Source organism: Rhamphochromis sp. 'chilingali' (genome assembly GCF_963969265.1).
Source record: "Rhamphochromis sp. 'chilingali' genome assembly, chromosome: 11".
Taxonomy (NCBI): Eukaryota; Metazoa; Chordata; class Actinopteri; order Cichliformes; family Cichlidae; genus Rhamphochromis; species Rhamphochromis sp. 'chilingali'.
The window spans coordinates 2,473,208-2,543,673 of NC_137938.1; the positions used below are offsets into that span (position 1 = coordinate 2,473,208).

General features: G+C 44.0%; 1 protein-coding gene and 1 long non-coding RNA gene across 7 annotated transcripts; both read left to right on the forward strand.

Annotated features, from left to right (window-relative positions):
- The first annotated feature begins 22,845 nt into the window (after positions 1–22,845).
- On the forward strand, positions 22,846–29,029 carry LOC308405983. Of its 5 annotated transcripts, XR_013973432.1 has the most exons (5): positions 22,846–23,031; positions 23,844–23,973; positions 24,685–24,773; positions 26,723–28,382; positions 28,573–29,029. It is a non-coding gene; the product is annotated as an uncharacterized lncRNA (long non-coding RNA). The 5 variants fall into 5 exon arrangements; XR_013973431.1 differs by having other exon boundaries at positions 26,723–29,029; XR_013973433.1 differs by having other exon boundaries at positions 28,053–29,025.
- Positions 29,030–35,232: 6,203 nt separating this feature from the next.
- On the forward strand, positions 35,233–58,153 carry LOC308405752 (uncharacterized protein). 2 transcript variants are annotated; one of them, XM_080896484.1, is made up of 4 exons: positions 35,233–35,500; positions 36,143–36,421; positions 56,882–57,860; positions 57,940–58,153. In XM_080896484.1, exons 1-3 carry the CDS (start codon positions 35,329–35,331, stop codon positions 56,920–56,922), a joined length of 492 nt encoding a protein of 163 aa, XP_080752610.1. In that variant the 5' UTR covers positions 35,233–35,328; the 3' UTR covers positions 56,923–57,860; positions 57,940–58,153. The 2 variants fall into 2 exon arrangements, with proteins under 2 accessions (XP_080752610.1, XP_080752609.1); XM_080896483.1 differs by lacking the exons at positions 56,882–57,860; positions 57,940–58,153 and adding an exon at positions 48,285–50,420.
- Positions 58,154–70,466: the final 12,313 nt, after the last annotated feature.

A 70,466-nucleotide genomic window follows, 5' to 3' on the forward strand; every position in this document is an offset into this window, starting at 1 on the left:
TAAACTCCCCAAGAGAAACCAAATTCCAAGAAATCGAGCCGTGGCAATGTTTCCACACACATGTGATTATGCGCAGAGGTCCACCCTACCAGCCGACCTCAGGTCTCAACGCAGGAACACATGAATGCACATACATTTGCACACATCCAGAGATAAACTCCCCAAGAGAAACCAAATTCCAAGAAATCGAGCCGTGGCAATGTTTGCACACACATGTGATTATGCGCAGAGGTCCACCCTACCAGCCGACCTCAGGTCTCAACGCAGGAACACATGAATGCACATATATTTGCACACATCCAGAGATAAACTCACCCCAAAGAAACCAAATTCCAAGAAATCGAGCCGTGGCAATGTTTGCACACACATGTGATTATGCGCAGAGGTACACCCTGCCAGCCAACCTCAGATCTACACGCAGGCACACATGAATGCACATACATTTGCACACATCCAGAGATAAACTCACCCCAAAGAAACCAAATTCCAAGAAATCGAGCCGTGGCAATGCTTGCACACACATGTGATTATGCGCAGAGGTCCACCGTACCAGCCAACCTCAGATCTCAACGCAGGAACACATGAATGCACATACATTTGCACACATCCAGAGATAAACTCACCCCTCAGAAACCAAATTCCAAGAAATCGAGCCGTGGCAATGCTTGCACACACATGTTATTATGCGCAGAGGTACACCCTACCAGCCAACCTCAGATCTCAACGCAGGCACACATGAATGCACATACATTTGCACACATCCAGAGATAAACTCCCCTTCAGAAACCACATTCCAAGAAATCGAGCCGTGGCAATGTTTGCACACACATGTGATTATGCGCAGAGGTCCACCCTACCAGCCGACCTCAGGTCTCAACGCAGGAACACATGAATGCACATACATTTGCAGACATCCAGAGATAAACTCCCCCTCAGAAACCAAATTCCAAGAAATCGAGCCGTGGCAATGCTTGCACACACATGTGATTATGCGCAGAGGTCCACCCTACCAGCCAACCTCAGATCTCCACGCAAGCACAGATGAATGCACATACATTTGCACACATCCAGAGATAAACTCCCCAACAGAAACCAAATTCCAAGAAATCGAGCCGTGGCAATGTTTGCACACACATGTGATTATGCGCAGAGGTACACCCTGCCAGCCAACCTCAGATCTACACGCAGGCACATATGAATGCACATACATTTGCACACATCCAGAGATAAACTCACCCCAAAGAATCCAAATTCCAAAAAATCGAGCCGTGGCAATGCTTGCACACACATGTGATTATGCGCAGAGGTCCACCGTACCAGCCAACCTCAGATCTCAACGCAGGAACACATGAATGCACATACATTTGCACACATCCAGAGATAAACTCCCCCTCAGAAACCAAATTCCAAGAAATCGAGCCGTGGCAATGCTTGCACACACATGTTATTATGCGCAGAGGTCCACCCTACCAGCCAACCTCAGATCTCCACGCAAGCACACATGAATGCACATACATTTGCACACATCCAGAGATAAACTCCCCCTCAGAAACCAAATTCCAAGAAATCGAGCCGTGGCAATGCTTGCACACACATGTGATTATGCGCAGAGGTCCACCCTACCAGCCAACCTCAGATCTCAACGCAGGAACACATGAATGCACATACATTTGCACACATCCAGAGATAAACTCCCCCCAAAGGACCCAAATTCCAAGAAATCGAGCCGTGGCAATGTTTGCACACACATGTGATTATGCGCAGAGGTCCACCCTACCAGCCAACCTCAGATCTACACGCAAGCACACATGAATGCACATATATTTGCACACATCCAGAGATAAACTCACCCCAAAGAAACCAAATTGCAAGAAATCCAGCCGTGGCAATGCTTGCACACACATGTGATTATGCGCAGAGGTACACCCTACCAGCCAACCTCAGATCTCAACGCAGGAACACATGAATGCACATACATTTGCACACATCCAGAGATAAACTCCCCCTCAGAAACCAAATTTCAAGAAATCCAGCCGTGGCAATGTTTGCACACACATGTGATTATGCGCAGAGGTCCACCCTACCGGCCGACCTCAGATCTCAGCGCAGGAACACATGAATGCACATACATTTGCACACATCCAGAGATAAACTCCCCCTCAGAAACCAAATTCCAAGAAATCGAGCCGTGGCAATGCTTGCACACACATGTGATTATGCGCAGAGGTCCACCCTACCAGCCAACCTCAGATCTCCACGCAACCACAGATGAATGCACATACATTTGCACACATCCAGAGATAAACTCCCCTTCAGAAACCAAATTCCAAGAAATCGAGCCGTGGCAATGCTTGCACATACATGTGATTATGCGCAGAGGTCCACCCTACCAGCCAACCTCAGATCTCCACGCAAGCACACATGAATGCACATACATTTGCACACATCCAGAGATAAACTCCCCCTCAGAAACCAAATTCCAAGAAATCGAGCCGTGGCAATGCTTGCACACACATGTTATTATGCGCAGAGGTACACCCTACGAGCCAACCTCAGATCTCCACGCAGGCACACATGAATGCACATATATTTGCACACATCCAGAGATAAACTCCCCTTCAGAAACCAAATTCCAAGAAATCCAGCCGTGGCAATGCTTGCACACACATGTGATTATGCGCAGAGGTCCACCCTACCAGCCAACCTCAGATCTCCACGCAAGCACAGATGAATGCACATACATTTGCACACATCCAGAGATAAACTCCCCAACAGAAACCAAATTCCAAGAAATCGAGCTGTGGCAATGCTTGCACACATATGTGATTATGCGCAGAGGTCCACCCTACCAGCCAACCTCAGATCTCCATGCAGGAACACATGAATGCACATACATTTGCACACATTCAGAGATAAACTCCCCCTCAGAAACCAAATTCCAAGATATCCAGAAATGGAAATGTTTGCACACACATGTGATTATGCGCAGAGGTCCACCCTACCAGCCAACCTCAGATCTCAACGCAGGAACACATGAATGCACATACATTTGCACACATCCAGAGATAAACTCACCAAGAGAAACCAAATTCCAAGAAATCGAGCCGTGGCAATGTTTGCACACACATGTGATTATGCGCAGAGGTCCACCCTATGAGCCAACCTCAGATCTCCACGCAAGGACACATGAATGCACATACATTTGCACACATCCAGAGATAAACTCCCCTTCAGAAACCAAATTCCAAGAAATCCAGCCGTGGCAATGCTTGCACACACATGTGATTATGCGCAGAGGTCCACCCTACCAGCCAACCTCAGATCTCAACGCAGGAACACATGAATGCACATACATTTGCACACATCCAGAGATAAACTCCCCCAGAGAAACCAAATTCTAAGATATCCAGCCGTGGCAATGCTTGCACACACATGTGATTATGCGCAGAGGTCCACCCTACCAGCCAACCTCAGATCTCAACGCAGGAACACATGAATGCACATACATTTGCAGACATCCAGAGATAAACTCCCCCTCAGAAACCAAATTCCAAGAAATCGAGCCGTGGCAATGCTTGCACACACCTGTTATTATTAGCAGAGGTCCACCCTACCAGCCAACCTCAGATCTCCACGCAGGAACACATGAATGCACATACATTTGCACACATCCAGAGATAACCTCCCCCTCAGAAACCAAATTCCAAGAAATCCAGCCGTGGCAATCCTTGCACACACATGTGATTATGCGCAGAGGTCCACCCTACCAGCCAACCTCAGATCTCCACGCAAGCACAGATGAATGCACATACATTTGCACACATCCAGAGATAAACTCCCCCTCAGAAACCAAATTTCAAGAAATCCAGCCATGGCAATGCTTGCACACACATGTGATTATGCGCAGAGGTCCACCCTACCAGCCAACCTCAGATCTCCGCGCAAGCACAGATGAATGCACATACATTTGCACACATCCAGAGATAAACTCCCCTTCAGAAACCAAATTCCAAGAAATCGAGCCGTGGCAATGCTTGCACACACATGTGATTATGCGCAGAGGTCCACCCTACCAGCCAACCTCAGGTCTCAACGCAGGAACACATGAATGCACATACATTTGCAGACATCCAGAGATAAACTCCCCCTCAGAAACCAAATTCCAAGAAATCGAGCCGTGGCAATGCTTGCACACACCTGTTATTATTAGCAGAGGTCCACCCTACCAGCCAACCTCAGATCTCCACGCAGGAACACATGAATGCACATACATTTGCACACATCCAGAGATAAACTCCCCCTCAGAAACCAAATTCCAAGATATCCAGAAATGGAAATGTTTGCACACACATGTGATTATGCGCAGAGGTCCACCCTACCAGCCAACCTCAGATCTCAACGCAGGAACACATGAATGCACATACATTTGCACACATCCAGAGATAAACTCACCCCAAAGAAACCAAATTCCAAGAAATCGAGCTGTGGCAATGTTTGCACACACATGTGATTATGCGCAGAGGTCCACCCTACCAGCCAACCTTTGATCTACACGCAGGCACACATGAATGCACATACATTTGCACACATCCAGAGATAAACTCACCCCAAAGAATCCAAATTCCAACAAAATCGAGCCGTGGCAATGCTTGCACACACATGTGATTATGCGCAGAGGTACACCCTACCAGCCAACCTCAGATCTCAACGCAGGAACACATGAATGCACATACATTTGCACACATCCAGAGATAAACTCACCCCAAAGAATCCAAATTCCAAGATATCCAGCCGTGGCAATGCTTGCACATACATGTGATTATGCGCAGAGGTCCACCCTACCAGCCAACCTCAGATCTCAGCGCAGGAACACATGAATGCACATACATTTGCACACATCCAGAAATAAACTCCCCAAGAGAAACCAAATTCCAAGATATCCAGCCGTGGCAATGCTTGCATACACATGTGATTATGCGCAGAGGTCCACCCTACCAGCCAACCTCAGATCTCAACGCAGGAACACATGAATGCACATACATTTGCACACATCCAGAGATAAACTCCCCAACAGAAACCAAATTCCAAGAAATCGATCCGTGGCAATGCTTGCACACACATGTGATTATGCGCAGAGGTACACCCTACGAGCCAACCTCAGATCTCCATGCAAGCACACATGAATGCACATACATTTGCACACATCCAGAGATAAACTCCCCCTCAGAACACAAATTCCAAGATATCCAGCCGTGGCAATGCTTGCACACACATGTGATTATGCGCAGAGGTCCACCCTACCAGTCAACCTCAGATCTCAACGCAGGAACACATGAATGCACATACATTTGCACAAATCCAGAGATAAACTCCCACTCAGAAACCAAATTCCAAGAAATCCAGCCGTGGCAATGCTTGCACATACATGTGATTATGCGCAGAGGTCCACCCTACCAGCCAACCTCAGATCTCAACGCAGGAACACATGAATGCACATACATTTGCACACATCCAGAGATAACCTCCCCCTCAGAAACCAAATTCCAAGAAATCGAGCCGTGGCAATGCTTGCACACACATGTTATTATTCGCAGAGGTCCACCCTACCAGCCAACCTCAGATCTCCACGCAAGCACACATGAATGCACATACATTTGCACACATCCAGAGATAAACTCCCCTTCAGAAACCAAATTCCAAGAAAACCAGCCGTGGCAATCCTTGCACACACATGTGATTATGCGCAGAGGTCCACCCTACCAGCCAACCTCAGATCTCAACGCAGGAACACATGAATGCACATACATTTGCACACATCCAGAAATAAACTCCCCCAGAGAAACCAAATTCCAAGATATCCAGAAATGGAAATGTTTGCACACACATGTGATTATGCGCAGAGGTCCACCCTACCAGCCAACCTCAGATCTCAATGCAGGAACACATGAATGCACATACATTTGCACACATCCAGAGATAAACTCCCCCTCAGAAACCAAATTCCAAGAAATCGATCCGTGGCAATGCTTGCACACACATGTGATTATGCGCAGAGGTCCACCCTACGAGCCAACCTCAGATCTCCACGCAAGAATACATGAATGCACATACATTTGCACACATCCAGAGATAAACTCACCCCAAAGAAACCAAATTCCAAGAAATCCAGCCGTGGCAATGTTTGCACACACATGTGATTATGCGCACAGGTCCACCCTACGAGCCAACCTCAGATCTCCACGCAAGAATACATGAATGCACATACATTTGCACACATCCAGAAATAAACTCCCCCAGAGAAACCAAATTCCAAGATATCCAGAAATGGAAATGTTTGCACACACATGTGATTATGCGCAGAGGTACACCCTACCAGCCAACCTCAGATCTCAGCGCAGGAACACATGAATGCACATACATTTGCACACATCCAGAAATAAACTCCCCAAGAGAAACCAAATTCCAAGATATCCAGCCGTGGCAATGCTTGCACACACATGTGATTATGCGCAGAGGTCCACCCGACGAGCCAACCTCAGATCTCAACGCAGGCACACATGAATGCACATACATTTGCACACATCCAGAGATGAACTCACCCCAAAGAATCCAAATTCCAACAAAATCGAGCCGTGGCAATGCTTGCACACACATGTGATTATGCGCAGAGGTACACCCTACCAGCCAACCTCAGATCTCAACGCAGGAACACATGAATGCACATACATTTGCACAAATCCAGAGATAAACTCCCACTCAGAAACCAAATTCCAAGAAATCGAGCCGTGGCAATGCTTGCACACACATGTGATTATGCGCAGAGGTCCACCCTACCAGCCAACCTCAGATCTCCACGCAAGCACAGATGAATGCACATACATTTGCACACATCCAGAGATAAACTCCCCAACAGAAACCAAATTCCAAGAAATCGAGCCGTGGCAATGCTTGCACACACATGTGATTATGCGCAGAGGTCCACCCTACCAGCCAACCTCAGATCTCAACGCAGGAACACATGAATGCACATACATTTGCACACATCCAGAAATAAACTCCCCAACAGAAACCAAATTCCAAGAAATCGAGCCGTGGCAATGCTTGCACACACATGTGATTATGCGCAGAGGTCCACCATACCAGCCAACCTCAGATCTCAACGCAGGAACACATGAATGCACATACATTTGCACACATCCAGAGATAAACTCACCCCAAAGGAACCAAATTCCAAGAAATCGAGCCGTGGCAATGTTTGCACACACATGTGATTATGCGCAGAGGTACACCCTACCAGCCAACCTTTGATCTACACGCAGGCACACATGAATGCACATACATTTGCACACATCCAGAGATAAACTCACCCCAAAGAATCCAAATTCCAAGAAATCGAGCCGTGGCAATGCTTGCACATACATGTGATTATGCGTAGAGGTCCACCGTACCAGCCAACCTCAGATCTCCACGCAAGCACACATGAATGCACATACATTTGCACACATCCAGAGATAAACTCCCCAACAGAAACCAAATTCCAAGATATCCAGAAATGGAAATGTTTGCACACACGTGATTATGCGCAGAGGTCCACCCTACCAGCCAACCTCAGATCTCAACGCAGGAACACATGAATGCACATACATTTGCACACATCCAGAGATAAACTCCCCCAGAGAAACCAAATTCTAAGATATCCAGCCGTGGCAATGCTTGCACACACATGTGATTATGCGCAGAGGTCCACCCTACCAGCCAACCTCAGATCTCAACGCAGGAACACATGAATGCACATACATTTGCAGACATCCAGAGATAAACTCCCCCTCAGAAACCAAATTCCAAGAAATCGAGCCGTGGCAATGCTTGCACACACCTGTTATTATTAGCAGAGGTCCACCCTACCAGCCAACCTCAGATCTCCACGCAAGGACACATGAATGCACATACATTTGCACACATCCAGAGATAAACTCCCCTTCAGAAACCAAATTCCAAGAAATCCAGCCGTGGCAATGCTTGCACACACATGTGATTATGCGCAGAGGTCCACCCTACCAGCCAACCTCAGATCTCAACGCAGGAACACATGAATGCACATACATTTGCACACATCCAGAAATAAACTCCCCCAGAGAAACCAAATTCCAAGATATCCAGAAATGGAAATGTTTGCACACACATGTGATTATGCGAAGAGGTCCACCCTACCAGCCAACCTCAGATCTCAACGCAGGAACACATGAATGCACATACATTTGCAGACATCCAGAGATAAACTCCCCCTCAGAAACCAAATTCCAAGAAATCGAGCCGTGGCAATGCTTGCACACACCTGTTATTATTAGCAGAGGTCCACCCTACCAGCCAACCTCAGATCTCCACGCAAGGACACATGAATGCACATACATTTGCACACATCCAGAGATAAACTCCCCTTCAGAAACCAAATTCCAAGAAATCCAGCCGTGGCAATGCTTGCACACACATGTGATTATGCGCAGAGGTCCACCCTACCAGCCAACCTCAGATCTCAACGCAGGAACACATGAATGCACATACATTTGCACACATCCAGAAATAAACTCCCCCAGAGAAACCAAATTCCAAGATATCCAGAAATGGAAATGTTTGCACACACATGTGATTATGCGAAGAGGTCCACCCTACCAGCCAACCTCAGATCTCAACGCAGGAACACATGAATGCACATACATTTGCACACATCCAGAAATAAACTCCCCAACAGAAACCAAATTCCAAGAAATCGAGCCGTGGCAATGCTTGCACACACATGTGATTATGCGCAGAGGTCCACCCTACCAGCCAACCTCAGATCTCCACGCAAGCACACATGAATGCACATACATTTGCACACATCCAGAGATAAACTCCCCAACAGAAACCAAATTCCAAGATATCCAGAAATGGAAATGTTTGCACACACGTGATTATGCGCAGAGGTCCACCCTACCAGCCAACCTCAGATCTCAACGCAGGAACACATGAATGCACATACATTTGCACACATCCAGAGATAAACTCCCCCAGAGAAACCAAATTCTAAGATATCCAGCCGTGGCAATGCTTGCACACACATGTGATTATGCGCAGAGGTCCACCCTACCAGCCAACCTCAGATCTCAACGCAGGAACACATGAATGCACATACATTTGCAGACATCCAGAGATAAACTCCCCCTCAGAAACCAAATTCCAAGAAATCGAGCCGTGGCAATGCTTGCACACACCTGTTATTATTAGCAGAGGTACACCCTACCAGCCAACCTCAGATCTCAACGCAGGAACACATGAATGCACATACATTTGCACACATCCAGAGATAACCTCCCCCTCAGAAACCAAATTCCAAGAAATCGAGCCGTGGCAATGCTTGCACACACATGTGATTATGCGCAGAGGTCCACCCTACCAGCCAACCTCAGATCTCAACGCAGGAACACATGAATGCACATACATTTGCACACATCCAGAGATAAACTCCCCCTCAGAAACCAAATTCCAAGATATCCAGAAATTGAAATGTTTGCACACACATGTGATTATGCGCAGAGGTCCACCCTACCAGCCAACCTCAGATCTCAACGCAGGAACACATGAATGCACATACATTTGCACACATCCAGAGATAAACTCACCCCAAAGAAACCAAATTCCAAGAAATCGAGCTGTGGCAATGTTTGCACACACATGTGATTATGCGCAGAGGTACACCCTACCAGCCAACCTTTGATCTACACGCAGGCACACATGAATGCACATACATTTGCACACATCCAGAGATAAACTCACCCCAAAGAATCCAAATTCCAACAAAATCGAGCCGTGGCAATGCTTGCACACACATGTGATTATGCGCAGAGGTACACCCTACGAGCCAACCTCAGATCTCCATGCAAGCACACATGAATGCACATACATTTGCACAAATCCAGAGATAAACTCCCCCTCAGAACACAAATTCCAAGATATCCAGCCGTGGCAATGCTTGCACACACATGTGATTATGCGCAGAGGTCCACCCTACCAGTCAACCTCAGATCTCAACGCAGGAACACATGAATGCACATACATTTGCACAAATCCAGAGATAAACTCCCACTCAGAAACCAAATTCCAAGAAATCGAGCCGTGGCAATGCTTGCACATACATGTGATTATGCGCAGAGGTCCACCCTACCAGCCAACCTCAGATCTCAACGCAGGAACACATGAATGCACATACATTTGCACACATCCAGAGATAAACTCACCCCAAAGAATCCAAATTCCAAGAAATCGAGCCGTGGCAATGCTTGCACATACATGTGATTATGCGCAGAGGTCCACCCTACCAGCCCACCTCAGATCTCCACGCAAGAACACATGAATGCACATACATTTGCACACATCCAGAGATAAACTCCCCCTCAGAAACCAAATTCCAAGAAAACCAGCCGTGGCAATCCTTGCACACACATGTGATTATGCGCAGAGGTCCACCCTACCAGCCAACCTCAGATCTCAACGCAGGAACACATGAATGCACATACATTTGCACACATCCAGAAATAAACTCCCCCAGAGAAACCAAATTCCAAGATATCCAGAAATGGAAATGTTTGCACACACATGTGATTATGCGCAGAGGTCCACCCTACCAGCCAACCTCAGATCTCAATGCAGGAACACATGAATGCACATACATTTGCACACATCCAGAGATAAACTCCCCCTCAGAAACCAAATTCCAAGAAATCGATCCGTGGCAATGCTTGCACACACATGTGATTATGCGCAGAGGTCCACCCTACGAGCCAACCTCAGATCTCCACGCAAGAAAACATGAATGCACATACATTTGCACACATCCAGAGATAAACTCCCCCAGAGAAACCAAATTCCAAGAAATCCAGCCGTGGCAATGTTTGCACACACATGTGATTATGCGCACAGGTCCACCCTACGAGCCAACCTCAGATCTCCACGCAAGAATACATGAATGCACATACATTTGCACACATCCAGAAATAAACTCCCCCAGAGAAACCAAATTCCAAGATATCCAGAAATGGAAATGTTTGCACACACATGTGATTATGCGCAGAGGTACACCCTGCCAGCCAACCTCAGATCTCAACGCAGGAATACATGAATGCACATACATTTGCACACATCCAGAGATAAACTCCCCAAGAGAAACCAAATTCCAAGAAATCCAGCCGTGGCAATGCTTGCACACACATGTGATTATGCGCAGAGGTCCACCCTACCAGCCAACCTCAGATCTCAGCGCAGGAACACATGAATGCACATACATTTGCACACATCCAGAAATAAACTCCCCAAGAGAAACCAAATTCCAAGATATCCAGCCGTGGCAATGCTTGCACACACATGTGATTATGCGCAGAGGTCCACCCGACGAGCCAACCTCAGATCTCAACGCAGGCACACATGAATGCACATACATTTGCACACATCCAGAGATGAACTCACCCCAAAGAATCCAAATTCCAACAAAATCGAGCCGTGGCAATGCTTGCACACACATGTGATTATGCGCAGAGGTACACCCTACCAGCCAACCTCAGATCTCAACGCAGGAACACATGAATGCACATACATTTGCACAAATCCAGAGATAAACTCCCACTCAGAAACCAAATTCCAAGAAATCGAGCCGTGGCAATGCTTGCACACACATGTGATTATGCGCAGAGGTCCACCCTACCAGCCAACCTCAGATCTCCACGCAAGCACAGATGAATGCACATACATTTGCACACATCCAGAGATAAACTCCCCAACAGAAACCAAATTCCAAGAAATCGAGCCGTGGCAATGCTTGCACACACATGTGATTATCCGCAGAGGTCCACCCTACCAGCCAACCTCAGATCTCCACGCAAGCACAGATGAATGCACATACATTTGCACACATCCAGAGATAAACTCCCCAACAGAAACCAAATTCCAAGAAATCGAGCCGTGGCAATGCTTGCACACACATGTGATTATGCGCAGAGGTCCACCCTACCAGCCAACCTCAGATCTCAACGCAGGAACACATGAATGCACATACATTTGCACACATCCAGAAATAAACTCCCCAACAGAAACCAAATTCCAAGAAATCGAGCCGTGGCAATGTTTGCACACACATGTGATTATGCGCAGAGGTACACCCTACCAGCCAACCTTTGATCTACACGCAGGCACACATGAATGCACATACATTTGCACACATCCAGAGATAAACTCACCCCAAAGAATCCAAATTCCAAGAAATCGAGCCGTGGCAATGCTTGCACATACATGTGATTATGCGTAGAGGTCCACCGTACCAGCCAACCTCAGATCTCCACGCAAGCACACATGAATGCACATACATTTGCACACATCCAGAGATAAACTCCCCAACAGAAACCAAATTCCAAGATATCCAGAAATGGAAATGTTTGCACACACGTGATTATGCGCAGAGGTCCACCCTACCAGCCAACCTCAGATCTCAACGCAGGAACACATGAATGCACATACATTTGCACACATCCAGAGATAAACTCCCCCAGAGAAACCAAATTCTAAGATATCCAGCCGTGGCAATGCTTGCACACACATGTGATTATGCGCAGAGGTCCACCCTACCAGCCAACCTCAGATCTCAACGCAGGAACACATGAATGCACATACATTTGCAGACATCCAGAGATAAACTCCCCCTCAGAAACCAAATTCCAAGAAATCGAGCCGTGGCAATGCTTGCACACACCTGTTATTATTAGCAGAGGTCCACCCTACCAGCCAACCTCAGATCTCCACGCAGGAACACATGAATGCACATACATTTGCACACATCCAGAGATAACCTCCCCCTCAGAAACCAAATTCCAAGAAATCGAGCCGTGGCAATGCTTGCACACACATGTGATTATGCGCAGAGGTCCACCCTACCAGCCAACCTCAGATCTCAACGCAGGAACACATGAATGCACATACATTTGCACACATCCAGAGATAAACTCCCCCTCAGAAACCAAATTCCAAGAAATCGAGCCGTGGCAATGCTTGCACACACATGTGATTATGCGCAGAGGTCCACCCTACCAGCCAACCTCAGATCTCAATGCAAGCACAGATGAATGCACATACATTTGCACACATCCAGAGATAAACTCCCCCTCAGAAACCAAATTCCAAGATATCCAGAAATGGAAATGTTTGCACACACATGTGATTATGCGCAGAGGTACACCCTACCAGCCAACCTCAGATCTCAACGCAGGAACACATGAATGCACATACATTTGCACACATCCAGAGATAAACTCACCCCAAAGAAACCAAATTCCAAGAAATCGAGCTGTGGCAATGTTTGCACACACATGTGATTATGCGCAGAGGTCCACCCTACCAGCCAACCTTTGATCTACACGCAGGCACACATGAATGCACATACATTTGCACACATCCAGAGATAAACTCACCCCAAAGAATCCAAATTCCAAGAAATCGAGCCGTGGCAATGCTTGCACATACATGTGATTATGCGTAGAGGTCCACCGTACCAGCCAACCTCAGATCTCCACGCAAGCACACATGAATGCACATACATTTGCACACATCCAGAGATAAACTCCCCAACAGAAACCAAATTCCAAGATATCCAGAAATGGAAATGTTTGCACACACGTGATTATGCGCAGAGGTCCACCCTACCAGCCAACCTCAGATCTCAACGCAGGAACACATGAATGCACATACATTTGCACACATCCAGAGATAAACTCCCCCAGAGAAACCAAATTCTAAGATATCCAGCCGTGGCAATGCTTGCACACACATGTGATTATGCGCAGAGGTCCACCCTACCAGCCAACCTCAGATCTCAACGCAGGAACACATGAATGCACATACATTTGCAGACATCCAGAGATAAACTCCCCCTCAGAAACCAAATTCCAAGAAATCGAGCCGTGGCAATGCTTGCACACACCTGTTATTATTAGCAGAGGTCCACCCTACCAGCCAACCTCAGATCTCCACGCAGGAACACATGAATGCACATACATTTGCACACATCCAGAGATAACCTCCCCCTCAGAAACCAAATTCCAAGAAATCGAGCCGTGGCAATGTTTGCACACACATGTGATTATGCGCAGAGGTCCACCCTACCAGCCAACCTTTGATCTACACGCAGGAACACATGAATGCACATACATTTGCACACATCCAGAGATAAACTCACCCCAAAGAAACCAAATTCCAAGAAATCGAGCCGTGGCAATGCTTGCACATACATGTGATTATGCGCAGAGGTCCACCCTACCAGCCAACCTCAGATCTCAGCGCAGGAACACATGAATGCACATACATTTGCACACATCCAGAAATAAACTCCCCAAGAGAAACCAAATTCCAAGATATCCAGCCGTGGCAATGCTTGCACACACATGTGATTATGCGCAGAGGTCCACCCTACCAGCCAACCTCAGATCTCAACGCAGGAACACATGAATGCACATACATTTGCACACATCCAGAGATAAACTCCCCAACAGAAACCAAATTCCAAGAAATCGATCCGTGGCAATGCTTGCACACACATGTGATTATGCGCAGAGGTACACCCTACGAGCCAACCTCAGATCTCCATGCAAAAACACATGAATGCACATACATTTGCACACATCCAGAGATAAACTCCCCCTCAGAACACAAATTCCAAGAAATCGAGCCGTGGCAATGCTTGCACACACATGTTATTATTCGCAGAGGTCCACCCTACGAGCCAACCTCAGATCTCCACGCAAGAATACATGAATGCACATACATTTGCACACATCCAGAGATAAACTCCCCCAGAGAAACCAAATTCTAAGATATCCAGCCGTGGCAATGCTTGCACACACATGTGATTATGCGCAGAGGTCCACCCTACCAGCCAACCTCAGATCTCAACGCAGGAACACATGAATGCACATACATTTGCAGACATCCAGAGATAAACTCCCCCTCAGAAACCAAATTCCAAGAAATCGAGCCGTGGCAATGCTTGCACACACCTGTTATTATTAGCAGAGGTCCACCCTACCAGCCAACCTCAGATCTCCACGCAGGAACACATGAATGCACATACATTTGCACACATCCAGAGATAACCTCCCCCTCAGAAACCAAATTCCAAGAAATCGAGCCGTGGCAATGCTTGCACACACATGTGATTATGCGCAGAGGTCCACCCTACCAGCCAACCTCAGATCTCAACGCAGGAACACATGAATGCACATACATTTGCACACATCCAGAGATAAACTCCCCCTCAGAAACCAAATTCCAAGAAATCGAGCCGTGGCAATGCTTGCACACACATGTGATTATGCGCAGAGGTCCACCCTACCAGCCAACCTCAGATCTCAATGCAAGCACAGATGAATGCACATACATTTGCACACATCCAGAGATAAACTCCCCCTCAGAAACCAAATTCCAAGATATCCAGAAATGGAAATGTTTGCACACACATGTGATTATGCGCAGAGGTACACCCTACCAGCCAACCTCAGATCTCAACGCAGGAACACATGAATGCACATACATTTGCACACATCCAGAGATAAACTCACCCCAAAGAAACCAAATTCCAAGAAATCGAGCTGTGGCAATGTTTGCACACACATGTGATTATGCGCAGAGGTCCACCCTACCAGCCAACCTTTGATCTACACGCAGGCACACATGAATGCACATACATTTGCACACATCCAGAGATAAACTCACCCCAAAGAATCCAAATTCCAAGAAATCGAGCCGTGGCAATGCTTGCACATACATGTGATTATGCGTAGAGGTCCACCGTACCAGCCAACCTCAGATCTCCACGCAAGCACACATGAATGCACATACATTTGCACACATCCAGAGATAAACTCCCCAACAGAAACCAAATTCCAAGATATCCAGAAATGGAAATGTTTGCACACACGTGATTATGCGCAGAGGTCCACCCTACCAGCCAACCTCAGATCTCAACGCAGGAACACATGAATGCACATACATTTGCACACATCCAGAGATAAACTCCCCAAGAGAAACCAAATTCCAAGATATCCAGCCGTGGCAATGCTTGCACACACATGTGATTATGCGCAGAGGTCCACCCTACCAGCCAACCTCAGATCTCAACGCAGGAACACATGAATGCACATACATTTGCACACATCCAGAGATAAACTCCCCAACAGAAACCAAATTCCAAGAAATCGATCCGTGGCAATGCTTGCACACACATGTGATTATGCGCAGAGGTACACCCTACGAGCCAACCTCAGATCTCCATGCAAGCACACATGAATGCACATACATTTGCACACATCCAGAGATAAACTCCCCCTCAGAACACAAATTCCAAGAAATCGAGCCGTGGCAATGCTTGCACACACATGTTATTATTCGCAGAGGTCCACCCTACGAGCCAACCTCAGATCTCCACGCAAGAATACATGAATGCACATACATTTGCACACATCCAGAGATAAACTCACCCCAAAGAAACCAAATTCCAAGAAATCCAGCCGTGGCAATGTTTGCACACACATGTGATTATGCGCACAGGTCCACCCTACGAGCCAACCTCAGATCTCCACGCAAGAATACATGAATGCACATACATTTGCACACATCCAGAAATAAACTCCCCCAGAGAAACCAAATTCCAAGATATCCAGAAATGGAAATGTTTGCACACACATGTGATTATGCGCAGAGGTCCACCCTACCAGCCAACCTCAGATCTCAATGCAGGAACACATGAATGCACATACATTTGCACACATCCAGAAATAAACTCCCCCTCAGAAACCAAATTCCAAGAAATCGATCCGTGGCAATGCTTGCACACACATGTGATTATGCGCAGAGGTCCACCCTACGAGCCAACCTCAGATCTCCACGCAAGAATACATGAATGCACATACATTTGCACACATCCAGAGATAAACTCACCCCAAAGAAACCAAATTCCAAGAAATCCAGCCGTGGCAATGTTTGCACACACATGTGATTATGCGCACAGGTCCACCCTACGAGCCAACCTCAGATCTCCACGCAAGAATACATGAATGCACATACATTTGCACACATCCAGAGATAAACTCCCCAAGAGAAACCAAATTCCAAGAAATCCAGCCGTGGCAATGCTTGCACACACATGTGATTATGCGCAGAGGTCCACCCTACCAGCCAACCTCAGATCTCAGCGCAGGAACACATGAATGCACATACATTTGCACACATCCAGAAATAAACTCCCCAAGAGAAACCAAATTCCAAGATATCCAGCCGTGGCAATGCTTGCACACACATGTGATTATGCGCAGAGGTCCACCCGACGAGCCAACCTCAGATCTCAACGCAGGCACACATGAATGCACATACATTTGCACACATCCAGAGATGAACTCACCCCAAAGAATCCAAATTCCAACAAAATCGAGCCGTGGCAATGCTTGCACACACATGTGATTATGCGCAGAGGTACACCCTACCAGCCAACCTCAGATCTCAACGCAGGAACACATGAATGCACATACATTTGCACAAATCCAGAGATAAACTCACCCCAAAGAATCCAAATTCCAAGAAATCGAGCCGTGGCAATGCTTGCACACACATGTGATTATGCGCACAGGTCCACCCTACCAGCCAACCTCAGATCTCCACGCAAGCACAGATGAATGCACATACATTTGCACACATCCAGAGATAAACTCCCCAACAGAAACCAAATTCCAAGAAATCGAGCCGTGGCAATGCTTGCACACACATGTGATTATGCGCAGAGGTCCACCCTACCAGCCAACCTCAGATCTCAACACAGGAACACATGAATGCACATACATTTGCACACATCCAGAAATAAACTCCCCAACAGAAACCAAATTCCAAGAAATCGAGCCGTGGCAATGCTTGCACACACATGTGATTATGCGCAGAGGTCCACCATACCAGCCAACCTCAGATCTCAACGCAGGAACACATGAATGCACATACATTTGCACACATCCAGAGATAAACTCACCCCAAAGGAACCAAATTCCAAGAAATCGAGCCGTGGCAATGTTTGCACACACATGTGATTATGCGCAGAGGTACACCCTACCAGCCAACCTTTGATCTACACGCAGGCACACATGAATGCACATACATTTGCACACATCCAGAGATAAACTCACCCCAAAGAATCCAAATTCCAAGAAATCGAGCCGTGGCAATGCTTGCACACACATGTGATTATGCGCAGAGGTCCACCCTAAGAGCCAACCTCAGATCTACACGGAGGCACACATGAATGCACATACATTTGCACACATCCAGAGATAAACTCCCCCTCAGAAACCAAATTCCAAGAAATCCAGAAATGGAAATGTTTACACACACATGTGATTATGCGCAGAGGTCCACCCTACCAGCCAACCTCAGATCTCCACGCAGGCACACATGAATGCACATACATTTGCACACATCCAGAGATAAACTCACCCCAAAGAATCCAAATTCCAAGAAATCGAGCCGTGGCAATGCTTGCACACACATGTGATTATGCGCAGAGGTCCACCCTAAGAGCCAACCTCAGATCTACACGGAGGCACACATGAATGCACATACATTTGCACACATCCAGAGATAAACTCCCCCTCAGAAACCAAATTCCAAGAAATCCAGAAAGGGAAATGTTTGCACACACATGTGATTATGCGCAGAGGTCCACCCTACCAGCCAACCTCAGATCTCCACGCAGGCACACATGAATGCACATACATTTGCACACATCCAGAAATAAACTCCCACTCAGAAACCAAATTCCAAGAAATCCAGCCGTGGCAATGTTTGCACACACATGTGATTATGCGCAGAGGTCCACCCTACCAGCCAACCTCAGATCTCAACGCAGGAACACATGAATGCACATACATTTGCACACATCCAGAAATAAACTCCCCCAGAGAAACCAAATTCCAAGATATCCAGAAATGGAAATGTTTGCACACACATGTGATTATGCGCAGAGGTCCACCCTACCAGCCAACCTCAGATCTCCACGCAGGCACACATGAATGCACATACATTTGCACACATCCAGAAATAAACTCCCCCTCAGAAACCAAATTCCAAGAAATCCAGAAAGGGAAATGTTTGCACACACATGTGATTATGCGCAGAGGTCCACCCTACCAGCCAACCTCAGATCTCAACGCAGGAACACATGAATGCACATACATTTGCACACATCCAGAAATAAACTCCCCCTCAGAAACCAAATTCCAAGAAATCCAGAAAGGGAAATGTTTGCACACACATGTGATTATGCGCAGAGGTCCACCCTACCAGCCAACCTCAGATCTCCACGCAGGCACACATGAATGCACATACATTTGCACACATCCAGAGATAAACTCCCCAAGAGAAACCAAATTCCAAGAAATCCAGCCGTGGCAATGCTTGCACACACATGTGATTATGCGCAGAGGTCCACGCTACCAGCCAACCTCAGATCTAAACGCAGGCACACATGAATGCACATACATTTGCACACATCCAGAGATAAACTCCCCCTCAGAAAACAAATTCCAAGATATCCAGCCGTGGCAATGCTTGCACACACATGTGATTATGCGCAGAGGTCCACCCTACCAGCAAACCTCAGATCTCAACGCGGGAACACATGAATGCACATACATTTGCACACATCCAAAAATAAACCCCCCCAGAGAAACCAAATTCCAAGATATCCAGAAATGGAAATGTTTGCACACACATGTGATTATGCGCAGAGGTCCACCCTACAAGCCAACCTCAGATCTCCACGCAAGCACACATGACTGCACATACATTTGCACACATCCAGATATTGACATACACACATACATGGCCAACGATTATAAATGTGGACCTCCTCTAGGCTCCGAATGCCTGGCCAGCCCTCTTGATGGGCTGGCACCACCCTCAGGCATGTAAAGTAAAGAAAAATGCCCGACCGGGCCGCCTGGCCACACTTTATATGGGTGGACCTCCCCCAGGTCTCACTGCCCTCCCCTTCTCAGAGAAACCTTCTACAGAAGAGTTAGGAAAGAAAAAACTTTTGAGTTCTGAATGTCATGGTGAGTCTCCACCTGTTACAGGTCAGTGCAGCCTGGACTGTCTCGAGACAGACCAGACCAGCTGCACCACAGACACTTCAAGCCTCATCTCAGTACAAAAACTAAAAGAACAACATAAAAAAGGAGAGAACTTAGCTTAGAAAAATGCTGGGTTACAGGAGGCAGCAGCACTGCAGAGGTGAGGACAGGCATCTGTTTGAAATAGACAAAACAGTAAGCATAGTCATACAGACACATACACACACACAGGCTCCGAAAGCCTAGCCAGCCCTCATGATGGGGTGGCACTGTCCCAGGCGTGTAAAAGAAAGCAGAAAAAACCCAGACCAGGCCACCTCGCCACCCTTTATATGGGTGGACCTTCCCCAGGCTCCGAAAGCCTGGCCAGCCCTTGTCATGAGGTGGCCCCGCCCACCAGAATCTGTAATCAGTTACTCTGGAAAGGATCCAGATGTTTCAAAATACTTCTCTGGCAAACATTTCCCTTCTGCAAACATAAATGCTGCAGTTAACGGACTAAAAGTCGTTGCTTTTCACCCCTATTTATGGATTTAAGAATCAAAGGACCAAGTTGGTGGTAAGATTCTAAATATATGTGACGTCATCATCCCGTAAGCCAATTAGGTTAGCTATTAATTGACTATGTGCACGTTCAAATTGGAGTAATCCTTAAGGACAAAAATAGTGAGTTTTTAGCTAACAATCTCATTATTATAACAAAGTATTACACACATAAATGCCGATATGCTAAATCCCCCCCTTCATGGTCTGCTCTTAAAAACGACCTCTCCCTGTTCCGTAAATCTCTTAAGCTAATAAATAAGCCCCAAGCAATCAAATTGCATAGATTTTTAGAAGAGTTTGATTTTTCTTAGCCCCTTATTTAAGTTATGTGTCTTGTTTATGGAACCTCAATTTTAGAGATTTTATGATCCCCCTTGTCTTCTTTATTTCTGTTCCTTGTTTTTCATTCTTTTTTTTATTGTTATTTATTTTTGTATTGGTTATTCATCTTTTTATATTATTATTATGTAGATGTGTGAATATGGATGTGTATGTATGCATGTGTATATGCATATATATGTATATATGTGTGTGTGTGTATGTATGTTTATTTTCAGTTATTGTCGATTTCATCGTGGTGTACAGGAGATGTGATTCTGTTCTGATTGATTTAATATGTGGCTTGTCTCTTTGAGATTGTCATTGTTATTGTTCTAAATAAAAGTTCATTTAAAAAATAACAAAAAAAGAATGTGTGCACGTAAGCATATGCTACTTCCGGTGCGGAAACTCCTGTGGGGAGCTGTGTTTCCGGTGTCCTATTCGCGCCTGGTTTACGGTCCAAAACAAGTTAAGCAAATGAATGAATCAAGCGGCGATTTACATTTCTATAGATGTCTCGGGCATTTACCCAATATATCTGTAAATGATGTTCGATATTGTCGATATTTTTCCCCGCGCCTCAGAGCAAAAGAGAAAAGGGATTCAAATGTTATATTTCTCAGCTGTCCCTCGTTTATCGCGGGTGTTATGTTCTAAAAATAACCAGCGAGAGGTGAAATCAAGTAGCCAATTTTATTTTTTGACGTTGCAAAATGTTTCGTGGACATCGTGGACATACAGTACTGCACTTCAGAGTCACACTGCTAGCATCGATGCAGCGATTCTGTACTGTACAGGAGAGACATCACGGAGGAGATCGTCTGCAGCGATCAGGACGCAGGACACAATGTGCCGTAAAAATAAGCATGCAAACTTGCACTAAAAAATCTGAAACAGCGAGGTGAAAGGTGAACCGCGTTATAGCGAGGGACCGCTGTAATTTTGAAGGTAAGTCACAACATACCCTTCGTACATACTAATGTATAGAAACCGTTACCAGCAATCATTCATTTTTGTGTGGTTTTCACGGTTTGTTAACATGCTGTGTAGGTGTGTACTTGACTAGCTGATCTCGACATAACGGGGAAACATCTGGTTTGACTGTTCTTCACCTGTAGTTTGAATGCTGAACATTTGCCTGTTTAGATCATGAGACCAGTCACTATACAGAGATGTGCTTCTGAGTGTGGACGATGTGTCTTCTGCTGCAGTGATGCAGTTCTGCTTGTGTTGAGTGATGTAAACAACTGATCGATCTAAACGCTTTAAACGTCAAAATTGATCATTAGATTTTTTATGACACAGCAGCGGTGAGTGTTCCCACCTTCTGCTCTTTGTAACTTAACGCCATCTTTCCGTTTTCGAGTTCTGGACATGATTTTGGAGTATATCTTCGCAGTAGCGATTGACCGCAAAGTAAAGCTACCGGAAATGCACAACCCCACATCCGGTCTCAAAACAGGAAGTTAGCATTGTCTCGTGCACATAGTCAATTAATCCTGCATTTTTTTTTGTCAAAGACATTTCTCACCATGAAATTACCCGATTCAAAACATGAACAGATTCACGGAGTAATCAGAAAAGTTTAGCATGAATCTGGACATTAGATTTAAGATTTAAGTTTTAAGCTTATCAGATATCACTTGTTAGAAGCTCCTTACCGTTTGAAGAAATCTCTTCTCAATCTGCTGTCCTCTTCTGCTTTCAAACTGATTTCAGGTTGATCCAGGTATCGTTTGAAACAGGTTCTCCTCTGTCACGTGACAGTCGGAACGAATCTGCGTAACCATGGTTACAGGGGACCCTTTGGAGCTCCGCTGCTCAGCAGCAAAATATTTCAGATCAATATGTAAATACTCCAACTCTAAAACCAAGTAAAATAAATATGCTGCATATGTGTATAGTGCACCGCGAACGCGTTCAATTTCTGGAAGAGGCTGTAAAACGGAGTTAAAAGGTGACCGATGGCAGCCATACTGAGGTGAGTTGTTGAGGATATGTCGAGCTGTCGATAAGCACGGCTGTTTCTGTGCTCTTATATACTGTTTTGCTGGCGTTAGTGAAGCTGCTTTCAACAATGTAACATTGTTGAACTCTGATGATTAATGAATAAACTCTCGATGTGACGACGTGAGCATGTAATTGTAACCCTGTGTTCATTTAGTCGTTTGATACCGTTTAATATCCAGCACATCTATTGGGTGTTTTCTTATAACATGCCCTGGAATCATTTTAAGTTTTACAATGCCGGTGATTTACGACTCTTTCGCGACAGTCAACTGTGGCGTAAACTCTGGCGGGTCTCAGAGCTAGCTTATGTGAGCCAGCAGTGACATCTATACATGCAGTAGCCTTAAAATACTGATTATTTATTCTGCTGCGAGGTAAGAATTTGTTTTATACGTTTATTGTCACATTGTGCGCCATGTTATTGTTTCGGTGAAAAGAATTTCTACAATGGCGGACTTAGACAAAATAGTGTTACTGTTAATTTGACTCTCTGCAGTGTTTAAATGCTTACATATACACAGTTTACTTGTGTCAGCTAGTGGGAGGGCAGAGAGCGCAGCCTTTACAATTGTTTTATTGTAGAGTGACAGGAACTGCCTATGAGCTTCTAATCAAGCAGAAGTATTGACAGAAAATCTATCAAAGGAAATACATTGATGAAAATGAAAGAAGAGAAATATTTATATGATGTTCCATCTTCCTGAGAGCTGATTGGCTGTGATGACTCCTTCAAGTACTACATGCTACTTTGTCCTGCTAGTTAAGCCTGCTGTCTGTTCTCAGGCCTCCTCCTGTTTCACTGCCATATATCCATCACCAGAGGGCTCCACTGACCTGCCTGCTGACATCAGAGCACACCCCTGTGTCATGTGACCTGGCAGGAGTAGCAAAGCTGGACTCAGACCTGGCCCAGGCAAGTTCAAAGGCAGCTGTGGTAGAGAGAGTATATGGGCTCAAATTGTGCTCATAAATATTTTGTACTTGTAAATCAGGATTTGTGTGTTAGGTGAGCACTCGGCTGTCGGGGAAACTTGTTTTGTAAAGGTCGTTTAGCTAACCCGTGCAGGTGAATGAATTTCCCCTGACTAAAGAAATCAAGAGAAACGCACCGGGCTGCTCAGTGACTAACCACGGTTACTGTACTTTTATTATGAGTATTATACTGTAAGAGCAACAGGCTGGACTCTGCTTCTGCTCCTGTGCAGAGCTGATTATTAAATATGTGCAAACAGAAGCATGTTTTCTGTCGCTTTCCACATGTGGAACGACATTAACGCCAACTTTTAAAAAGCTGGCACTTCAGTAACCCCTCATTAGTCAATAGCTACGGATTAAATAGCAAAGCCCGATACTTATGTACTGAAACCAACTACTTCCGCTTGGCAGCTTAAGTTAAAATGTTAATTTTTTCCTCTGATTATTTTTTAGCACTGACTCTGTGTATTTTTTGTTTGTTGCAAATATTCAGGTTAAAAAACTGTCCGAATTATTTTTAATGAGTTATGTTCACAAAGTCACATGTGCAGTACTCTGTATAGCTTGCATCCTTTAGGACAAATAATTTGAAGCATTAATATTTCTTGTTCAATACTGAGCTGATAACACCTCTGTATGTTGTGACCAGGATGCAGCAGCAGACTGAACCTCGACTGAAACCTGCTCCATCATCTCATCTTTGCAGATGTCCATTTATAAAGCATCAACAACTCACAGGTAAACATGATGTTAGAAAATGTGTTAGTAAGGCCTTTTGTCAGTGATATTCAGTTAACAAACAGTCAGGTGAATAATCAACACTGAGACACTTGTGTAGGTTAACGTGCTGCACGGGTGAAAAGCTCAGAGCTAATCACACCGAACTGCAGTATTCGTTTATTTTTATAGGTTACATCGTCAATATGCAAATATAATCACATTTCCTGTTACGCAGATTCTGATGCTGTCTGTGTGTGTGTGTGTGTGTGTGTCACAAAGTATGTGTGTTGCAAGTCAATTTCTAAGAATATAATGCAAGTCAACTTCTGCGGATATGTATTTCTGTGCTGGTCTCTTGCGGTAAAGGCCAGTGTCACAGGGTCAGCTTCCTGTTTCTACAGAAAACTGTGTCTGGTGAAATATGTATAACATAACTTTTGAAGCATAAGCAAATAAAACAATAAAAACTCCCTAACATCCCTCCCTGTTGTTACCGTATTTCACCACTTCAATCATACTTTATTATCAGCTAACAATCACTTGCACATAACATTTTCAATTGTAGCATCATTCAGTATATGCGAATGTGTGTGTTCCTATACTAAATCTTCTTCGTCCGGTTCATCTTCTTGTGGCAGTCCAACATAGGTGATCACTGTGGCCTGTACCATTTTGCCAATCATTGATCTGATACAGGGTAGAATGCAAGTTGAGAACATGCAAAGCAATAAAAGAAGAACTCCTATCAAGACAAGTCCTTTGATCACGAGGGTCTTTCAGCTGCCGCTCAGCAGCCAGGTCAGCCAGTCCTCTGTGTTCATGACATAGTCTTGTTGCTGTGCATTACTCAGTTGTCGTAACTTCTCCAGGGCGGTGGTCATGGTCAAGGAATGCACGCTATCTGGAATATAGGTGCAGCAAGTGGTGTTGAATAAGACACAGAGGCCCCCTCTCTCAGCGAGAATCATGTCCAGGGCAACTCTGTGTTGCATGACCACTATTCTGATCGCGTCGATTTCCTCATTCTGAGCCTTGTTTATCCATGTTGAGCTGTTCAGGAAAAGTCCAAATCGGTAGTCAAGAGTCTCGATTCTTAGCATGTTTTTTCCATTCCCGATCCATGGGAAAAGTGAGTGCAGGACTTTCTGTCCGGTGGTCCACAACTTGAACTCCGCTGGCACATCACTGCCCCAGATTGGATCATGAGGTTGCACGTCATCAGTGCTCCTCTTGCGTCTTGGTTGGTCCTGATGGAATATTCTGAATGTGTGGTCTGACACTAAAATTGGGGCGCAGAGTCCGGTGCTGTTGGGTGGGATGGTGAAGTATGTCTTTGAGCCACATGCCCAAGCTGTACCCTGCACCCAATATGTGCCATTCAGGAAGCTTATCCGTGCCTTTCTGTCCTGCGGCATCCGGAAAGTCTGGGAGCAGTTTTGGTTCATCCCCAGCTTTCTGTTGCCGTATGCGAAGGTGAAACACATTGGATGTTGTATTCCTGGTTCCCTCCTGACGTTGAAAGATTTTCCCTTGTCATTGGTCGCATTCAGGTGTACCCAGTATCGGTCATCACAGCTGTAGTTCCAGTCTGAGACCTCTGGTGCACAAGATACTACCTCATTAGGTTTATAGTTGATCAGTGTTCCATTACACCGTGGCAGGTCGGGTTTTGAGACTTGTGTCTTTAACTCAACCTTGAAGAAGAAGATGTCTTCGGGGGAACATGTTCCGCTGGTGGCTTTGTAGAATATACATAGGGCTTCGGAAAGGCTGGGTGATTTTCCATACAGGGTGGCTTGCATTGCTGTTGTTGGGAGGTGAGAACAGACGTAGCAGCCAGTGTGGTTGTCTTCTGTATGTACTCGGTTGTAGACGTACCGGTACCAGGCATTGTTCAGTCAGGGGTGGTTGTGCTCTTTGTCCATATCCTTTAGGTGTAAGTTGTCATATGACCATTTCTTCTGCAGGTGGTGCTGTGGGTCCTCGTCTGTCCAGGTGAGTATCAGTAGGCTCACTAGGAGCGCAATGCCAGTCATTATGAGGACAAGGTTCTTCATGATGACCAGGCACACCCGGGCTCCAGGTGAGTAGACCACTGGCGAGAAGACAAAAGGGCGGGATATACCCAAACAGCCCTTTCCTCCACCAGGGAACACCTAGGAGTCGGGGGAACCGGCGTCTATGCTTGTGTTGTCACTCACTTTTTTGCAGTGGCTTTGGTGGATCCAAGATGGTCTTTCTGCTATTTTGCAGGCAGTCGGTGTGCTGAGTAAGACCTGATATGGGCCTTCCCACCTTGGTGAACTCCAATTCTTTCTCTGGAGCACTTTGATCAGGATCCAATCACCTGGTTGCAACCTGCAAGAAACTGGAGAGAATCTCTTTATTCTCAAATAATTTAATCATCCACTCTGCTAGGGTGGTTTCTCTTATAGACTTATTAATAGGCTCACTAGTGAGAGGCAGTGGGAAAAAGGTCTCCCGTGAAGTGCTTAGGGAGGATATCTGACATTCCCCCCTTTCCGACACACGTGTTAATCCGTGTGTCGCTAATGCTGCCGTCTTGTGTAGGGATTGTGGCAATACTGGTTTGCCATTACAGGTCAGTAAGTCATTGTGTAGTTCTACTCCACACTTTAGCCATTTCTTACGCTCTGCAATAGGTGCGGCTTTCTGTTCATCTTTAAGTACATCAAGTGGTATTAGATGTGAGGTTTCAGACATCAAAGTCTGTACAGGTTGCTGTGCTGCCTTCTTTGCTGCTCGGTCTGCAAAGTTATTGCCTTCAGTAATTTCTGAATTATCTTTTTTGGTGTGCAACGCATATTGACTGTCAGTGTGAATATTTATATATTTCTATTTCTCGACCTTTGCGCAGCATGCACGTATGATAGCCGCTAGTTCTGCACTCTGTGCTGAAAAAGAGGAAGCTAAAGGTTTCGCTTCTAAAACAGTGTCTACAAAAGTAGGCTGCAGTGTACTAAAAATGTCTGGTCGGGGTTTCATTTTTTCAGTTAGCTTCTGCATACAGCTGTGTTCGGCACCATCTACTTCCGCAGGAAGGAGAGTGCTTGTCACAGTCAGGCAAAGCTAAAACTGTGCTTGTTTGCAGGGCAAGTTTTAAGTCAATAAATGCTTTGTCTGCCTCTGGTGTCCATTCTATTTCATCTTTCAGAGCTAAGTGTTTGCCATAGATCAGGTTTTGCAAAGGTTGGGCCAGCAGTGCATATTCAGGTATCCAACATCTGCAAAAGTTGCAGAGACCTAAATAACTCATCATTTGTTGTTTGGTGACAGGTTTTAGGAGCGTTCTGTACAGCTACTTTTCTGCTGTCTAACAGCTGTCTGCCTTGTCCTGTCAGTCTGTGGCCAAGGTACGTTACTTCTCGGCTCCACAATTGCAATTTATGCTGTGAGACCTTGCTGTGAGACCTTGCTCTGCTAGATGTTGCAAAACTGTGTGTGTTTGCTTTGCAATCCGTTTGTGTGTAGCCTGTAATCAAGATATCATCAACGTATAGCAGGAATTTACCTGGGGCAGGAAGCGTGCAAAATGACATGGATTTTCTCAGAGCTTCTGCATAAAGAGTGGGGCTATTCTGGAATCCCTGAGGCAACCTTGTACAGGTATACTTCTGGTTGTCAAAAGACTCCCTAACACCTTTAAAACAAATAAAAAATAAACAGCTGTCGGCAGAACTGTAGGACTGAACAACTTCAGATCCTGAGTGTGTGAGGACAGAGAAGGATCAGCTCTATTTCAGATTTGAGATAAACTTTATATTTCAGTTTGTGATGATTCTGTTTGTGATTACAGGAGCCGTCCTCAGATTCAGACCTCAGCACCACCCAGTGACAGCAGACAGATCATCCTATATCTTCACTCTTTGTAGTAACTCCAAAATTAACTGAAGAAAACAGTACAAAGGTTAAAGTACCACATGTGCTGTCACTGAAAGCTGCAGCTGTTTTATTGATAAATTTAAAGACAAAAAGTCAAAAGGATTAATCACCCCTGTAACTGTGTCACTGTACATCAGCATTAACAGGACCTCAGTTTGGTGTTTCAGAAAGCTGCTGATCTCAGACCTGCACAACTTCTGTTTTAAACACTGAATGTACTCAGCTACATGAAGAGCACATGATGTTTTCTCTGACACAATTAAATAAAACCTGATTAAAGTCAAAGGTTGTTACTTGTATTTGAACTAAAAACTTGTGATCTGGAATTCTTTCACTGTTTTTGACAATAGTGTGTTATTTATCATAAAGTAATTCAGAGTCATTCATACCAGAGTAACCAGAGAGCACAACATATATTTAACTTTCTACAGGACTTAAAGCTATGATATTATGTAAAAGTCCAGACCCTCTGAGGATTATCTGAGTACTTCTAACACTTGAGGGAAGATGAACAACTTTAATAATAGACCAACGCGTTTCAGCTTGTGGCCTTCATCAGGGCCACAAGCCCACAAAGCAAAGGTCTCCATCAGTGTTCATGAAATGCTGGGTTTATCCTTCTTGTGAGGGAGCTGCTGGTGAAGATCACGAGCCCTGCTTGATCCCGGCGATGAGTTTCAGTCTTCCTGGTGTTTCTGAAATGATGCCTCTCACTGTGGGTCAACAGAACTTCTGGCACAGGACAGCTGTAATGAAAGAAATTGAAGAAGTTTTGAAAAAAAATCTTGGAAATGCCCTATATGTGAGAAGCAGATTTTGTAGATAACTAACAAGATAACTAAAAGTATAATTTTCACCATACATTTACTAACCTTGTCATCTCCTGCACTGTCTGTTTTGGGGCGTGTCCTTCCCAGCGCTCATGAGACTGCTTTGCTGCACTGTGGTATGAGGTGCTAACCTGTTGACAGTGTTCATTTTAAAATGTATTCCACCAAAGATTATAGAAGTAATGTATTCTGAATACTTTACAACTACATGAATGTCCTATTGCTGTGTGATTTATTACTGTTACTGAAGGTTACTCTCCACACCAACACCAACTAGATGTTTAAATCTTAATATAAATGAGTAACAGTAGGTGCACATCAGGTAAGGCTGCACTTTTTGCAGCGATCTCGTATAGAAAACTATTCGCGCGTATATAAAACAGGTCGCGGCTCCGAACTGTAGTAAAGGGACCTCTGGCTGATACGTCGGGGTCTTTTTTTTTTTCCTGGATCACCTGTTGAGAAAGAAAAAAGAAAACAAGCAGAAGAAGACTAGAGCAATAAAATAAACAACATCATGATGATCTATGGGAATATAACAGTAAATACTAAATGTTAAACATTATTGTGCAGCACGTAAGATCGACAGCGCACAGTGTGCTTTAAGGTAGGAGCCAAAAAGGAGCAGAGCAGCGGCGTTAAGGACGTCCTCGCCGTACCTGGGTCCATCAGGTCCTCCAGACGCGTGAGCAGTTTGGTGAGTTTCACCATTTGCTCCAGGAGCTGCGCCTGGATGACGGCCGATTCCAGCAATACCACCGTCTTTCACTCGCCCAGTTTGAGGACCTGCTGTCCCGCATTGGTCCCAGCATCGCCCGCCTAGACACCAACTACAGGCGCTCAATCCCACCTGCAGAGCGCCTGTCCATCTGCCTGAGGTTAGTGTTTAATACGGTAGTCCTTTATTGATACCTGTGCTAACATGGATGTGCTATGCTATCAACGAATGCTGTCGGTGTTTACTGATAGCAAACTGTGGTACGGAGACGACTGTTTATAATATTTCTAGTGATACTCAGAAGCTCTCATCAAGTCCCGATTTAATTCGATTTATGCTGTTATCAGTGTTTGAATGATAGCATGGCTGTGGTGTCCTATTAGTGTATGCTCTCGCTGTTTGCTGATATCAGACTGTGGTATGAGGACCACTGTGGGTTAACCTTTGTAGTGATACTCACTCCTTTTTATTTAGACCTGGTTTAATTCTGGGATAGTTGAATCTTTGTATATAATCCCAGCAGACTGTTTTAGATTATATCTAATATATATCATGCAATTATCCTGATAATTACAAAAGGTTTTATGTAAGATTTATGTTTTGTAATTTAAATCTGACATCACAAAAGTATTTTGGAATTTGAATAATGTATTTTGTAACTGCAGCATTTTGTCCAGGTTCCTTGCCACCGGGGACTCCTTCAGGACCATCACATTCAGTTTTCGAGTTGGTGTGTCCACAGTGAGCCAGATCACCCCCCAGGTAGCGACGTCCATCTGGGACTGTCTAGTGGACGACTTCATGGCTGTGCCTTCAACTGCAGACTGGCGGTGCATTGCAGAGGGATTCCAGGAGCGCTGGAACTTCCCTCTCTCCCTCACAGTAGAGGTTGCATCTGCGCTCCATGGAGCTCTGTCCTGAAATTGCGGAGAAGTGCGTGAAGGCAATGTGTGTTCTCCACAATTTTCTGCCGAGAGAGGTGCCGAGAGAGGGGCACCTGCTGTGAGGGGTGTGGCACCTGCTGTGAGGGGTGTGGCACCTGCTGTGAGGGGTGTGGCACCTGCTGTGGTGGAGCCGTTGCAAGGCCTGGGTCGTGTAGCAGCAAACAACTCCTCCAGAGAGGCTGTCCTGGTGAGGGAGAAGTTCATGGCTCACTTCTCGGCGCAGGGAGCCGTGTCTTGGCAACCAAAGGAGTAGCCTGTTTGAAGTCTGAGTGACTTCCCCACAACGGCTCTTTTAAGAGCCACCCACAAACCTCTAAAGAGTGTTCCTGTCTTTTTAAAATTTTCTTAATAAATGCAGCTCTACTCCAAAAGAAACTAACCTCTTTTTACTCTCTAAATAACTTGTCTTCACTATGTTCCTATAACCAGTGTGATGCAACCGTTTGGGCAACCTTATTAATAGTCATTATTTTCCTGTATGAATCGCTGTTACAGTAAAAAATGTCACTTGCATATATCATATAGGAGATATGGGTAGCTACTGGTACACAAGTCGGGGCCTGATCACCCCCAGCTGGGTCGCCTGGGCGAGGGTGTAGGATGTTGTGAGACCCGAAACACCTGATGACCCCAGGATACATCACTGAAGATGCGTACCAGTGCATCCAGGAGATGTGTCTTTATAGTTAAACGTTATGTAGCACGATGTCTCCTTCCAACACAACTGCACAGTCTCACACAGACGTATCGGCATCGTCATCTTGCAGGATGGTGAGGATAACAACTGATGCACCGTTCAACACTGGTTCCAAAAACAATGTCAGTGTCCTGAAGAAAAGTAAAATATGAAGTATTGAGAGCCAAGAGAAACTAAGGACAAAATGCATTTCTAAAGATTTTAACTTTAACCTCTATACCATGATGGTCATTTGACTCATGGAGGTTTTAAAAGAAAAAGCTTACTTTCCTTTAATTAATGGCATAGTATCTTTCACCCACCAACCTTGTGATGAGTTTTGTACAAAAATATTTTCTTCTGGAACAACGCCCAGCTGCTCCTCAGCAGAAAAAAGCAGTGAGAGTTATGACAACTGCAATCCTCACCATAAAATTATCCAATCACACATCTGCTTACCTGCATAAAATTATCTGACAACTGCAATTTAACATTTACAGTTTGATGATTTAAAGTCTCACACACAAGCCGTTGGAAAGGGGAGGAGAGTCCTGCTGCTTCCAAGTAGACCACATTTCATTCATAATGTTGTAAATCCAAGCCTATTATGTATTCATGATTTGAATCCTGGGTTGTGCGAAATAAACCCTAGACAAAGTGAACTAAGGTGTAGGTTTATTAGGTTATGTTGTGGTGATCCCTGAGGCATAGGTGTTCATACTGGAGTGTAAAATTAAAACCAATGGAAGATGGACAAGAAAAGTTCAAAGCCATCATGTCTTCAGTTTAGAAAAATAGAAAAGAAGAGGAGGAGAAACGAGCAAAAGATGCAGGTAAGCAGATGTGTGATTGGATAATGGCAGGTCATCCTGAAACAATCAGAATCAGAATACTTTATTGATCCTGAAGGAAATGATGTGGGTTACAGTTGCTCCAAGAAGAAATGGTAAAAATAGCAACAGTAACAGACTAAACTCCAAACATTATGTTACAGATTTTAATATTAATTAGTCATTGTCAGTTGTTGAGTTGTTCTGTTCTCATTGTATGATGAATCATGATGGATGTTTGGTGGCTGTTTGCATACTATGTGCACTCTCTCTCTCTTCATATGTGTGTGTGTGTGTCTCTCTGGTGAAATTCAGTATGGTTCCGACAACAGTTTTATGTTACAGTTTTTTACAGACGCTAGGACACATGTCTCAATACTTAGGTCACGTTGGCAAAACTCCTCACACAGTGAGCACAACAGAAGTCTATGTGGGCTAAACTGAGGACCAGTTATCATTGTTTTGGCACAAAATGCATTCAATGACTTCATCTCTCAAATTTCATGAATTATCTTCTCACTCAGACACAACAACTGCCAAAAATCTTTGTATGTACAGGACATTTTGCATGTGCTTACATACTGTTTCCAAAACTGTTAAACTTGTGGTCAAAACAATAACACAATGCAAAACTGAATAAGACAGCAAAATTCAACAGCAATATTTTATTGAAACATATTTTAAATCTAAAAATGCAGTTTAACCAGCCACAGCTGATTCTCATTGTAGATGAACCTCTACACAGGTGTTACTCCTTCAATTGTTCAACTCCTTCAATTCTGGCAGCCAGAAGATTCTTTCCTAGGTGTATTGCCCTAGATGACATAAGATGTGATGTGGATGAGAACCTGTGGCCAAATGGAGAAGACCGAGTAGATTAGCATTACTATTGTATGTGTATCAGTGGATGGTGTGTATACAAATTCTTGTATTTTGGGATTACTTAGTGCAAAAACATAAAAATACATAAACAAATATTAACGAATTCTGCATGATGTCTGATTCATTCCAGTAACATATATTGAAATTATAAACAGAGATGCGTCCTTGTTTTACACAAGAAAACACTGTGTAACATGTTGTTAGTGTTTTTTAGGTCATTGTTTTGTGGGTGACAAAGTGTGTTTGTCGGCTGTCAACCTTTGCTAGTGTTCTGGAAGAATGAGTTTATTTGAGACCTGAATGAAGTGTTTTGGTAGTTGTAGTGCATTTTGAATGTGAAATGAACTGCTTTGCCAAGCTGACGGTCAGTTAGGAGGATTGTGTGAAGAGTTTTGCAAAAGTGACCTAAGTATTGAGACATGTGTCCTAGTGGCTGTAAAAAACTGTAATATGTTTTGTGTGTGTGTGTGTGTGTGTGTGTGTGTTTGTGTGTGTGTGTGTGTGTGTGGGGGGGGGGGGGGCAGAGGGAGTGTTCGCCCAGGGCTAGGACCGCCACTGCCCATGTTTGCCTACTGGTGGTGGTCAGAGGGCCCGGTGGCGCCAGTGTCCGGCAGCCTCGCCTCTGTCAGTGCGCCCCAGGGCAGCTGTGGCTACAATGTAGCTGCCATCACCAGTGTGTGAATGTTTGAATGACTGAATGTAGTGTGAAGCGCTTTGGGGTCCTTAGGGACTAGAAAAGCGCTATACAAATGCAGGCCATTCACCTGTTCATCAAGTTCATCCAGGAGGTCTTCCATCTCCTCACCAAGAGCTCCCTTCTTAGACCGGTACAGTTTCAGCAGGCCAGGCACAAATTTGTCCCCAGGACGTCTTCGCTTGTGATCCGATGAAGTTTTTCCAGATATCTAAACAAGACGTTCACCAAAATATTGTCATTTATTCAGCACAAAAAATTCCTGGGTAGCTGTCTTGGACAGTCTGCGCCATGTTATATGCCTGATTGTGTTATCAACAGCAAAACCTACTTCAAAAATCTCTCATGAATACACATTTTGCACAGGAATAGAAACACCCTCCACAAAACCCATCTCTACACACGACTGTCAGCTTGTTGCCACACTCTGTGCTGCTCTTTGTGCCCTGAGTGAAGCTAACTCAAACCTGTTTGTGTCTGTGTGGATTTATTTCACATTTCCATAACAGGACATGCTTTAATCATCATCATATCTCATTAAATTTGGCACAAAGAGCTGTGCGTTTGCATTTTCAAATCTAGACATTATGTTTTGAACTTTTTACAAATGATTTCCACCAATGAAGACTCTGAGCACGCCACAAACACATTTAATGAACAGCATGTGTAATTCCTCATTTATTCTAGACCTACATCAAGCAATAAAATATTATAAAGCCGTGTGTTAGTATTCATTCACGTCAGACTTTTTGGTGTTGAGTATATGAATGATCAGTACTAGAATGAATATGATTCATTATGGATAAAAACCTGAATGAGGCCTTTTCTTTTCATTTTCTCTCCTTTATTATTTATAACACGTTGTTTATGTATTTATGGCTCTGTTTGGTACATTTAAATAGGTTTTTAGAAAGAAAGAAAGAAAGAAGGACGTTTATTCCAGGCGGAACAAAGTATTTGCACATCCTCCTCCTGCCGGAACTTCAGAGCGGGACACGAAGCGGAAGTAAACATTTTTAAAAGCCGGCAGTTTGGTTGTTCCAGCGTGAACTTTTGAAGGCTCGCTTTGTGCTGTGTGTGAGCTGAGGCAGTAACGATGCCTCCAGTTCAGTATCTGAGAGAGTTTATCAACGAGCGACTAACTGCTGCTGCTGAACAAATATTCTTGGAGTTTGAAAAAGCGATCGTCCAGTACGAGGAAAAGATCGACCGTCAGCGCAGACTGCTGGATATCACCTGGAAACCCCAAATCAAGCTGCACAGGACAGGTGAGTGTCCCTCTGAGGGAGGATCCTGATCACAGCTCTGCGGGACGTTTCTGATTGTGAGGACTTTTTGGAGATGTGAGCTAACAAAGAGCAAACAGAGGACAGGACTGCGCTGCGCTGCGCTGCATTCAAACAGCAGGCGCTGAAATCAGCCTGGATTTGAGCTTTTCTCTGACCTGGATCCATCACTCAATCCTGTGAATCGTTTGAAAATCTTTTTGTTTGGCGGTGAAACGTGTGTTTGATGGTGCGTTCAGGTGCACCTCATAAACTCAGTAATCTAGCCTGAAAAGGTTTTTCCTTGATTTCCTTTCTTCTTCTGCAGAGCTATAAAGAGTTCAGTGTTAATGTCATAACAATAAGGCTTTTTTTTATTTCTCCATCAGTGACGTCAAAGTGGTCGCCCGGGCCCGTTGTGGTGATTGTCACAGTTCATAAAAGCTAAAGTCATACACAGCACGTGCACGGTTCCTGTGGTCACATTTCCACACGTCTTGTCTTTATCTGAATAAATGCAGATCTGAGATCAGTGACTTACAGCTGATTGGACGGCTTTACTCTCACACACATGGGCGACGCAGTCATGCTGTAAAGTCCTGTTAATGTTTCTGTGGTTGTGACGTCTTTCTTCTGTCTCTCCAGACGTCCCACAGCAGCAGGTCTGTGAGGAGGAGGAGGTTCTCCCTGAGCAGCAGCTCTGGAACCAGGAAAGAAGCTTCAATGTGGACCAGGAGGAACCAGAAGCTCCACAGATTAAAGAGGAACAGGAGGAACTGTGCAGCAGTCAGGAGGGAGAGCAGCTGGGACTGAAGGAGGAGCCTGAAGTTCGTAATGATCCTGTGCAGTACGAGGAAGAGATCGACCGTCAGCGCAGACTGCTAGATATCACCTGGAAACCAGAAATAAAGCTGCACAGGACAGGTGAGTGTCACTCTGAGGGAGGATCCTGATCACAGCTCTGTGGTACGTTTACTTTGAGGCTGCGGGGATGTTTCTGGAGGACAGAAGGTGAATGTGTCTCTGTTTAAACAAGCATTCAGCTCTAAACTCACCCGAGGACACTGCACTGAGGCAGGGTTGGGGTTTTCCTCTCACACTTCCAATTCAATTCAATTTTATTTATATAGCACCAAATCACAACAACAGACTCCTCAAGGCGCTTTATATTATACAGTAGATGCAGAGAAAAACCCAACAATCATATGACCCCCTATGAGCAGCACTTTGGCGACAGTGGGAAGGAAAAACTCCCTTTTAACAGGAAGAAACCTCCAGCAGAACCAGGCTCAGGGAGGGGCGGGGCCATCTGCTGTGATTGGTTGGAGTGAGAGAAGGAAGACAGGATAAAGACATGCTGTGGAAGAGAGACAGAGATTAATAACAGATATGATTCAATGCAGAGAGGTCTGTTAACACATAGTGAGTGAGAAAGGTGACTGGAAAGGAAAAACTCAATGCATCATGGGAATCCCCGGCAGCCTATGTCTATTGCAGCATAACTAAGGGAGGATTCAGGGTCACCTGGTCCAGCCCTAACTATACAGTGGGGCAAAAAAGTATTTAGTCAGCCACCGATTGTGCAAGTTCCCCCACTTAAAATGATGACAGAGGTCAGTAATTTGCACCAGAGGTACACTTCAACTGTGAGAGACAGAATGTAAAAAAAAAATCCATGAATCCACATGGTAGGATTTGTAAAGAATTTATTGGTAAATCAGGGTGGAAAATAAGTATTTGGTCAATAACAAAAATACAACTCAATACTTTGTAACATAACCTTTGTTGGCAATAACAGAGGTCAAACGTTTACTATAGGTCTTTACCAGGTTTGCACACACAGTAGCTGGTATTTTGGCCCATTCCTCCATGCAGATCTTCTCGAGAGCAGTGATGTTTTGGGGCTGTCGCCGAGCAACACGGACTTTCAACTCCCGCCACAGATTTTCTATGGGGTTGAGGTCTGGAGACTGGCTAGGCCACTCCAGGACTTTCAAATGCTTCTTACGGAGCCACTCCTTTGTTGCCCGGGCGGTGTGTTTTGGATCATTGTCATGTTGGAAGACCCAGCCTCGTTTCATCTTCAAAGTTCTCACTGATGGAAGGAGGTTTTGGCTCAAAATCTCACGATACATGGCCCCATTCATTCTGTCCTTAACACGGATCAGTCGTCCTGTCCCCTTGGCAGAAAAACAGCCCCATAGCATGATGTTTCCACCCCCATGCTTCACAGTAGGTATGGTGTTCTTGGGATGCAACTCAGTATTCTTCTTCCTCCAAACACGACGAGTTGAGTTTATACCAAAAAGTTCTACTTTGGTTTCATCTGACCACATGACATTCTCCCAATCCTCTGCTGTATCATCCATGTGCTCTGTGGCAAACTTCAGACGGGCCTGGACATGCACTGGCTTCAGCAGCGGAACACGTCTGGCACTGCGGGATTTGATTCCCTGCCGTTGTAGTGTGTTACTGATGGTGACCTTTGTTACTTTGGTCCCAGCTCTCTGCAGGTCATTCACCAGGTCCCCCCGTGTGGTTCTGGGATCTTTGCTCACCGTTCTCATGATCATTTTGACCCCACGGGATGAGATCTTGCGTGGAGCCCCAGATCGAGGGAGATTATCAGTGGTCTTGTATGTCTTCCATTTTCTGATGATTGCTCCCACAGTTGATTTTTTCACACCAAGCTGCTTGCCTATTGTAGATTCACTCTTCCCAGTCTGGTGCAGGTCTACAATACTTTTCCTGGTGTCCTTCGAAAGCTCTTTGGTCTTGGCCATGGCGGAGTTTGGAGTCTGACTGTTTGAGGCTGTGGACAGGTGTCTTTTATACAGATGATGAGTTCAAACAGGTGCCATTCATACAGGTAACGAGTGGGGGACAGAAAAGCTTCTTACAGAAGACGTTACAGGTCTGTGAGAGCCAGAGATTTTCCTTGTTTGAGGTGACCAAATACTTATTTTCCACCCTGATTTACGAATAAATTCTTTACAAATCCTACCATGTGGATTCATGGATTTTTTTTTTTTTTCACATTCTGTCTCTCACAGTTGAAGTGTACCTCTGGTGCAAATTACTGACCTCTGTCATCATTTTAAGTGGGGGAACTTGCACAATCGGTGGCTGACTAAATACTTTTTTTGCCCCACTGTATGCTTTAGCAAAAAGGAAAGTTTGAAGCCTAATCTTGAAAGTAGAGATAGTGTCTGTCTCCTGAATCCAAACTGGAAGCTGGTTCCACAGAAGAGGGGCCTGAAAACTGAAGGCTCTGCCTCCCATTCTACTTTTAAATACTCTAGGAACAACAAGTAGGCCTGCAGAGCGAGAGCGAAGTGCTCTAATAGGGTGATATGGTACTACAAGGTCATTAAGATAAGATGGGGCCTGATTATTTGAGACCTTGTATGTGAGGAGCAGGATTTTGATTCCTGGATTTAACAGGAAGCCAAAACAGGAGAAATCTGCTCTCTCTTTCTAGTCCCTGTCAGGACTCTTGCTGCAGCATTTTGGATCAGCTGAAGGCTTTTCAGGGAGTTTTTAGGACTTCCTGATAATAATGAATTCCAGTCGTCCAGCCTGGAAGTAATAAATGCATGAACTAGTTTTTCAGCGTCACTCTGAGACAGGATATTTCTAACTTTAGAGATGTTGCGCAAATGGAAGAAAGCAGTCTTACATATTTGTTTAATATGTGCGTTGAAGGACATGTCCTGGTCAAAAATGACTCCTCACAGCGTTACTGGAGGCCAAGGTAATGCCATCCAGAGGAAGAATCTGCTTAGATACCATATTTCTAAGCTTTTCAGGGCCGAGTACAATAACCTCAGTTTGATCTGAATTAAGAAGCAGAAAGTTAGCGGCCATCCAGGTCTTTATGTCTTTAAGACATTCCTGCAGTTTTTTTTTTTTTGTTTGTTTGTTTTTTTCATTATTGAACTTTTAATTGCAAAGCAGGAAAACAGCAGTCACCAGCATATACATACACAGGACAAAGATGCATCTACATGTATAGCAGGACGTGGGAGGCAGAAAGAAAAAGCCAACAGCAATAGTAATAAACAATGAAAAAGGTTAACAATCGTCCCTTTGTTGCCAGGCTAAATCCCGTAAGCCCGATTTCAACCTCTGAGCAGAAGGAGTGTCCAGGTGGGCCAAAAAAGGGTCCCATATGCGATAGAAAAGGAAAGGTTTGTCCTTAAGTGCCGTAGAGAAGGCTTCCATTGGCATAATACATATCACAGACTGTAGCCACTGGTTGACAGATGGAGCCTTATCAGAAATCCACAGTACCATAATGCACTTTCGAGCGTAGTGCAGCAGTATGTGAAGGAGATCTTTGCTGCGAAAGCCGGCAGGTAGCTCATCATTTAGTCCTAACAAGCAAGTCCTTGGACCCAGATGCAGTCGGCAATTAAATATAGTACATAGCTTATCTATGAGTGATCTCCAAAACTGTAGAATAACAGGGCAGCTCCACAGACAATGAAAAAAGGAACCAACAGCAGACTGACATTTGTTACAAAGATTAGGCAAAGCTGGAAACATTATGTGTCTCTTCTCGGGTGTAATATAAAGCCTATTTATAAGTTTAAACTGCCTTTCCCAAATAGAATTAGATGCCAAGGCTTTAAAAGGACGACAACACAACTCATCCCAAGCTTCAGCATCTATAGCGCCTACGTCTGATTCCCATTGGCCCTTGATTTTGTTAGAGTCATCCATTCTAAGATCAGACAGAATGTTATAAATCTTTTTAGTGATACATTTTAGTTGGGTAGTTTTTACCATGAGTGATTCTATAGGAGAAAGACCAAACCCTCCATTAAAATCCTTCAATTTAGAAGTAATATAGTGCTTTACCTGAAAGTACTTCAAAAAATCCTTATTGGTCAGACCAAACTTGCTTTTCAGTTGATTAAAAGTAAGAAGAGAGTTCTCATGAACAAGATCACCCACTGTATTAATCCCTTTTTGAGACCAGTCCGCAAAACCAGCCCGAAGACCAGGTAAGAAGTCAGGGTTTTCATGAATAGGAGTAAGAAGGGAGAAACAATTAAAATATCCTTCCAGGCGCCTGACTTTGCGCCAAACAACGAGCATATTCTTTAGCACCATATTATCTTGTGTTAGAACTGTGGCTTTACCTGAGGAAATATATAGCAGGTTCCGCAACGGATACCCTTTAAAGAAGCGGACTCAGCGCTGAGGTAAATGGAATCCGGATCGTCCATAAACCATTCTGTAAGAAATTTAAACTGTGCAGCCAAGAGGTATTGTGGGAAGGAGGGAGCGGCAAGACCGCCTTTCTGAACCAGCAAACACAGAAAACTGTATCTCAGCCTAGGTCTTTTCTTACGCCATATAAAAGAAATAATTGAACCATTTAATTTTGACAAAACCTTTTTGACAGAGCAAGCGGTAACATCTGGAATAAATACAAGAGGCGAGGGAGGATATTCATCTTGACCAGATGAATACGACCTAAGAGAGACAGAGGGAGGCTGCACCACCTACCCAAATCGCGATTGATGGTCTGAATTAAAGGGGTGTAGTTCAGACTATACATTTCTTTTAGATTCGGTGAAATCTTTACCCCTAAATAAGTGAAACCGGAGGGAGACCAACGAAAAGGCTGAGAAATGTTTGGATCAACCTCATTTAGAACAGAGAGGGGCATAGCCTCACTTTTAGAAAAATTGATTTTGTAGCCTGAGAAGGAGCCGTATTGGGAAATTAACGCAACTAATCTAGGAATTTGAGTGAGCAGGAGAATTTAGAAAAATTAAGACGTCATCTGCATAAAGTGAAATCTTATGTTGAGAATTGTTCAAACAGAGTCCTTCAATAGCAGCATCCTTCCTAATGGCTGTGGCAAGGGGTTCCATAGCCAGGGCGAATAACAAAGGGCTCAGCGGACAGCCCTGTCGACTGCCATGTTCAATACTGAAATTGTCCGACCTATAACCATTGGTAATCACTGCCGAAAGAGGGGAAGTATAAAGGATCTGGATCCATTTAACAAAGTTGTCACCTAAACCAAATTCTTGAAGTGTGAAAAGAAGAAACGGCCATTCCAGACGGTCAAAGGCCTTTTCAGCGTCAAGTGAGATGACTAGAGCCTCAGGGTTAAACAAAGATGAGTGCTGAATAATGTTAAGTAGGCGCCTCACGCTATGTGTGGAATACCGCCCCCGTATAAAACCAGTTTGATCATTCTCAACGATCGAAGGTAGTATTGGCTCAAGACGTATAGCTAGGACCTTAGCAAGTATCTTCAAATCAAGATTTAAAACAGATATAGGCCTATAGGAGGCGCATTCTTCTGGAGGTTTCCCCTTCTTCAGAATTAGCGAAATATTAGCCTCCATTAAGGAGGGGGGGGAGAGTGCCTGCCTCAAAAGAGGACAGAAGCATCTTATGCAGTGGGGAAGTCAGACTAAACTTACTAAATTTCTTAAAAAATTCCCCTGTGAACCCGTCTGGACCCGGGGCTTTGTTATTTGGAAGCATCTGAATAACTTTCAAAATTTCACTTTGCGTTATAGGTTTACATAAATCATCCCTTTGGATTTCAGTAACTTTAGGTAAATTTAGTCCTAAGAAGAAGTGATGCATACCTTGTTCCAATGTTGATTTAAACTGGGAGGTATATAACCGCTTATAAAAAGTTTTAAAAGTATCATTAATAATTACATTGTCATATTTAGGTAAACCAGATGAGTCTCTAACACATGGGATATTACAACCAGCACCCTTATTATGAAGAAGATTGGCCAGATAGCGGTTAGGTTTATTAGCAAACTCATACAACCTCTGCCATGAAGAAAAGAGATTTCTCAGCCTTTCTTGTCAATAGTGCCTCCAAAGCTGTTTTAACCACCTGAATTTCATTCCTTAATTGCTCTGATGGTGATTCATTATGTTTAGCTTGCAGTTCGTGCAATTCCAGTTCCAATTTCCGTTGTTCCATCTGATTTTTCCACTTCAGGCCTGCTGAATATGATATAATCAGTCCATGAGTGTAAGCCTTCAGGGTGTCCCAAAGCAGGCCTGGAGAAACTTCAGGGGTTGCATTAACCTTTAAAAAATGTTCAAGCTGATCATTTAAAAATATTTCGAATTTTGGGTCGTGAATCAAAAAATTGTTAAATCTCCAGGTATGAGACCGAGGGACAGGATTTAGATCACTTAGCTGAACAAAGACCGGCGCATGATCTGATATAATAATATCGCCTATTGTACATCCCAAAATGTTTCCCAGTGATCGTTTGGGGGTGAAAACGATCGATTCTACTACTTGTTCTATGAACACCGGAAAAAAAAGTAAATTCTTTATCGTTAGGATGAAGAGTCCGCCAGGTATCAACCAGATCAAGTTCGTTACAAGTATCTAAAAGTGCTTTGGCCCTTGTAGACATTTGAATTTGTTTAGGAGGGGATCTGTCCTTAGTTGTAGAAAAATAACAATTAAAATCACCGGCTATCACAGAATTATCACAAACCCAATCAGAAAAGGAAGAGAAAGTATGAGCAATAAAGTCGTTAGACTGTACTGGTGGAAAGTAAATATTCAGAAATGACACCGCCTGACCACCTAGGGTGCCCTTTAAGGAAACACATCTACCAGACTTATCACAAATTGTTTGGTCAACTGTCAGCAGTAGGTGTTTATGTATTAAAATAGCTGCACCGCGACTCTTACTCGTAAAGGAGGAACTAAAAACTTGACCGACCCAATCACGTTTCAGTTTTAGATGCTCCTGAGGAGACAGGTGAGTTTCTTGCAACAAGGCAACATGTACATTCTCCCTCTTAAGAAAACTCAATATTTTTTTCCGTTTAATAGGGTTATGTATACCTCCTACATTCCAGGAACAAACATTTAACATTGAATTATCACTTATCATACAACATTTTAAATAAGCATGGAACCACGCTCAGGTGACCAAAGCATAGCTGATATGTAGGGCTCCCAAACACTGCTCTACAACACCAGTGGCAAGTAAAATACACATAGAAAAACAAACGTACTGCTTTGCTAACAATTAACAAAAAACTATTTACAAGAAACAGAACCGTCAAGAAACCAGTGAGTATGGAGGTCAGACAAAGGTCTCCAACGCCCAGCAGGGGGCGCAAGCAAACTTTCCAACTTGGACATAGAAAGATGCTGGACCAGAGTCTTTTCTTAATCAGTAACGTGAAACAGCTGCCCGCCCGCAGCTAAAACAAGGATTCGGATTATAAATGGCTAAATAAAATAGTCTATGTGTATGGGGTTATTATCTCCGCGCAGACCCGAAAAGAAAAAAAGAAACCAAACAGAAAAAAAATAACAATAATAAAAAATAAATAAATAAATAAATAAAAAAGTAAAAAGAAAGGAGGAGACGAGGGATTGGCGAATGCCTCACGTATGGGACAGGAGCACAGATCAACAGTCCGCTGGAGCCACTGAGGATGAGCGCGGTCCCGCCCCTTGAGGCACGTTATCCAGGTAAGCTGAGGCTGCTTCTGGAGTTCTAAAAGATTTCTCCTGGCCATCGATCTTGATCCTAAGGACAGCCGGGTACATCATGGCGAAGGGGACACCCATCTCCCTGAGGCGTTGTTTGACGTGGTAGAATCCCTGGCGTTTCTTCAGAACAGCGGCGGAGAAGTCCTCGAATATCATAATAGGAATGCCGTTATGAAATAAGGACTGCTTCCTCGTAGCCATTTGCATGATCCGTGCTTTATCCTGGAAGTTGTGGAGCTTTATGATGACCGCGCGGGGCCGCTGGGCACTGGAAGGGAGGCGTGCAAGCACCCGGTGGCAGCGATCGATTTTAACAGCGCCGCCCTTGAAACTCACAGCCACCAACTCCGGTAACCACGTTTTGAAAAAAGACACAGGGTTGGTACCTTCACTGCCTTCGGGTAGCCCAATAACACGTATGTTACACCGTCGGCTCCTGTTCTCCAAGTCATCAATCTTATCCAAAGCGGCCTCCAGCTTAAGCTCCACTTCAGAAATCTTGGCGCCATATCCCGCTGTAACATCTTCCTGCGTTGATATACGCACCTCTGCCTCCTTCATTTTAACATCCAATGCAGAGATGTTAGCTGCGCATGTTTCCAGTCTTTTCAGAACCGGATCAATCTTCTTCTCAAAGGAGGCCTCCACAGCCTTCTGCAGCTGCGCCGATACCATCTCCACCAATTTGTCGACGTCCATTTGGCCGAGAAGTGGGGACGACTGGGCCTCCGCCATAACCGCTACAGCATGATCGCTGAGCGGAGGGTGATTTTCTCCGGATTTGCCCGGTTTCGACCTGAGGTTGAGCATAAAAGTGGTATCGTGCCATCTCTACTTTTCACTAGAGATGGCACGATACCACTTTTTTATGTCCGATACTGATATCATAAATTTGGATATCTGCCGATACCGATATGAATCCGATATAGTGTTTTTTAATCAACAAAACTGTTTTTTTTAAATATCTTGCTGCATTTTGTATAAGTTCATACTCAAGTTTAAAACAACAACAACACTAAAGCTATTCTGTTATACCTGTATGCAAAAAAAAAAAAAAATATTTCATAGTTCCGAAATACTGATCAATCTAATAAACTTAAACCTACACCATCCTCCCTATTCTGGTATTTTAAAGAGTACTTAGCATAAATATTAAGCAACCTAACTAATAGGGTTCCAACTCCCAGCAACAAAAATAAATAAATAAAAAATAGGGAACCACCCCTCACGCTCCTCATGATGCTTAATCGATGTAATCAACCTTAATTTGATGCAGTGTGAAAAACAATGCACAGAAATCAATTATTTTTCAAGAAATATTAAATAGATTCAACATCTTTCTTCAACAGAATTGCAGACTGCACAGATGGTACCTTCCCAAAGGAAAAAGTACTATAGCTTACTAGGGTATATATATTAGACTTAACAGTTACTATATACAGTAATGGACTTCTATACATTTTACATCAGATTAAAACTTTGGTGTAAGATTCAGATAATTATTTATTAAAAGCTAGACATTTTAAATGAGAGTAAGAAAGAAAAGTATGTCTTTGTGCCCCCTTTTCCCTGTTAATGCCCTATCGGCCCCCCTGGCTAAACTTTGCTAGATCCGCCCCTGCACAGTTACAGCCGTCAGCTGCGTAGAAAAGGATCCTGGTGTAGAAAGTAATATTAAATACATTCTAACAACAGCTGATCAAGCTTAAACGTGCTGCTGTTGTTCAGCCGCTGGTTTCCTCTTTCTGGTGCAAAGTGGGCCAAAAACAAACAAGAGAGACGGACTCCCGACAGAAAAGCCGATCAGCTGATCATTAAGCAGTTTCATGATTGAAGTAGCAGCAAGAAGAGGCAGTCGCTCCATATATCGGTTGTTAAGCTTAACGCTGGAATGCTTTACAAACATTCAGAGATGGACTTACACACTTGCTTTACTTCTCTCTGTGATAACTTTGTTGGAGATGAAATGTCGGTTTGGTGGCGAAGCTCCAAATGCTATCCAGACCACCGACAGGTCCTGCATGCCACAGCCGCTCTATCACGTGATGCATACTGCTCCGACGTGCTAACGTTCTGAGGTGAGTTACGGCGTGTTGCAAGTTTTGTGAGGTGCTTTCGAGATATTTAATGGATCGGATTACATTTTTTATTTTTCTCCGATATCCGATCCAGTAATTTAGGTCAGTATCGGACCGATACAGATACGTAATATCGGATCGGTCCATCTCTACTTTTCACACAGCTGAATAAACGTCAAGCTGAAAACTGATTAAACAGAAGTGTGAGATGGTCGAGAATTTACTCCAGTGTCGTGTTATATTTTAGATAGCAAGGAGCAGATGGCTGAGTTTATTAAACTCCACCAGGACAAACTGCAAAGGTCATTAAACGTTTAATAAACTATCATCTTGTCTTCATTTTTAGTTAGCACATACCTTAAACACTTAAAGCTGTAAGCTAATGATAGTTATATAAGAGCAGACGCTGCTGGTGCAATACGTTTTACGTCCAATGGATGATGATCTGATTAGTCGACTAATCGCAAAATTAATCATTGACTAATCGACTATCAGAATAATTGTTTGTGCCAGTCGAAGGTGACACCTGGGTGAAAATCAAATCTCAGGACATACCACAATTCACGGATCACATTAACTCGGTGGACCGACACATCAAATTCACCAGCGAGGATATGAAAAGTGGCAGGTTAGCCTTCTTTGAGTGTGAGATTTCCATCAGTAATGGGGGACATCTAAAAGCTGATGTGTACCAGAAACCTACGCATACAGATCAGTATCTAAGGTTTGACTCTCATCATCCACTGGAACACAAACTGGGTGTCATTAGGATGCTACACCACAGAGCGAACACCATCCCCACTGACCCAGCAGCCAGGGAAGCGGAAAAACAGCACATCAGGAATAGGGATGGGTACCGGTATCCGGTGCCATTGTGGCCATATGCTTTTTTTTTTTTTTTTTTTTTTTTTTTTTTTTCCTGAATTGTCACACACTTTGGATTCTAGCCAATCATTTAACTTTAGCAAGGATAGTAGGCGGGTCCAGGTACGTACGTTCTTTTAGAGCAGAGCTACAGATTAAAAATGCTCAAGGCGAAGCGGTCAAAGTCTGGCTGTACTTCACAGCAAAATATGCAAACTCAGCCGCAACAAGTGCTTTAAGCTGATACTGTGATACTGTCAAAGGAGGTAACACCTCAAATCTGATGAAACACCTGGCGACGCATAGCGTTTTTTTTTTGTTTGTTTTTTAAAAGCCGAGAAATGCACCGTATTTGATAGCTTACTGCGAAACCTCACGCAGTGCACATCTACTGCGGGTGTGGTGCCTGTTGTCGGACCCAGAGTTAGCAACATCCCTCAAGAACCCAAAGAGGAGAGTCCTGGCCCCTAGCCCTGCCAGTGTAGCAGAAATGATGAGGATGATGATGCAGCAGCAGCCGTTCTTCTCTGCGTGAGTAGCTTAATGTTGTTCATGTGTAATTTACGTTGAGTAGGCTAACCACGTTATTACATTAATGCATGTAAGGTGAACTAGCAAACACCGTCGTAGTTACATGCAGCTGTGTTCTTGTTTGATGGCAGATACTCCCTTCACCCTGGCCAAAAAGGCTAAAATGACCAAAGAAAAAGTGGAAAACAGTTAAACATGAGAGGTTTTGGACAAGGTTTATGGTTTTGTTTTGTTTTTTTTCCACTGTTTAAGCACTGCTTCCATCCAAGAGTGATACCATATATGCCCTATAGCTGCAGAAAAGGCTAACATTGTTATCTTTTTACAAAAAAACAGCTGAACATGAGAGGTTTTTGGACCAATTTTGTGTTCTCCATTCTTTAAGCACCGGTTTGAGCACCATTTAAGCACCAGCACAGTTTCAAAAGTACCGATTTGGCACCGGTATCGGATAAAACCTAAATGATACCCATCCCTAATCAAGAAGGCCCTGAGTAAATGTGGTTATCCCAGCTGGACTTTTGTCAAAGCTGGAGAAGAGCAAAAGAGAAAGATAAGATAAGATAACCTTTATTAGTCCCACACGTGGGAAATTTGTTACCCTCAGTGATCCCGTATGTGTCAGTAGTATGGGAACAATTGAGACCCATTTTCTCTAAACTCTGTGGCTTTCAAACCACAAAACAGGTGAACTCGGGTGTCAGTCCACATACATGAGTGATGCAGTCATGCTGTAAAGTCCTGTTAATGTTTCTGTGGTTGCATCAGTAACTTTTTTCTTCTGTCCCTGTAGACGTCCCACAGCAGCATATCTATGAGGAACAGGAGGTTCTCCCTGAGCAGCAGCTCTGTGACCAGGAGAGGAGCTCCAGTGTGGAGCAGAAGGACCCAGAACCTCCACAAATTAAAGAGGAACAGGAGGAACTGTGCAGCAGTCAGGAAGGAGAGCAGCTGGGACTGAAGGAGGAGCCTGATACCTTTATGGTGACTGCTGCTGAGGAAGGAGAGCACAGTGAACCAGGAGGAGATGGGGAGCAGCTCCTCTGTGATGACTCTCCTCAAAGTGAAAGCACAGATGAAGAATCCAGCAAGTGTGAAGAGTCAGGGCTAAGCGAAACTGTGACCTCAGTGTCAAAGAAGAGACAGAAGCGAGACAGAAGTCACAATGATGTGGAGAGCCGGACTGTGTCTGATGTTTGCCAAAAATCCATCAAGAATCAGGCCCAAAGAAAGAAACCCCACATTGATGTGAAACCGTATCCTTGTGATACATGTGGGAAAAGTTTCAGAGCTAGAAGTACATGGAAACATCACCTTGCAATTCACACTGGTGAGAGGCCATATCCCTGTGATACATGTGGGAAAAGTTTCAGTCGAAGCGGTACTCTGTATATTCACATGAGAACCCACACAGGTGAGAGGCCATATCCCTGTGATACGTGTGGGAAAAGTTTCAGTCGAAGCAGTAATTTGTATGATCACATGAGAAGCCACACAGGTGAGAAGCCATATCCCTGTGATACATGTGGGAAATGTTTTACTCAAAGCAGTCGTTTGTATATTCACAGGAGAACCCACACAGGTGAGAGGCCATATCCCTGTGATACGTGTGGGAAAAGTTTCAGTCGAAGCAGTAATTTGTATAATCACAGGAGAACCCACACAGGTGAGAGGCCATATCCCTGTGATACATGTGGGAAAAGTTTCAGTCGAAGCAGTAATTTGTATATTCACAGGAGAACCCACACAGGTGAGAGGCCATATCCCTGTGATATATGTGGGAAAAGTTTCAGTCGAAGCAGTACTTTGTATATTCACATGAGAACCCACACAGGTGAGAGGCCATATCCCTGTGATATATGTGGGAAAAGTTTCAGTCGAAGCAGCCATTTGTATATTCACAGGAGAACCCACACAGGTGAGAGGCCATATCCCTGTGAAACATGTGGGAAAAGTTTCAGTCGAAAAAGTATATTGATGCATCACAAGAAAACTCACAGGTGAAAAGCCAGAGGCTCGTAAAATGTTTCAGTGTGAGTAGGAATTTGATAGACTGCATGAGAACTCTCACAGGTTGTTGTTTTCCAGAAATAAATGTCTTTTATGCTGTATTCCTGTTTGTGGTCAGTGTTTTATGTGAGACTTTGAAGTTGAAGCTGAGAATCCCTCTGGCCCTTTCTGCCTGCTTCAGTCTGTAATGGTCTGTTTAGAGCAGTTTTTTTTGTTTGTTTTTTTTTTCTCATGCATTCATTTATTTTTTTGATTTTTATCCACTTGTTTTGGGGTTTCTTTTCAGCCTTTAGAGGTGATCCTAAAAATCTGTAACCTTATGTACCATATATTTTGAAGTATAAGACACACTTAAAATCTTTTAATTTTCTTAAAAATCGACAGTGCGCTTTATAATCCAGTGCACCTTATGTATGAATTCTGTTTGTGCTTACTGACCTCAAACGGATTTTATGTGGTATACGGTGCTCAAAAATCTGTCAAAAAATGTTTTAGTACGACTTTGGTAAGCTACGAAGCCGCACCGCTTGATGGATATTCGGATCATTATGGCTACCGTAGTCAGGAGCCTCGCGGAGTAATCTGGGTCCTAAACTCCGCTTCAGGTCCCAAAGTCAAACGAACACTGCGCATCACTGAGAGTTACAAAATGTCTAAATTCTTTCATCTTTAATAAAATGATCAGTGTGGCTTCTCTACCAGGTGTAACAATTAAATTAGACTTCTGGCTTAGACGGTGTAGCTGTAAGCCACATGTTTCGGAGCTCTGCTGCATTTTTTTTTTTTTTTTTTCTTCAAATTCTGAAATTTCCTACTTCACACTTTTCTAAACTCTTATCCTGTTATACCCGAAGGAAGAGACAAGGTACAGTGGGGCAAAAAAGTATTTAGTCAGCCACCGATTGTGCAAGTTCCCCCACCTAAAATGATGACAGAGGTCAGTAATTTGCACCAGAGGTACACTTCAACTGTGAGAGACAGAATGTGAAAAAAAAATCCATGAATCCACATGGTAGGCTTTGTAAAGAATTTATTCGTAAATTAGGGTGGAAAATAAGTATTTGGTCACCTCAAACAAGGAAAATCTCTGGCTCTCACAGACCTGTAACGTCTTCTGTAAGAAGCTTTTCTGTCCCCCCACTCGTTACCTGTATGAATGGCACCTGTTTGAACTCATCATCTGTATAAAAGACACCTGTCCACAGCCTCAAACAGTCAGACTCCAAACTCCGCCATGGCCAAGACCAAAGAGCTTTCGAAGGACACCAGGAAAAGTATTGTAGACCTGCACCAGACTGGGAAGAGTGAATCTACAATAGGCAAGCAGCTTGGTGTGAAAAAATCAACTGTGGGAGCAATCATCAGAAAATGGAAGACATACAAGACCACTGATAATCTGCCTCGATCTGGGGCTCCACGCAAGATCTCATCCCGTGGGGTCAAAATGATCATGAGAACGGTGAGCAAAGATCCCAGAACCACACGGGGGGACCTGGTGAATGACCTGCAGAGAGCTGGGACCAAAGTAACAAAGGTCACCATCAGTAACGCACTACAACGGCAGGGAATCAAATCCCGCAGTGCCAGACGTGTTCCGCTGCTGAAGCCAGTGCATGTCCAGGCCTGTCTGAAGTTTGCCAGAGAGCACATGGATGATACAGCAGAGGATTGGGAGAATGTCATGTGGTCAGATGAAACCAAAGTAGAACTTTTTGGTATAAACTCAACTCGTCGTGTTTGGAGGAAGAAGAATACTGAGTTGCATCCCAAGAACACCATACCTACTGTGAAGCATGGGGGTGGAAACATCATGCTATGGGGCTGTTTTTCTGCCAAGGGGACAGGACGACTGATCCGTGTTAAGGACAGAATGAATGGGGCCATGTATCGTGAGATTTTGAGCCAAAACCTCCTTCCATCAGTGAGAACTTTGAAGACGAAACAAGGCTGGGTCTTCCAACATGACAACGATCCAAAACACACCGCCCGGGCAACAAAGGAGTGGCTCCGTAAGAAGCATTTGAAAGTCCTGGAGTGGCCTAGCCAGTCTCCAGACCTCAACCCCATAGAAAATCTGTGGCGGGAGTTGGAAGTCCGTGTTGCTCGGCGACAGCCCCAAAACATCACTGCTCTCGAGAAGATCTGCATGGAGGAATGGGCCAAAATACCAGCTACTGTGTGTGCAAACCTGGTAAAGACCTATAGTAAACGTTTGACCTCTGTTATTGCCAACAAAGGTTATGTTACAAAGTATTGAGTTGTATTTTTGTTATTGACCAAATACTTATTTTCCACCCTGATTTACGAATAAATTCTTTACAAATCCTACCATGTGGATTCATGGATTTTTTTTTTTTTCACATTCTGTCTCTCACAGTTGAAGTGTACCTCTGGTGCAAATTACTGACCTCTGTCATCATTTTAAGTGGGGGAACTTGCACAATCGGTGGCTGACTAAATACTTTTTTGCCCCACTGTAAATGTCTCACAAGGAAATGGACATGACAAAGTTTGCAGCTAGTGTGCTACATGATGGCGTTGAGGACGAGGAAGAAACTAACAAGGCTGTTACATCAGCACACTGCCAGTTGAAAATAAAAGTTGAAAATTCTGAAAGCTCTCGACACACTTAAGTCAGAGTTTTCCGGCAGACTGGACCGTGTGCTTTCCGCTGTGCGAGAAGACATACAGGGATGCGTTGAGAGAGTGACACAAGTGGAGAATCGCAGTTAAAAAGCTGGAAAAGGAGGCAGAGACGCTCCGTTCAAAGGTCAATGACCTAGAGAACAAGTCGCAGATCCAACTTGAGATTGATCAACCTACCTGAAGGAGCAGAACGAAGAGATGCATGCGCTTTCATGGAGAGCTGGCTCTCCAAAACACTCTAAGGAGCCCACTGGATGTTGAAAGATGTCACAGTCTTCCCTCAAATAATTCCTAGGTGCCTCAGCCTGTCATTATGAAGTTTTTAAACTTCAGAGACTAAGGCTACTTTCACACTGCAGGCAAAATCGCATCAAGTCCGACTTTTCTGACCCTATGCAACCCATATCCAATCATGCTATGACAGTGTGAACAGTACAAATCCGATATTTTCAAATCCGATCTGGGTCACTTTCGTATGTGGTGCTGAATCCGATACATATCTGATGTTTTAGAAAGCGACTGCTGTTTGAATAGTCATGTCGCATTAAATCCGTCTTTTACGTCACTGACACAAGACAGACGCCAATTATCAGCTCCAGAGAAGCGCCCAATAAGACATTGCGAACGCTTCCTGGCCATCCCATGTAGATGTTAGTGAAACTGTCTGGAAGACAACATTGGAGAACCATGAACATTTTATTTGTACTGTATAATCTGCAGATTCTGACAGAAATCTGCAACTATCCTTTGAAGCACCGCTCCTCTAAAACAGCAATAAGGATAATTATTTGGCCGTATGTAAATACCAAAATAACTATAACTTAAAGCAAAATTGGGAAACGTAAAGTCCGAAACAAGTCTTTATATTAACGGCCAACAATCCTGTTTGGTCTGGGTCTAAACAGAGCGTGTTGTGTGTGACATCTTCTTTTGCGCATGCGGGCCGCTTTGAGGGTTCACACTAGAGCGCGTTTGCTCTTTCTTTTTCTTCTCTCCTTTTTTAAAAAATTCACTATTATTACTATTTTACCTTCCCAAGAATGGCCATCTTCATATTTTCAGCTTTAATCTACTGCAGTCAACTTACTATCTACAATTATGTCCCAATCTATGACTATTAAGATAACATCCTGGAACTGTAGGGTTTAAATAAAGTGAGTAAGGTGAAACAGGTATTGACTATGTGCACGAGACAATGCTAACTTCCTGTTTTGAGACCGGATGTGGGGTTGTACATTTCCGGCAGCTTTACTTTGCGGTCAATCGCTACTGCGAAGATATACTCCAAAATCATGTCCAGAACTCGAAAACGGAAAGATGGCGTTAAGTTACAAAGAGCAGAAGGTGGGAACACTCACCGCTGCTGTGTCATAAAAAATCTAATGATCAATTTTGACGTTTAAAGCGTTTAGATCGATCAGTTGTTTACATCACTCAACACAAGCAGAACTGCATCACTGCAGCAGAAGACACATCGTCCACACTCAGAAGCACATCTCTGTATAGTGACTGGTCTCATGATCTAAACAGGCAAATGTTCAGCATTCAAACTACAGGTGAAGAACAGTCAAACCAGATGTTTCCCCGTTATGTCGATATTAGCTCGTCAAGTACACACCTACACAGCATGTCAACAAACCGTGAAAACCACACAAAAATGAATGATTGCTGGTAACGGTTTCTATACATTAGTATTTACGAAGGGTATGTTGTGACTTACCTTCAAAATTACAGCGGTCCCTCGCTATAACGCGGTTCACCTTTCACCTCGCTGTTTCACAGATTTTTTTAGTGCAAGTTTGCGGCGTAGCCCTCGTAGCTCCTGCTGGTTGATTAATAGGCTGGTGTGAAAAATTGCTGCCAGGTTTCTTGAAATGAGAGCTGCTCCATCCAAAGTGGGATGGATGCCGCTTGTGCTAACAAGACCAGGTTTCCCCCATAATGTTTCACAATTATCTATAAAGCCCAAATTGTTTTTAGGACATGTCCATTCTGGTCCGATGGGGTAGAAGCTTTTTAATAAAGTTCATTTTTAACATGCATTGCAATGCATGCTCAGAATAGAGTTGATACACTCCTTGTTAGAAGGATATGAGCACTAACCCCACAGTGTGAAGGGTAAACTAAGAGGCATAGAGTTGAGTGTTGAAGGTAAATTGCTCCACACTTATAGAACACTGCTTCAGATAGATAGAGGCTGCCTTGGCTTTGTGTGGGGTATAACATGGTGTTCCAGTCAAAAATAATTGAAACTTGTGATTTGTCAGTTAAATTGGAAATAACATGTCTGGTAACAACTGTAAGGTAGGAAGGAGTTTTCTCACACAGGAGAAGATCCCTGACTTGAGGTCAAAGACCGTTGCCATGCAGAAGGACCACGAGGAGAACAAATCAGGGAGCACCGAGTCTAAAACAGGGAATCTGCACATCAATAGCCAATTACAAATGTTTCCTGTTTTCATGTGTCTGATATATATTTTGAATTGTGAACTGTACTTCACTTCTCTGTGAGCAGACGACCTGACATAGAGAAGACCAACAGCTGTGCAAGCCGAATCTGCAACTGCCGCATGATAAAACGGCGTGAACTGCTAGATTGTCTCCCGAACTTCTTTCAGTAAAAAAGACCACCACAAGTCTGACATTGTTTCAGTTACACACTGATTCAGTATTAATTTTAGTTACCTCCAACTGACATAACTCGTGTAATTACTGCAGACATGAATTATAATTTCAATGAATTTATGTTTAACCCTAGCCAGCAGTTTTAAATTGTCCTTCCCCCCCCCCCCCCCCTTTTTTTTTTTTTTACAGCTTATAGTGTTCTGTGTCCTTATTGGCTGCAGACCACTGTCAATCAATTTCCTCCATGCCGTGTCCCCTGTACAGCTCAGAATGCGTTCAGCCTGTCAAATTTACATAAATCTTCGATCGCTAGCAGTGTGACCCTGAAGTGCTGTACTTTATGTTTGTAAGTTTTCTCGCCAAGATACACAACAGTGTCAACTAAACATCATCACCTACAGGTGCCTTTGGTTTCATTCTATAATACTGGACTTATTTTTCTACAAAGGTTTGAACTTTGAGTGTTTAAAATAGAGAGAAAAGTGTGAAAATGTTCATGCCTGTCTGAGAAAAGTGTATAAAGCATGCAGTGAGGGGTTTTACAGTCTCAAAACATCTATAATAATTGTAAAAAAATAAAATTGGCTACTTTGCAGATTTTACCTATCGTGGGTTATTTTTAGAACATAACTCCCGCGATAAACAAGGGCCACTGTACTGCAACTATAATTATAATTATACCATATCAGCTTTATTTATAAAGCACTTTAACATAAAACCAGGGTTCACAAAGTGCTGTACATATACAAAAAGCATAAGCAAAGTAAAATAAAATAAGATACAATAAGATAAAATAAATAAATGAATAAATAAGATAAAACATGTTAAAACAAACTGAGTTAACCCCTTAAAGAGGGCAAAAGGCTTCAGCAAATAAAAATGTGTTAAGAAGAGTTTTAAACTGAATGAAGTGTCTCAGCTTGGTGCTTATTCCATGCCCCGGTTTGACGAGCCCCTGGATTTCCAAACTGGAAATAACCAGGACTACTGGCAGATTCTCTTTTCTCCAGACTCTCCAGAGTCTTATTGACTAATTAGGCAGTTCTTGGGATTGGCTCGTTGCTATTTTTGGTTCATGACCGGTTTTGCGGACCTGCCCAGCCCCCTGACTGATTTCACCCAAAAAAGTGCCTAGACCTGGTCCAGTGGATGGCGTTTGTACAGGAGTATGTTTACTTTTTAAACAAAATGCAACAATGAGTTCTGAGCAAATCACAGTTTACAACTGCAAACCTCTGGGGAGAGCTCCTAGACCACATACACTGGTGAGTGTGATCTGTGGCAACCTGAGACCTTCTGGAATGGAGCAATGCAAGTGTGACTCTGCCCAATGTGTTCTACTATGCATGGCTAAAAATAAAATAGTACTGGCCATAACACGGAGGCTCATGAGATTAATTACGTCACTTTGGGGAGTGTGTTTTGGGGGAAGGTGGTGTTCGACTAGACACATATGCTGCTCGACAGTAGCAACCACACGGCCTTCTTTCTGCATACACACCAACAATAATTCTGTCCCTTTGTCATGTATGGCTATCTGAGCTCTCAGACTGAAGACTGCTCTCATATTCATGGACAGAGTCACTCACACATACACAGACTGTCCAGGCCCTAAAAATAGCTGGTGTTAGCTGTCTGATGATATGTATGGAGATAAATACCTGCAAATGAGTCTCATGTGTGTTACCAAATATGTGCACAGACACACGCAGTACGTCCCAAAGACATAAACTCTCTTATCCTCCATAAATAGGTCACAAACTGGCACCTCATTTCTCTTCACTCCTCGGTGTCCTTCTCTGCTGTCCCAGATAGAGCAGCCACAATCACTTTCTTCCATCCAGCAAATAGTCCAACTCACCTCGACCAGACAGAGAGGACATCTATGCTGCTGCACAAACATCTCTCACATCTCTATGTAGCTAATATTAAAGACAAACAAAAGCGAGCAAAATGATTTGCAAAAATGTAATTATCCTTTCTCTTTCTCACAGAAGCATTCAACTTGACAACTATGTTCATCTAGCCACTCTATGTTTCGTTTTATTTGTGTATTTTTCACTGCACTTCATGGCATTTACTATTTCATACTTTATTTATGTTTTTCAGTTTGCAGAGGACATGGAGCTCTTTTTAAAAGCATGTGCTGACGAGCAGGGACTACGGGTCATGTGACGTTTGACACTTAATGGACAGATGAAGGCACTGGCTGCTTGTTTGTGTTTTTATGTGTTGTTGGGTTGGTTTTTTTTCAGTGTACAGAATTCCAGTTAAACTTGTTATAAAATGTTGTTTACTTGTTTCCATGTCCATACTTATAGTAAAAAAATTAAGTGTAAATGTAACAGAATTGTTTATACTTGTAACTTCAAAATAAAAAGCTTACAGTTGCTATTAACATTAATGTATTACCCTGTAATCCATAATATTTTTATACATTTTACGCATTAACCCTCTGGGCTCTATCCTGGCCTTATGTGGCCACTTCACTTCCTTTTTCTTTCTTTTTTTGACCATTTTTGCTGTGTTAATGCAAATGGAATGAAAGGGTCTAGATTGTTTTCAGCTTTTGGCCACTTGAAACCCATTATTATGACATTTTTAAATTCCTTGTTGTTGACAGTGCTAAATCATGCAATTTAGGTAAAATTGCTTTTATTCTAAACTCAGCACATAAAAATTATGGTTGTTGTTGTTGTTTTTTTGTTTTTTTTTTTGTTTTTTTAACCAAATTACATCATTTACCCATTTTTGGCTGAACAACAAATTTCATGTAATATTTTTAGTTTCAAACAGGGGTGTTTGATGGCTTACTACACCGCAGTGGACCAAAAGAATGACATAGGTTTGATCTTAAGGGTCCAATTGTCATGGTCCCCGTGCCTGCTCGGCTGGCCCTGTGTGGCTACATGTTATGTTTTGTCTTTTCTCTCTCCTCTCTCTCTGCTCGCTGCCTGGGCGGAGCTCATTGTGAGCTCCCGGCCTCCACCACCTGTAGGCAATCACCTGTGGCTCCTCACCTTGTTTGCTCCCGCTACTTAAGGCAGTGACTGAGAGCACCTCGCCGCTGGACTATTGAATAACTCTCGTCAGTGCTACTTTAGCCTCAGCCAGTTTTGAGCTCTGTCCGTGAAAGTTCTGTGCTAACCCTTGTTCTCTGTATGCAGATTTCTCGTGTTTGGTTTGGAGACTCTGGACGCTTTTCCCGACCCCGCTCTGCACCCCTGGGAACCCTGGCCCCCTTCTCCTTCACCTGTATATAGTGCACCTGGAGTGTGTAAATAAACCTGTTTTTTCTGAGATTTCAGTCTGCGCCGAGTCCTCCCTGCTCCTCCGTGACACCAATAGTTTGTGCATGGCATTGCAGCACAAATATGTGTTTGCAAGATAGACTGGGGGAAAAAATGACGCATTAAATATTACACAGGCTGCATTGAATTTCTGTTGAGTTTGAGTTTCCCAGTCAAACTTAGCTTTGAAGCACCTGCTAAAAACCGTTTTACTCTTGTAGAGTTCACAACAAGACACCATAGCCAAAATATTAACTCTCAAAAACAAATTCAAAGCTGCAGCACATACAGCAACAAACACTGTTAGTAAATGTGTCCTGGAGTTTATGCAGGTGCAGAAAGTGCTGCTGCTGTAAATAAGCCTAACAGCTTCTAGATCACTTATTTTTCTGGAAAGATGGCAAGAAGGGCATCACTGCTCATTTCTACAATCTCCCAGATCTTGGAATACAAGCCTCTGTCCCATGAAAATCACTTCACAGTAGTAGGAGTCCACTAAAACCTACAAATGAAGAGTGATCCTGGAAGAAATGGGGCGCACACTATAGTGACCTCAACAAGTGCAAGACAGCCTTGTCCCCGATGCTCAGATGAAAAGATAAATAAATAAACCTTTTTATCTGAAAGGTTACTGGTAATATATATAACCTAACTGGCATTTAAAGAGTAAAAAAAAGAATGTAGATAAAATTTTGGTTTTGATGAAAAGGACTGGAGCTAATTTAAAGAGTCAAGTTGGTAAAAGTAGAAAAATGTTTTAATAAATATACATTTTATAGCATTTTGTGAACATACACAAAAGTGGCCATTTTTGGCAACGAACAAGCTGAGAGAGAGTTTTATATTTTTTGCTCTCCTTGAACAAAAATAATAGAGCACAATAATCAATGTTGATGTTAATCAATTAGATGTCCCAGACTCTACTATGAATAATATAGCGGTCCCTCGTTTATCGCGGGAGTTACGTTCTAAAAATAACCCGCGGCAGGTGAAATCTGCAAAGTAGCCAACTTTATTTTTTACAATTATTATAGATGTTTTAAAACTGTAAAACTCCCTCACTACATGCTTTACTTTCCTCAGACAGGCACGAACATTTTCACACTTTTCTCTTTTGTTTAAACAGTTCAAACCTTCGTAGAAACATAAGTCCAGTATTATAGAATGCAAAACGTTTCGTCGGCATTGTTGTGTTTGTTGGGGAGAAAACTTACAATCTTCAAGACAAGCTGAACACATTCTGAGCTGTACAGCAGCGGTCCCCAACCTTTTTTGCTCCACGGACCAGTTTAATGTCAGACAATATTTTCATGGACCGGCCTTTAAGATGTCGCGGATAAATACAACAAAATAAAATGATACGACCAAGACAAAAAATGTGGTATTTTGTAAATATAATAATAAACGTGAATTCACTGTGTAATTGTGTAATTTTATTAGCAGCATCCTCCTGAAATGCGCCAACAACATTGAGAGTAACATCCTCCTCTCTGCTTCTTAATGCTCTCTGGTCGCTACGGTAACGCGTAAATAGTTCTTTCAAAATAGGACACACGACTACAACACGGCAAAAGACCCAGGGAAACCGAATTAACGATAAAACCTCAGAAAACCATACATTTCACACCCGAGCCTCAGCTCTCACGGCCCGGGTGTTGGGGACCGCTGCTGTACAGGAGACATGCCACTAGATTGATTGACAATGGTCTACAGCAATCAGAACGCACAACACAATGTGCTGTAAATTAAAAAATAAAAAATCAGCGTAACAGCGAGTCCGCGAAAGGTAAACCGCGTTATAGTGAGGGACCACCGTACAATAATTTCCAGTAGCACTGCTGATATGGTGAGTTTTGAGGTTGTCTTCAAACAAGTGCATTGTACAAAAAAAAGGTGCTTGAAGGATTGAAAATGTAAAAAGTAATGACTATTTTATATTTATGAAAAAAACTTGATGAGATGATGAGATGATGAGATAACCTTTATTTGTCAGTTGCAGGTCTTTTACCCACAACCGAGATGACAGACCTTGCCGACCGTACATACAATACAAACATCACATTGGTTATACTAGGTCAGGCCAGGTAGCGAGAAAAAAAACATCGAAATGTGTAACACAAAAGGATAATACAGGAATGCACAGATATCAACACACCATAGCACAATAAACACAGACAGCAGCATGGGAAAGTTCCAGTGTGTACATCTGATCTGGGACCGCTGCAATCTTCGACTGCGCCTCCAGCCAACCCGATGTCCACATCAGAGGGGAGGTAAGCGTTGGAGGTGGCGTTGGAGGTGGCGTTGGATCCGGCGTAGGGAGGGTGATGCGTCAGTGAGTGCTTATCAGTATCAGTATATGTATGTGTGTGTGTGTCCATAGTTCAGCTGAGACAGTGTCCTTCGCCCTGCCAGGCTAAGTAAACAGTCTTCCAGCCAACCCAGCCAACCTTGTAGGGAATGGGAAGAACAGACTAAACACAGTCGTTATCAGGGAGCTTTTGTTCGGCTCCAGCCTTGAGCCCACAGCTGGCTCCGAAGGGGTAGCTGGATTATGATGGTGATTTTTCTTTTGCGACAACTCGTGAGAATTTCAAAGCTGTTCTTTAACACTCCGACACTGGTCTCTCAATCTCCCGTTGGAGAGCCGCGAGCTTCCCCATGATGGTATTAACCTTCATTTCCGTGGTCTTGTCATTCTTTTGCTCAAAGAGCAGATTCTGAGACCTCACGACCGCAGTCAGCTTTTTCCAAGATGTAATCCAACTTCCGCTCAGAGATGTTGTTCTGAGTGGACTTTTCCTTGATGTAATCCAATATACGCTCAGAGGTGTTGTTCTGAGTATTCACGGCAGCTGTAAGCGTCTCCAAGCTCTTAACCATGCTGCTCTCAATGAGCCCGTTCTGAGAAGTCGCGTCTCGTCCCATCATTTCAATCCCAGCGGGCAGCTTTGTGGGGGTTTGAACAGCCGGTTCGGCTTTCTTAATCCTCCGATAAGCCAGAGCCAAGCCAGCTCCGATCAGCAAGAACCCTGTTACCATGGTTCCGAATAGGTAGATATCTTCAGCGTCCTCGATCGACAGTCCCACCAGGCACACGATCCTCCATGTCTGCCACCCGTCCATCGTGTATCCGGCAGGGAAAGTCCCTCCAGGGCACTCGGGCTCTCCCGAGAGCAGACTTCTCGTTGAGAAAAGGGTGTCAATAGCATTCAGAGACCAGTTGATCAAATCCATAATTCTCTTTAGGTTTTAGAAACAGACTGTGAGAGAGTGTTCCAGGGAAAGTAATACAAAAACACGAGACTAGACAAGGACATAAGAACTAAGCAGGGAAGATAAGGGAGAGGAGAAAAAGGGCGTCCACCTCCTCCGAGAGCCAAAAGGAAAAGTAGCAAAAAAAACCAAAACCAAAACATAAAACATGGACACTTTTGGCAACGAACAAGCTGAAGGGATGGTGATTTTTTTAAACAAACCCAGAGTGTTAAAAAACATTTTAAACCATGTTTATTTCTCATCAGCATCAATAGTAACAAAAACACAATTTAGTTTTCGCTGTCAAAGTCGATTTAACTGAAGTTACGTGTTTCCGGTTACTGTGGAGGTCACAATATGGCGCTCCCCAGTGGCTGCAGCCAGGTGCTCTTGATTGGTGTAGGCTGCTGGGGGATTCCCATGATGCACTGGGTGTTTCTTCTTCACTCACTATGTGTTAACAGACCTCTCTGCATTGAATCATATCTGTTATTAACCTCTGTCTCTCTTCCACAGCATGTCTTTATCATGACTTCCTTCTCTCACCCCAACCGATCGCAGGAGATGGCCCCGCCCCTCCCTGAGCCTGGTTCTGCTGGAGGTTTCTTCCTGTTAAAAGGGAGTTTTTCCTTCCCAATGTCGCCAAAGTGCTGCTCATAGGGGGTCATATGATGGTTGGAGTTTTCTCTACAATTTAAAGCGCCTTGTTCTGATTTGGGGCTGTATAAATAAAACTCAATTGAATCAAATCCATAAGTCATACCTCAAATCACGATGTCCTGGTCATGGAACACGGGAACAGCCATACCCTGTGCAATAAAACACACGTCATGTATGAACATTTTCCATCCACTGTCTGAAATAAATAGTTTGTCATCATGATCCTAGAGTTGGCAAATGGATGGTTTATGAACTGGTACTTATATAGCACATTCTACTTAAGTTTGAACATTCACAATGCTTTTTACTACTACTACTCATTTTTTTATCTACACCTTGGCAGTTTTACCTTACATTCTAACATTTACAGGCACACTTAATGCAGTTTGTAAAGTCAGTGAAAGCTTTTGTTTGCTCACCAGTCTATTTCAGTTTGTCATTTGGAGTCAGTTCCCCTCCTGTGTATCATTGCTAATAGTGGAGCCCCTCGCTCAGCCTAGTTGGGTATCCACTTACCCAGCCATACTCTGGAAGTCATGCCAGAAATCACTGCAATCCTTTTTACAGAGACCTGATCACGTGTCCGACAGTCAGTCAGACAGTCAGCCTGGTAGCTGGCTTTCTCAAAGCACATTGTAATTTGGAGAGGCTCCCTTTGTGAAATTTCTCAGCAGGTATTTCAATGGTACTTTTGTGGCAGTCTCACAGGCTGCTTAGAAGGAGAACAAGTGATTAACTCATTAACTCATTAACACAAATGCATGAACAATTGGTGCAATATATTGCACCAATTGTTCATGCATTTGTGTCATCGCGTTCAGGTTATTGTAATTCCCTGTTTACCAGCTTGGATAAATCATCTCTTTCTTGCCTCCAAGCTATACAAAATGCAGTGGCCAGGCTACTAATATGTTCTAGCAAGCGAGCTCACATTACTCCCATCTTATATTCTTTACATTGGCTCCCAATAGATTTTAGAATTTGTTTTAAAATTCTTGTTTTAACAAGTAGTGCACTAAATGGCCCCAGATTATTTATCCAAGCTTCTTATAAAATACACTGCTGCTCGTTGTCTCCGCTCGTTGTTACACAACTGAAGACTAAAGGGGCGGAGCCTTTCAGTCTGTTGCACCAAGGCTGTGGAACAGTTTACCTCCACAGCTACGTTTGGTTGACTCTGTGGAATCCTTTAAAAAGTGTCATGGTCCTGGGTCGTGTGACCCAGTGTGTTATGCTTAACCTATTTTGATGTTTATTGTTTGCTTAGGTTCTTTAAGGTAGTCCAGTCCTTTTGTAATTATGTTACCCTTGCATTACGTCTCCCTTGCCCTTCGTGTGTTTACGTCTGTGTGTCTTGTACTGTCAAGTTCATGCTGTCAGTCATGTCACCTCCCCCTGTACTACGTCTCCCCGGTTCATGTCTCATGTTTCCTGTTTTACTTTGAAGGCCTGCATTCACTGTCTGTGTATTCAGCTCACTCCTCCTGTCCTGTCGTTAAGTTCATGTGTGTCAGCTGCGTTCCCATGTGTGGCCACTTCCCCTGATCATCCCTCATGTGTATTTAGTCTCTGTGTTTCTTACAGTCTGTGTCGCGTCGTCTGTGTTCCCACCCTCCGTGTTTCCATGCCTGGTCTGTTGTCTTCCAAGCCATAGCCTCACCATAGTTTGTTCCCAGTTTAGGTTTTTGTTTAGCCACGCCATCCCTGCTGTATTTGTACACCTTGTTTTCAGCCATATTAAAGGCTCGCCTTCTGTTAAAGTTCACTCCCGTCTGTTCACTTGTGTACGCACCTGGGTCCATTACACGCATTCTCCACTCGGTCCGTCACAGCGGACCGTGACAAAAAGCAGTTAAAAACGTTTTTGTTTCAACAGGCCTTCTGTGAATCAACACTTTTGAATTGTTTTGAATTTGCATTATTTACATTGTCTATTATATTACTTAATGTTTTCTTTATTTTAACCCTTGTGTACAGCGCTTTGTGACTGCCTGTCTACAAAAAGCGCTCAATAAATAACCTCACTTACAATATCACCACCAAAGGAGGAGTGTCATTCATTTCCCTCACATCATATTTACTGATATCACGCAATGCTGAAGAATCTGGGGTCACTTGCCTGACATATAGCAGCTGCATGTTTTTTGTTTTTTTACAAAGGAACAATTGCTGTCACATATTCTGTTTAATTATCTGCTGGAGCCACCTGCACCGTTTCATTCAATCAATATATTTATTTATAAGCACATTTAAAAGCAACACAGGTTGATCAAAGTGTTGTACACAGTAAACAGTAAAAACCTCAGTCACAATTAAAAGCTAGTGAGTAAAGATGGGTTTTCAGATGGGTTTTAAAGATGTTGAGTGTTGAAGAGACACTAATTTGAAGAGGCAGACTGTTCCAAAGTGCAGCAATCACAAAGGCCCGGTCTCCTCTGGGTTTTAGGAACAATCAGAAGTAACTTATCAGCTGACCTAAGAGTGCTAATTGGAGTATTTTTAGTTAACAGGTTAAGAGGTAAGACAGAGCTAATCCATTTAGAGACTTAAAAACAAGGAATAAAATCTTTAAATCAATTCTATAACATACAGGAAGACAATGCAAACGAGCCAAGACTGGAGAAAAATGGTCGTGTTTACAAGTGCCTGTCAAGAGTCGGGCTGCAGCATCCTGAACACGCTGAAGTCGAGAGAGCAGAGCCTGGCTGATCAGTAATGCTTTGAAACCAGACTGAAATGTGTCATTCATTTCCAGAAAAGCCTGGAGCTGAAGGAAGATCATTTCTTTGAGGATTTGGGGCAGGAAGGGGAGTTCAGAGATTGGTCTAAAATTTGAGAGAGCTGTTGCATGAAGATTTGTTTTGTTGAGAAATGGGTGCACTGTAGCATGCTTAAGATCAGCTGGGATGGTTCGCATTAGAAGGGAGGTTTAATAAATTAGGTCCAATAGTGTCAAAGACTTCTTTGGAAAGGCGAGAGGGGAGAGTGTCGAGGTGACACATAGAGGGCTTAAGATGGGAGACTACTTCACCCAGAGCGCACAGAGCAACTGTGACGGCAGACATGTGGTGTTTGAGAATGCCCCTTGATGCAAGCACGGCTTCTGTGGCGAGTGAGCTTTATTTTAACAGTGACAGTACAAACAGCAGTGAGGATGGCATGCAGAACCTAAGAATACCTAAACTGGAAAAACTAAGAAAAATAAACCAGAAACCTTTAAACAGACGCAGGGAGACTCGGGGAAACAACACCGATGAACCAGCAACAAGCATGAGATGACACACACTATAAATACACAAACTGGAACATGAGGGAACGAGGAACAGGTGGCATGACAGCTGGAGCCAATTGGGGACGACGAGACATAGAAGCAAAGCACTAACGTCGTGATGCTGAGATGAAACCTCGCGATGAACTGAAGCTTTCCATCCAACTGGTCGACTCAAGGTTCGAAGCATTGTGATGATTCATTTGCTCTACTGCGCCATCAAGTGAACGATTCAAGTGAAAAAGGCTCTTTAATTATAATGATGTGATGTGTAAACCTCTAAACTGAATAAATAAATTGTTTTCATGGTTATTTATCCCGAATATTGTCTCAGTATGTCTGATACAAAAGAGAAAGTGGAAACTATCAGGACAGAGTTTTGGTATGATTGTGTAACTGTGTAATCATCAGTGTTGGGTAAGTTACTTTAAATTAGTAACTTAGTTACATTACTAGTTACTTCTATCAAAAGTAACTCAGTTACTTCGAGTTACTCGTTACTTTCAGAGTAACTAGTTACTAGGGAAAGTAACTTTGGTTTAACTCAGAATTCTCTTGTTAATGTGTTGCTTCCATAACTTTGTCAAATTCAAATTCAAATTCAAATTCAAATTTTATTTGTCACGTACACAGTCATACACAGTACGATATGTAGTGAAATGCTTGGACAACTACTCGTGACCTAAAGAAAACAAAAAAGGAAAAGGCTATGAATAAGATAGGAAATAAATATGAAAAATTAAAAAGGGTAAATTTAACTAGGAAGGAATAAAATATAAAAAATTAAAGTTAAAAATGAAATAACTGTACAACACAAATTAGAATGAAGGGTAAATTTAACTGGGAAGAATAAGATAAAATATATAAATTAAAGTTGAAAATAAAATAACTGTACAACAAAATACACAATATAGAACTATATAAGAATGTATGAAGAAATCTAAATATAAATAAATATATACACAATAACAGCAGCTGTACAAGTATTAACCGGAAATGAAGAATATAGTGACCAGTGTTGTGCAAAACCAAAGTCCAGAAAGTCCAGTGTGTGTGTAAGAACTGTATGTGTGGGTCAGTACTGTGTGGTGGTGTGATTGAGAGACCGTATCGCCTGCGGGAAGAAGCTCCTCCTCAGTCTCTCTGTGTTGGTCTTCAGGGAGCGGAATCGCTTTCCTGACCTCAACAGAGAGAACAGTCTGTTGTTGGGATGGCTGAGGTCCTTCACCATCTTCCTGGCCTTGGTCCAGCACCGCCTGCTGTAGATTGAGTGCAGGTCAGGGAGCTCGGAGCGGATGGTGCGCTCAGCTGATCGCACAACCCTCTGTAGAGCTCGTCTGTCCTGCATGGTGCTGTTCCCGAACCAGGTTAAGATGTTTCCCGCCAGGATGCTCTCTATGGTGCACGAGTAAAAGTTCCTGAGCACCTTGGAGGGCAGTTGGAAGTCTCTCAAGCGTCTGAGGTGGTAGAGACGCTGTCGGGCCTTTTTCACCACGGTGTTGATGTGACAGGACCATGACAGGGCCTGCGTGATGTGAACTCCGAGGTATTTGAAGCTGTCCACTCTCTCCACTGGGCACTCGTTGATGACGGGGGTCTGGTAGTTCCTCTCCTGCTTAGTGCTGAAGTCCACTATCAGCTCCTTTGTCTTACTGACGTTTAGAAGGAGGTTGTTCCTCTGGCACCAGTTCTCCAGATTCCTAATCTCCTTCAGGTAGGCCGTCTCGTTGTTATCAGAGATCAGGCCCACCACGACGGTGTCGTCAGCAAACTTGATGATGGTGGTGGAGCTGGTAGTGGCCACACAGTCATATGTGTACAAAGAGTACAGCAGGGGGCTCAGAACACACCCCTGGGGGGCTCCAGTGCTGAGAGTGGTGGAGGCTGAGACATGTCCGCCCATCCTTACTGCCTGTGGTCTGCCAGTTAGGAAGTTGGAGATCCACTGACACATAGATGAGCTGAGTCCCAGATGCTCCAGCTTGGTGGTGAGTGTGGAGGGAATTATGGTGTTAAATGCAGAGCTGTAGTCTATGAAGAGCATTTTAACATAATTCCCCCTTCTAGTGTCCAAGTGAGTGAGTGATGTGTGGAGGAGATGAGAGATGGCATCGTCTGTGGAACGATTTGGACGGTAAGCGAACTGTAGTGGGTCCAGTGTGTCTGGTAGTGAAGAAATGATGAAGTCTCTGACCAGGCGTTCAAAGCACTTCATCACTACTGAGGTGAGGGCTACAGGGCGATAGTCATTGAGAGAAGCAGGGTGGGGTTTCTTCGGGACAGGAACAATGATGGACTCTTTGAAGCATGTGGGGATCACCGACTGAGATAAAGAGATGTTGAATATCTCAGTGAACACAGGAGCTAGCTGGTATGTGCAGTCTCTGAGGATACGACCTGGGATGCCGTCTGGTCCTGCTGCTTTCCTGGTGTTCACTCTCTTGAAGGCTCTCCTTACTTCATGCTCGGAGATGACGAGCACGTTTCCGGTGCTGGCAGTATCTTCCTGTCTGCAGCCGTTAGCGCCGCTAACACTAGCATTGTTGGAGACCTTAGCTGCAGCCTCGAAGCGAGCATAGAAAGTGTTCAGCTCGTCTGCCAGAGTCACGGCCGCGTTCGTCATACCGGTTGTTGGTGCTTTATAGTCCGTTATTGTCCTTAGTCCCCGCCACAGGCTCCTAGAGTCACTCTGTTGGAGTTGTGACTCTAGTTTCCTCCCGTAGCGCTGCTTCGCCTCTTTCACCGCCCTCCGCACGTTATATGACGCGGCTTTGTACGGGTCCATGTCCCCCGTCATGAGTCCCGTGTTGTAGGCAGCGGTGCGGGATCTCAGAGCGTCGCGGATAGTTTTATCCACCCACGGCTTCTGGTTGGGAAACGTTGTGATAGTCTTTGTCTCCACGGTATCATCCGCTAGTTTCCCGATGAATCCCACAACCGCTTCCGTAAACACGTTGACGTCATCGTCGGAGCTGTTTCTGAACATGCCCCAGTCTGCGTCATCGAGTGCGTCCTGTAACGCGGCCACCGATTGATCCGTCCAGCGCGCGACCTTCCTCTGAACCGGAACTTCCTGTTTCAGCCTTTGTTTGTATTTTGGCATGAGGAAGATGGCGGCGTGATCAGATTTGCCAAACGGGGGGCGGGATTGTGCCTTGTAGCCGTCCTTGACCGTAGTGTAGCAGTGGTCCAGTGTCCTTTCACCCCTGGTGGGGCAGGTGATGTGTTGATAAAAGTTCGGCGCTGCGCGTTTGAGGTTGGCGCTATTAAAGTCCCCCGTCACAATAAGCGCAGCGTCCCAGTGTTGTGTCTGGTGCTGTGTGAGTGCCTCATGCAGCTCGCATAAGGCGGTGACCGTGTCCGCTTGTGGTGGAATATAAACGGCACTTACAATGACCGATGTAAATTCCCGAGGTAGATAAAAAGGACGACACATGATGGACAGTAGTTCCAGATTTGGTGTGCAGGAGCGTGTGAGAGGAACAACGTTCGCACTGTTGCACCAGTTGTTGTTCACCATTAAACACACGCCGCCTCCCCTTGACTTCCCCGAGTCCCGTGTCCTGTCCATGCGGTGAACCGAGAAGAACTCGGCCGGCTGGATGGCGTGGTCCGGCACCGCTGGGTTCAGCCATGTCTCGGTGAAGCAGAGGAGATTGCAGTACCGAATGTCTCTCTGGAACTTTATCCTGGCCCTGAGGTCGTCAAGCTTGTTCTCCAGTGACTGGACGTTGGCGAGCAGGATGCTAGGCAGAGGTGTGCGGTGTGCACGAGCTCTCAGCCTGTTCCTGACGCCGGCTCGCTTCCCTCTAGGCCGCCGCCGCTTCCCTTTGTTCTCCCTCGAGATCTCACTCGGCCAGCTCGGATCCGGAGTTAAAAACTTCGAATTGTGAGTACATTGTATACCAATAGAAACAAGAGTGTCACTGTCATACCTAATGTACCCAATGGTGATGATTTTGCCGATTTAGAAACGCTGAAAACTAACTTAAAAAACAAAGACAAAGAAAAAGTGGTCGGAGCAGTTGTGACGGCAGCCGACCTCACCGGCGCCATCTTAATCCCGAGTCAGTCTTCTAGCTTGCTTACTTGGCACAAGTGCACTGTGCCACCTACCAAAGGAAAAGATAATGTGCACATTTCCACGAGAGAAGTCCCACGCCTGGACCGTCATTGACCGCCGCCATGATTCTAGCCTACGTCACAGCGTCATGTGCGCCTTTTACATCCAACACAAAAACTGCAGTCGTGGTGCTTTCGATTGTACTCAGAACTCGGAAATTCTGCCTTCTGAATAGGAAGATGTTGGTAACACCAGACTGCAGATTAGCTGCTTACAGAGCTGGACTGGGACAGAAAATTGGCCCGGGCATTTTGACTAGAGACCGACCCACCATTATAGGAAAAATCATAAAGCCTTTGAATGAAAACAAACACTGTTGTGACAGTGATGTACACTGTTCTGATGGTATATATGCATCAATCTATCAATCGTTTGTTGTAAGATTCAGATAATTATTTATTAAAAACTAGACATTTTAAATAAGAATAAGAAAGAAAAGTATTTCTTTGTGCCCCCCTCTCCCTGTTAGTGCCCTACCTGGCCCCCTGGCCACAGTTTGCTAGACCCGCCCCTGCACAGTTACCAGCTGTCTGCTACATAAAAAAGGATCCTGGTGTTATTTATCTCTCAGAAACAGTTCATAACTTCAACTCATTCATGTCACCTAAAAGGTAAACCTGTTTCTCCATCACCTGTTCAGCTCTGATGATCCAGTAAGGACATCTCCTGGTTTCATCTTCATGTTTCCCTCTCACCAGATAACCAAACCATATCATGACCAGCAAACATCAGCTGATACTAGAAATTAATATTAAATAAATTCTAACAACAGCTGATCAAGCTTAAACGTGCTGCTGTTGTTTACCGCGACATCTGCTGGTTTCCTGTTTCTGCCGCAAAGTGGGCGATAAACAAACAAGAGAGCCGATCAGCTGATCATTGATCAGTTTCATGATTGAAGTAGAAACGGGAGAGGGAGGGGAGAGAATGAGAGAAGAAGAGGCAGCTGTGCAGCAAAGACACAGAATAACTCCAGCTTTGTGCCTTTTTCATTGTAGCTGAATTACGGGACAAACTGTTCCTTTTCACCTCAATAAGAAACGCGTAACATTTTCTCTGAATACCAGACGGGACGGTTGGCAACTCTAATAACTT

Bases quoted from the DNA above. Each gene is read 5' to 3' on its own strand.
- LOC308405752 (XM_080896483.1), top strand. From the start codon at position 35,329: ATGCCTCCAGTTCAGTATCTGAGAGAGTTTATCAACGAGCGACTAACT. The intron at 35,501-36,142 runs GTGAGTGTCCCT...CTGTCTCTCCAG, and splicing joins AATCAAGCTGCACAGGACAG to ACGTCCCACAGCAGCAGGTC. The intron at 36,422-48,284 runs GTGAGTGTCACT...CTGTCCCTGTAG, and splicing joins AATAAAGCTGCACAGGACAG to ACGTCCCACAGCAGCATATC.